Consider the following 72,089-nt stretch of genomic DNA (forward strand, 5'->3'; position numbering starts at 1 on the left):
CCAAAATTCACACTTGGAGAACTTGGCATAGAACTGATGTTCCCTGAGCTTATCAAGAACCAAATGCAAGTGCTTGGCATGATCTTCCTTGTTCTTCGAGAAAACCAGAATGTCGTCGAGATAGACCAAAACAAAGTCATTGGTGTAGGCGTTGAAGATGAAGTTCATCATGCGAAAGAACGTCAGAGGAGCATTGACGAGGCCAAAAGACATGACAGTGTATTCGTATGAACCATAGCTTGTTCTGAAAGCCGTCTTGGGAATATCTTGCTCACGGATTCGAATCTGATGATAACCCATACGGATATCAAGCTTGGAGAATACTTGGGCACCTTTGAGTTGTTCGAACAGCTCATTGATGTTGGGAAGTGGGTATTTGTTCTTGATGGTCTTCTTGTTCAATGGATGGTAATCAACACAAAGTCGGTCCGTTCCATCCTTCTTCTTCACAAAAAGAACACCACAACCCCACGGAGAAGAACTAGGCCGGATGAGACCCATTCTCTCTTGAATATTGAGTTGCTTCTTCAGCTCCTTCAACTCTTCAGGTCCAAGCTTGTAAGGACGCTTGCACACAGGTTCCGTGCTGGCCTCAAGATCAATGACGAATTCAACTGGCCGGTGCGGAGGCATTCCTAGAAGCTCTTCTGGAAAGACGTCTTGATATTCGAAAACGACTGGAATTTGCGAGATGGCATCGAGTTCACCCTTCTCATTGAGAGAAAACAGACAGATGGTATCGTCATTAGCGGCAAAGACAATTACATCCTCAGACGAATGAGTCAATTGAATCTGCCTGGCTGCACAATCAAGCTGAGCTTTGTGCTTAGAAAGCCAATCCATCCCGAGAATAAGATCAATATCCGAGTTGCCAAGAACCATTGGAGAAGCCAGAAACTTGAAGTCACCCAACATCATAGAAACATCCGGAACTATTGAAATAGCCCTCATAGACTTAGCCGGAGAAACCACTCCCATAGGTTTACATAACATTTGTGAAACGAAGTCATGCTTGGAAACAAATGATCTTGACATGAAACAATGCGATGCACCCGTGTCAAAAAGAACTTCTGCGGGAAAAGAGTTAACTGGAAAGTTACCCATGATCCCATCTGACGAGTCCTCTACCTGAGCTGCATTCAGCAAGTTGACCTTGGCGTGCTTGGGGTTATGCTTGACCACAGCTGTACTTGCCGATCTCACAGGAGGAGGAGGAGGAAGACGCCTCTGGTTGAAACACTTGTTGGCATAGTGACCCTTCTGTTGGCACTTGTTGCACGTGACCTCTGAAAGCGGACTGTGATACGGAGCACTCGATCTTGGAGGTTGAGACGAAGTCTTGTTCTGAAAGCCAGGGTTGGGTGGGTGGGAAGAACCACTGCCACCTTTGCTCTTCTGCTGATACAGCCGACGAAACAGAGGAGGAGGAGGAAGCCAATACTTCTGCTGCCTAGCCACTTGAGTAGAGGAAGAAGGAGTAGCATCTCTGACTCGCTGCTTGGAAGCATCACACCTCAATTGAGCAGCCTCTTGCTTCAGTGCCATGTTGTAGAACTCATCGTACCTCAAGGGCTCAAAGAGAACAAGAGCGAGCTGGATTTCTTCTCTGAGACCACCTCTGAACTGGTATATCATGCTCTTCTCGTCAGGGATGTCCTGCTTGGCAAAGTGGGCGAGCTTCTGAAACAACTTGTTGTAGTCATAGACAGACAAAGAGCCTTGCTTCAGGTTGCGGAATTCCTCATGCTTGCTTTCAACCACGCTCTGCGGGATATGGTGAGCTCTGAAATCTCGACGAAAATCATCCCAAGTGATAACACGTCCACCTCTGGAGTCCTTGTACTGCTGGAACCATTCTGCAGCTTGATCTTTGAGTTGGAAGGAAGCGAACTTGACAAAGTCCTCAGGCCTGACGTTACTGCACTCGAAATGCTTGCATAGATCCACAAGCCAATCGTCAGCATCGGTTGCCTCAACACAATTGATGAAAGTCTTTGGCCCGTTAGCAAGGAACTGGTTGAGTGTAGCAGAGTGATTCTGATTGTTGCCTTGGTTCCCTTGGTTGCCTTGATTGCGCTCTTGAAGAATTTGCATGATCAACTGTGTGTTTGCATTGGTTGCGGCCATCACAGCTTGCCATGCCTCCGGAGGAGGTGGAGGTGGTGGCGGATTAGGATTCGGAGTCGTGCGCATTGGAGGAGCCATCCTGAAGAGGTTGACCACCGTTAGCACATAGACAGACAAATATTGAAGCTGAATCCAACGGAATGAAAATTGCAACATATAGTCTTCACATCCAAACAAGATGAACGAATGCATTCCTCTTGAAATGGTCACATATCGATAAATTGAGAAGCCACGTAGAATTAAGGTAGAGAAATAAATCAACAAGGTACGGATCAAGAACGAATAATCGGTAAGAAATCCCAATCTCAAACCAAGATCCGTGGAAGAAGAACTAGAGCTACGAGAATTCCCACCTATGAAACTCCCGAACCTTTCCGGTTATGCAATCAGGTGTTGGGGATACAGGGGAAGCATAATATCTCACCCAATTCTAGCAAATCCTACATCCAGCTGTACCCATCCTTCAACACATAACCGAGAAAAACTTCGGAAACCATCTACCTCAACCTTCGAAAAGCATCCGTTATACAAGTTATGGCTATACTCCCGAACTCCCGCCCCAGTACTGGGTGGCGTCGAGGTTATCTCACCAACGAACTGCATAAAAGCGATTTTCGATGTCGGCGTACTAAACTCAGGTATTCCAGAACTACAACGATAAAATTATGACGACAACACCTTAGAGCTCAACTCCCCGGGGCACTTCCACAAAACCCCTGACAGGAGGCACCAAGACAACGTTCTCGTCATAAAACCATCGGAACGATTCCAAGATACCCGCGTGATCCTAAATTTTTTTTTGTGAAATTTGAGAAGAGAAGAGTCAAAACTCTACGTCAGGATGCCTTACCAGAGCGATGAGGAGTCTGGGAAGTAAAAAGAATTCCTAACTCTCCGATATATAATTCCTAAATGACTCAAAACATTTTTCTAGACACAACTCGGCCGCTAATAACGATCAAGCAATGGGGCTCCTAAGGTCGGGGAAGGCTCTGATACCAACTTGTAACACCCTTGATGCGACTATAGCTCCCACGCGTCGAGGCACGACTTAGAGACATAATCGCATTGAAGGCATATGTCGCAAGTAAGGTAATCTTAACAACATCCCATGTAATATAATAATAAAGGGGAGATAACATAGTTGGCTTACACTCGCCACGTCAATCAAGGTACATAAATAACATTACATCATCCAAACACTCATGGCCCGACTACGACGCCAAAATAAAAGATAACCCAACATGCGACACGGTCCCGATCACCCCCAACTGGGCACCACTACTGATCATCAGGAAAGGAAACATAGTAACACTGAGAGTCCTCGTCGAACTCCCACTTGAGCTCGAGCGCGTCACCTGGAGCGGAATCATCAGGCCCTGCATCTGGTGTAATAGTAATCTGTGAGCCACAGGGACTCAGCAATCTCGCACCCTCGCGATCAAGACTATTTAAGCTTATAGGTAAGGCAAGGTAAATATATATGTGGAGCTGCAGCAAGCGACTAGCATATATGGTGGCTAACCTGTTCGCAAAAGAGAGCGAGAAGAGGAGGCAAAGCGCGAGCGAGAAACTAGAGAACAACCTGCGCAAGCATTACTCCAACACCATGTCCACTTCCCGGACTCCGCCGAGAAGAGGCCATCACGGTAACACACTCAGTTGATTCATTTTAATTAAGTTAAGGTTCAAGTTATCTACAACCGAACATTAACAAATTCTCATCTGCCCATAACCACGGGCACGACTTTCGAAAGTTCAAATCCTTGCAGGGGAGTCCCAACTTAGCCCATGACAAGCTCTCACGGTCAATGAAGGAATAGACCTCCTCCCAAGACGTTCCGATCAGACTCGGTATCTCGGTTCTTCAAGACAACTCCAACAATGGTAAAACAAGTCCAGCAACACCACCCGCTGTGCCGACAAATCCCAATAGGAGCTGCACATATCTCGTTCTCAGGACACACCGGATAAGCTAAGCGTATGGGAGCCAACGTAACCCAAGTTGCCAGGGGACGGCCCTGCACGGTGCTCTAGGTTGGACCAACACTCAGAGGAGCACTGGCCGGGGGGGGGGGGGTAAATAAGATGACCCTTGAGTCCGCGAAACCCAAGGGAAAAGGCTATGTGGCAAATGGTAAAACCAAGGTTGGGCATTGCCGGAGGAGTTTTATTCAAGGATGACTATCAAGGGGTTCCCATTATAACCCAACCGCGTAAGGAACGCAAAATCCGGGAACATAACACCGATATGACGGAAACTAGGGCGGCAAGAGTGGAACAGAACACTAGGCAAGAGGCCGAGCCTTCCACCCTTTACCAAGTATATAGATTCATTAAGATAAGAAGATAATATAATGATATCCAAACAAGTAAATAAATGTTCCAACAAGGAACGGCCTCGAATCTTCACCTGCAACTAACAACGCTATAAGATGGGCTGAGCAAAGCGATAACATAGCCAATGAACGGTTTGCTAGGACATGGTGGGTTAGAGGTTTGACATGGCAATTTGGGAGGCTTGAAAGCAAATGGTAGGCATCGTAGCATTGCCATAGCAAAAGAGCGAGCAATCTAGCATAGCAAAGATAGTAGTGATTTCGAGGTTATTGTCATCTTGTCTGCAAAGTTGTCAGAGTTGACTGGATCCTCGAAAGCAAACTCAACGGGCTCCTCATTAGCGAACTCGTCTCCCGGCTCTACCCAAACAAGACAAACAAGCAACAAGAACTCGTCTCCCGGCTCTTTTTTTTAGGGTTGGACGGGGAGAGATCCAGATTTGGAAATGGGGGAGGTATAAATAGGCATAAAGGGAGCTAGGAGAGTCCAAATGAGGTGCGGTTTTCGGCCACGCGATCATGATCGAACGCTCTAGATGATGGATCAGGTTTAGGTGGGTTTTGGGCCAAATTGGAGGGGTGTTGGGCTGCAACACACACGAGGCCTTTTCGGTCCCTTGGTTAACCGTTGGAGTATCAAACGAAGTCCAAATGGTACGAAACTTGACAGTCGGTCTACCGGTAGTAAACCAAGGCCGCTTGGCAAGTCTCGATCCAATCCGGAAATGTTTAAACCCCACACACGAAAGAAAGCTAGAAATGACCACCGGAGGAGAACGAAGCACCGGAATGCAAAACGGACAACGGGGAAAATGCTCGAATGCATGAGATGAACACGTATGCAAATGCAATGCACATGATGACATGATATGAGATGCATGAAAACGACAACAACACACGGAGACAAAAACCTGAACCCGAGAAAATAAAATAAGTTAACGGCGGAAACGGCAAGAGTTGGAGTACAAATTGGGACAGTCATATTCGGGGTGTTACACTCTCGCTCTTGATCTTGCTTGTGATGCTGCTCCGATTTAGCTAAACTTCAGTCGACCAAACCGACTTTTGGGTCAGTCGATTTTTAGGGGGTGGGGGGGCTCGCCGGAGTTAAGGAAGAGCCAGCCGTAGCGGGGAGGGGGACTCGCCGAAGAGGTACCCGACTATCTATCTTTTGTTTCAGGGTGGGGGCGGTGGTCGCCGGTGGTGGTGTGGGGATCGCCGGAGAAAAAGCTCGGCACGGGGGGCCTATAGGGATGGCCGAGGCGGCGGTGGACCAGCGGTGGGGAGTGTTTTCGGGGCGGGCGGGGCGGCGCACCGCCGGCCGCGGCTGGGGGGGTGTAGGATCGAAAGTATGTCTAGAGGGGGGTGATTAGACTACTTGACCAAATAAAAATCTAGCCTTTTCCCAATTTTAGTTCTTGCCAGATTTTAGCTACCTTAGCACAAGTCAAGCAATCTCCACACAATTCAAGAAAGCATGCAAAAGAGTGTATGAGCAGCGAAAAGTAAAGCATGCAACTTGCAAGAATGTAAAGGGAAGGGTTTGGAGGATTCAAACGCAATTGGAGACACGGATGTTTTTGTCGTGGTTCCGATAGGTGGTGCTATCGTACATCCACATTGATGGAGAATTCAACCCACGGAGGGTAACGGTTGCGCGAGTCCACGGAGGGCTCCACCCACGAAGGGTCCACGAAGAAGCAACCTTGTCTATTCCATCACGGCCGTCGCCCACGAAGGACTTGCCTCACTAGCGGTAGATCTTCACGAAGTAGGCGATCTCCTTGCCCTTACAAACTCCTTGGTTCAACTCCACAATCTTGTCGGAGGCTCCCAAGTGACACCTAGCCAATCTAGGAGACACCACTCTCCAAGAAGTAACAAATGGTGTGTTGATGATGAACTCCTTGCTCTTGTGCTTCAAATGATAGTCTCCCCAACACTCAACTCTCTCTCACAGGATTTGGATTTGGTGGAAAGAAGATTTGAGTGGAAAGCAACTTGGGGAAGGCTAGAGATCAAGATTCATATGGTTGGAATGGAATATCTTGACCTCAACACAAGTGTAGGTGGTTCTCTCTCAGAAAATGTGTATTGGAAGTGTAGGTATGTTCTGATGGCTCTCTCCACGAATGAAGAGTGGGTGGAGGGGTATATATAGCCTCCACACAAAATCTAACCGTTACACACAATTTGCCAAACTCGGTGGGACCGAATGGTTAAACTCGGTCGGACCGATTCAGCAAACCTAGTGACCGTTAGGATTTTCGGTGGGACTGAGATGCAACTCGGTAGGACCGATATGGTTAGGGTTAGGGCATAACGTAATCTCGGTGTGACCGATTACACAAACTCGGTGGGACCGATTTTGGTAATAAGCTAACCAGAGAGTTGGTCAGGTAAACTCGGTGGGACCGATTCGCTCATCTCGGTGAGACCGAAATGTTACAAAAGGGAAACAGAGAGTTTACATTGCAATCTCGGTGGGACCGATCGCTCATCTCGGTAAGACCGAAACGTTACGAAGGGAAACAGAGAGATTACAATCCCATCTCGGTGAGACCGAGATCCCTATCGGTGAGACCGATTTGCCTAGGGTTTGTGGCAGTGGCTATGACATTTGAAACTCGGTGGCGCCGGATAGAAAGAATCGGTGGGGCCGAGTTTGACTTTTGGTTTAGGTCATATGTGGATGTGGGAAGGTAGTTGAGGATTTTGGAGCATATCACTAAGCATTTTGAGCAAGCAAGCCATTAAGCAACACCTCATCCCTCCTTGATAGTATTGGCTTTTCCTATAGACTCAATGTGATCTTGGATCACTAAAATATAAAATGTAGAGTCTTGAGCTTCAAGCTTGAGCCAAACTTTTTGTCCTTAGAATTTTGAGGGATCCACTTTCCTCATCCATGCCATGCCATTCATTGAGCTTTTCCTGAAATATTAATCTTGGAATAATGTTAGCTCAATGAGCTATATGTTGTTAGGAATTACCAAAACCACCCAGGGATAGTTGCACTTTCAATCTCCCCCTTTTTGGTAATTGATGACAACATATAGATCAAAGCTTCGACAAATGATAATAAGAGTGAAAGATATTGTCGCTTTGAGAAGTATGTGAAAAGCAAGAGCTCCCCCTAAATTTGTGCATATCTAAAGATTTTCTTTGGACTGCAAATGCACATTGAGTTAGGACCATGGGTTACTCTTCCATGTCACATACACCTTGGTGGAGCGCTCAAAATAATAAAGATTGAATACATGCACTCATTACCAAGCAAAGTGAATGATCATATAAGGATAAGTAAGATAATATCATCTAACAAGCATAAGTGTAGCTTATGATCATCAATGTCTCACAGATAATAGCATAGTATCTCAAGCAATCAAAAGTAAACAAAGTTCAACCACCAAAGCAAGAGAGAATAAAAAGCAATGCTCTCTCTCGAAGCCTATGATCTATACATGTTTCTCCCCCTTTGGCAACAAGTTACCAAAAAGTTCATAGAAAATGCATAACACTAAAATGTCTCTCAAGCTTGGTCTTCAGGTGGTGGTGTAGAGATGGCTCCTTGGACGAAGACTTCAGTTGATGTGGATGGAGCTGAAGGAGTGGGTGCTGGAGCTGGTTGCGCTAAAGCTGTAGCTAGTGCAGATGAAGTGGCTCTAGTGTCTGGAATAGGCACTTCAGCAGACCTCTGAGCTCTAGGCACTCTGGCAAATGCATCAGTGGTTGTCTTGCCCTTCCTCTCCTGCATATCATCTTGAAGTTGCTCCACAACAAACTGAATCTCAGTTACCTTCACATCAGAGTCATAGAATTTTTGCTCCATGATTCTTTCCAAGCTCTCCTGGTTTTGAGTCAGGGTGTCCGGTCCCTTCTCAATCCTCGGAGTGGATGCAATCAGGTAGCCAAGCTGATCTTGCTTGCTCTTCAAGAGATACTGAGAGGATTCTTCAGTAGTTGGCATCCTTGCAGCCTTTTTAGCTTTTGCCTTCTCCTTCTTGGCTTGTGCGTGCACAGAAGATGGTTCATCCTCATTCATAACCACAATGTTGTCCTCGAAGTCTGGATAGATAGGCATGTGCTCCTTGTCCAGCAGATATGTACCAGTGCCCATCTTGGAGTTGATTAGCTCCTGGATCTGTGGGGCATACCCACAACTCCTCTTCTGATCTGCAGCTGTCCTCTTGATAGTTTCAACTATTACGCTCATGACTTTGAACTTCTATGGGACATCAAAGATGTGAAGCAAGTTAATTGCATGGCCTCTGATCATCTTGTGATCACCTGACTTTGGCAAGAGAGTGTGCCTGAGGATCCAGTTGATGGTTGGCAAGCCTGACAGAAGGTAATGTACAGATCCAAGCTTATGTGTCTCAAGAGCAGCATCTGGGATCTCCTTGTACATGTGTGCCATTGTGTTGTGATCCTTCTTCCTGTTGGCATAGACATCCAAGTCATCTTCACTCTCTTTTGGTGCATCGATCAACTTCGCCCATTCAGCAACCATGGACTAGTACCTCGTACCTTCAGACATCCAGACAATCCTCCCATCTGGGTAGAAATGAGCTGTGGAGTAGAACTGCATGATGAGCTCATCATTCCATTTTGTGAGCTTCTGAGCCACAAACTCATCGACTCCACAAGCCCTGAAACTATCATGTACACCTAGATAGTGATCCTCATTCTCCTTGATGTAGTCCCAGTCGACCCATCTCATGTCACACACTATGGGCTTCTTGTCAAGCAACACTATCTCATAGAAGTCATGCTGTTCCTTTGTGTGGAACCTGTAATCAACAGCAGTCCTTCTCCTGGTGGCATATGGATCTGACTCTCTCCATAGCCTCAGACCTGAGTCCTTCCTTATCTTCATGTTCTCAGCTACTGGATGAGCATCATTGTGATCTGGGATTTTGGGTTTGAGCTTCCTCAGGACTTGTCCTTCATCATCTTCATCAGCATTCAGCTTCAGGCACTGGGGACTTGTTCTTTTCAGCAGCTGGTACACTCCTGGTATTCCTCTTAGGTGCACTTTTGAGTTTGGAGGCTGCTTTGGGTGCTTCTTTGGGCTTTGATGTTGCAGCCCCTAACTTTATAGCATCACCCATCAGCTTTTGTGCCTTGGGTGCTGGTGCAGCAACCTCTTCTTCCTCTTCCTCTTCAGAATCTCTCATGATTGAGGATCTCCCAAGCACTCTAGCAGTGGTCTTTTTGATCCTCTCCTTCCTCTTCTTCCATTCTGCAGCAGCCTCTTTGGGTTCAGATCCCAAAGGGACTTGAGTAGATGCTCTGGCCTTAGACATTGGAATTCTCTTTGCAGGAACCTTTTGCTTCATGCCTGGCTTGGTGGCAGCAGCAGTGCTATATTCCTTCTTAACCACTTTCTTCTTGGAAGTGGCCTCACCCTCAACTGCCACATAGTATTCATCCTCAGATTCAGAGGTCTTCTTCTTTCTGGCCTGGTGGCAGCTTTGGGTAAGTTGCTTTGGGTGCTCCTGCTACCATCATCTTAACTGCTAGAGGGACTAGTGCCCTCACTCAGGTGAACCTGCTCCTCTGACATGTTCTGGCTGTCACTCTGATCAGACATATTGCAAACATTGACAGCAGACCTTGTGAATAGATATAGATGAGATAGAGTGGATGAGCATCACAAAATGCAGAGGTTTTTGCAAAAGAATGAGTCAAAAACTTAGTTTTAGTTTTCCACAGAAGGCATTTCAGATCAACCTATTTGTAAACTTGGTGATACCGAAGCAGCTGTTGGAACCTAAACTAGTGAACTCGGTCAGACCGAGTCACAGTTCGGTGGCACCGAGACTGCTAGGGTTTCACAAAGTCCTAAACTTGGTCACACCGATTTGCAATTCTCGTCAGACCGAAAATTACATGTGCAATGGCCTGAGCCGAATCGGTGGTACCGAGTTCCAAAACTCGGTGGGTCTGAGATGGTTTCGGCAAAAACCTAACCCTAAATTTTCAATTCACGACTAAACTACAGAGTGTTTTGACTGGATAAGAATGATCTCAATCGTGGCAAGATACATGGCGAACACAATGTGCTAGGAATCAGATAGGGATAGCATAGTGATTGAGTTTGTACCCTAGTTCAGCGATGAACTCGCTATGGCGGCAACGGCGGGGATGATTGCCGTTGACGGCGGCAGAGACCAGCGGCAGTAGGCGGCTGGCGACGAGGAAGATGATCCGGAGACCCTGGAGGCAGAGCGGGCTAAGCGCGGGTCGAGGAGGTTCGGAAAGTTTTCCAAAATTTGACCCGTGGGTATATATAGCCCGACCCTGTCGGTGTGACCGAGTGGAACAACTCGATGGCATCGAGATTCATAACTGCAATTAGTTACTGCAACTCGGTGTGACCGAAAGGTTCAAATCGATTGCACCGAGATTGAAAACCTAGATCAACTTAGTGATCTCGGTATGACCGAAATGGATGAATCGTTCAGACCGAGACACACAAAGAAGTTTTGGAAGTTTAAGTCTATGAAGAATCAGGGACTCCGAGTGCTCCTCACACAGAGTGGTTCGAATCTGACTTGATCATTTTGTGATGTAGCATGAATAGAGTTTGAGACGAGAAAAGCATAGATAGCTATAGAGGGTTCTTAGGCATTCTTGTCCATCCACTTGGCAAAAGAAAAGAAAACCAATCAATCAAAACAACAAGTGGATGTCCTCGAATGAGTAAAATATGCAATCAACATGCTCACACAATAAAATGGCAATTGAAATATGTGGCAAAGCATGCACAACCAATTCTAGCATCTATCAAACAATTTGTGATGACTAGGTCATCTATATATGAGTATATTGACTTAGGGGTCAAATGAGAACATTTGATCATAGGTCATACTCATTGTTTAAGCACAAGTGGGGTTACCACTTTTACATAAAGCATTGTTGTGTTCACACCATTAGAGTTGCTTTAGCTCAATTCTTAGACTAAAGCTCCCCCTAGATGTGAGATCCCCCCTAAGAGGGATGAACTAACCTTGGGTTTTGTCGATGATGACTTCATGTAGATGTTTAAGATGTGGATGCACAATGTTGATGTAGATCATTTGAAGCTATCCATTGGAGTGAGTTGCACTTTCAATACCTACACGGGTTAGTCCCACAAGGAACAAACAAGGATATCCATAGATATAAAGTGAAGCACACACACGATGATGTCTATGAAAGCTTTTAGGTTACCTTGTCCCTTGTCTTACCAACAAGAGGGTTTGTGACTCCTTGAACTAGTGCAAGATGTGGAAGTTGATTGCACTTGTTCATGCCAATATGATAAGAGTGAAGTATGTTGGCGGAGTCACCCTCAAGAACTCTCTAGTTCTTCTTCTTTGGGATCCACACCATCTTGATGGGCATCCTCGGTGTTGTATGTTGGGGAACGTAGTAATTTCAAAAAAATTCCTATGCACACGCAAGATCATGGTGATGCATAGCAACGAGAGGGGAGAGTGTGATCTACGTACCCTTGTAGATCGACAATGGAAGCGTTTGGTTGATGTAGTCGTACGTCTCCACGGCCCGACCGATAATGCACCGAAACTACGACACCTCCGAGTTCTAGCACACGTTCAGCTCGATGATGATCCCCGGACTCCGATCCAGCAAAGTGTCGGGGAAGAGTTCCGTCAGCACGACGGCGTGGTGACGATCTTGATGCACTACCGTCGCAGGGCTTCGCCTAAGCACCGCTACAATATTATCGAGGACTATGGTGGAAGTGGGCACCGCACACGGCTAAGAATATGATCACGTGGATCAACTTGTGTGTCTAGGGGTGCCCCCTGCCCCCGTATATAAAGGAGCAAGGGGAGGATGCCGGCCGGCCCCTATAGGCGCGCCAGGAGGAGTCCTCCTCCTAGTAGGAGTAGGACTCCTACTAGGAGGGGGAAAGAAGTGGGGAGGAAGAAGGAAAGGGGGGCGCCGCCCCCCCCCCCTCTCCTAGTCCAATTCGTACCAAGGGGGGAGGAGGCGCGCGGCCCACCTTGGCGCCCTTCTCTCTCTCCACTAAGGCCCATATGGCCCATTACTACTCCCGGTAGGATTCCGGTAACCCTCCGTCTCTCCGGTTTTCTCCGAAATCACCCGGAACACTTCCGGTGTCCGAATATAGCCGTCCAATATATCAATCTTTATGTCTCGACCATTTCGAGACTCCTTGTCATGTCCGTGATCACATCCGGGACTCCGAACTAGCTTCGGTACATCCAAAATCATAAACTCATTATATAACTGTCATCGAAACCTTAAGCGTGCGGACCCTACGGGTTCAAGAACAATGTAGACATGACCGAGACACGTCTCCGGTCAATAACCAATAGCGGAACCTGGATGCTCATATTGGCTCCTACATATTCTATGAAGATCTTTATTGGTCAGACCACATAACAACATACATTGTTCCCTTTGTCATCCGTATGTTACTTGCCCAAGATTCGATCGTCGGTTTCTCAATACCTAGTTCAATCTCGTTACCGGCAAGTCTCTTTACTCGGTCCATAATACATCATCTCACAACTAAATCATTAGTTGCAATGCTTGCAAGGCTTATGTGATGTGCATTACCGAGAGGGCCCAGAGATACGTCTCCGACAATCGGAGTGACAAATCCTAATCTCGAAATACGCCAACCCAACATGTACCTTTGGAGACAACTATATAGCTCCTTTATAATCACCTAGTTACGTTGTGACATTTGGTAGCACAATAAGTGTTCCTCCGACAAATGGGAGTTGCATAATCTCATCGTCATAGGAACATGTATAAGTCATGAAGAAAGCAATAGCAACATACTAAACGATCGGGTGCTAAGCTAATGGAATGGGTCATGTCAATCACATCATTCTCCTAATGATGTGATCCCGTTAATCAAATAACAAATCTTTTGTTTATGGTTAGGAAACATAACCATCTTCGATTAACGAGCTAGTCAAGTAGAGGCATACTAGTGACACTCTGTTTGTCTATGTATTCACACATGTATTATGTTTCCGGTTAATACAATTCTAGCATGAATAATAAACATTTATCATGATATAAGGAAATAAATAATAACTTTATTTTTGCCTCTAGGGCATATTTCCTTCAGTCTCCCACTTGCACTAGAGTCAATAATCTAGTTCACATCGCCACGTGATTCAACACTAAGAGTTTCACATTACCATGTGATTAACACCCATAGTTCACATCATCATGTGACCTATACCCAAAGGGTTTACTAGAGTCAATAATCTAGTTCACATCATTTATGTGATTAACACCCAAAGAGTACTAAGGTCTGATCATGTTTTGCTTGTGAGATAATTTTAGTCAACAGGTCTGTCACATACAGATCCGTAAGTATTTTGCGAATTCTATGTCTACAATGCTCTACACGGAGCTACTCTAGCTAATTGCTCCCACTTTCAATATGTATCTAGATCGAGACTTAGAGTCATCCAGATTTGCGTCAAAACTTGCATCGACGTAACTTTTTACGACGAACCTTTTGTCACCTCCATAATCGAGAAATATTTCCTTATTCCACTAAGGATAATTTTGACCAATGTCTAGTGATCTACTCTTAGATCACTATTGTACTCCCTTGCATAACACAGTGTAGGGTATACAATAGATCTGGTACACATCATGGCATACTTTATAGAACCTATGGCTGAGGCATAGGGAATGACTTTCAGTCTCTTTCTATCGTCTGCCGTGGTCGGGCTTTGAGTCTTAGTCAATTTCATACCTTGTAACACAGCCAAGAACTCTTTCTATGACTGTTCCATTTTTGAACTACTTCAAAATATTGTCAAGGTATGTACTCATTGAAAAAACTTATCAAGCGTCTTGATCTATCTCTATAGATTTTGATGCTTAATATGTAAGCAGCTTCACCGAGGTCTTTCTTTGAAAAAACTTCTTTAAAAATACTCCTTTATGCTTTGCAGAATAATTCTACATTATTTCCGATCAACAATATGTCATTCACATATACTTATCAGAAATGCTGTAGTGCTCCCACTCACTTTCTTGTAAATACAGGCTTCACCGCAAGTCTGTATAAAACTATATGCTTTGATCATACTATCAAAGCGTTTATTCCAACTCCGAGAGGCTTGCAACAGTCCATAAATGGATCGCTGGAGCTTGCACACTTTGTTAGCTCCTTTTGGATCGACAAAACCTTCCGGCTGCATCATATACAACTCTTCTTCCAGAAATCCATTCAGGAATGCAGTTTTGACATCCATTTGCTGGATTTCATAAAATGCGGCAATTGCTAACATGATTCGGACATACTTAAGCATAGATACGAGTGAGAAACTCTCATCATAGTCAACACCTTGAACTTGTCGAAAACCTTTTTGCGACAATTTTAGCTTTGTAGATAGTAACACTACTATCAGTGTCCGTCTTCCACTTGAAGATCCATATATTTTCTATGGCTTGCGGATCATCGGGCAAGTCAACCAAAGTCCATACTTTGTGCTCATACATGGATACCATCTCAGATTTCATGGCCTCAAGCCATTTTGCGGAATGTGGGCTCACCATCGCTTCTTCATAGTTCGCAAGTTCGTCATGGTCTACTAACATGACTTCCAGAACAGGATTACCATACCACTCTGGTGCGGATCTCACTCTGGTTTACCTACGAGATTCGGTAGTAACTTGATCTGAAGTTACATGATCATCATCATTAGCTTCCTCACTAATTGGTGTAGTAGTCACAAGAACAGATTTCTGTGATGAACTACTTTCCAATAAGGGAGATGGTACAATTACCTTATCAAGTTTTCTACTTTCCTCCCACTCACTTCTTTCGAGAGAAACTCTTTCTCTGGAAAGTATCCATTCTTAGCAACGAATGTCTTGCCTTCGGATCTGTGATAGAAGGTGTACCCAATAGTCTCCTTTGGGTATCCTATGAAGACATATTTCTCCGATTTGGGTTTGAGCTTATCAGGATGAAACTTTTTCATATAAGCATCACAATCCCAAACTTTAAGAAACGACAACTTTGGTTTCTTGCCAAACCACAGTTCAGATTGTGTCGTCTCAATGGACTTAGCTGGTGCCCTTTTAAACGTGAATGCAGCTGTCTTTAATGCATAACCCCAAAACGATAGTGGTAGATCGGTAAGAGACATCATAGATCGCACCATATCTAATAAAGTATGGTTATGATGTTCGGACACAGCATTATGCTGTGGTGTTCCAGGTGGCGTGAGTAGTGAAACTATTTCACATTGTTTTAACTGAAGGCCAGACTCGTAACTCAAATATTTTACCTCTGCGATCATATCGTAGAAACTTTTATTTTCTTGTTACGATGATTCCCCACTTCACTCTGAAAATTTTCAAATATTTCAGACTTGTGTTTCATTAATTAGATATACCCATATCTTCTCAAATCATCTGTGAAGGTCGGAAAATAATGATACCCGCCACGAGCCTTAACACTTATCAGATCTCATACATCCGTATGTATTATTTCCAATAAGTTAGTTGCTCGCTCCATAGTTCCGGAGAACGGCGTTTTAGTCATCTTGCCCATGAGGCATGGTTCGCAAGCATCAACTGATTCATAATCAAGTGATTCCAAAACCCATTAGCATGGAGTTTCTTCATGCGCTTTACACCAATATGACCTAAACGGCAGTGCCACAAATAAGTTGCACTATCATTATTAACTTTGCATCTTTTGGTTTCAATATTATGATTATGTGTATCACTACAATTGAGATCCAACGAACTATTTTCATTGGGTGTGTAACCATATAAGGTTTTATTCATGTAAACAGAACAACAATTTATTCTCTTACTTAAATGAATAACCGTATTACAATAAACATGATCAAATCATATTCATGCTCAACGCAAACACCAAATAACACTTATTCAGGTTCAACACTAATCCCGAAAGTATAGTGAGTGTGCGATGATGATCATATCAATCTTGGAACCACTTCCAACACACATCATCACTTCACCCTTAACTAGTCTCTATTTATTCTGCAACTCCCGTTTCGAGTTACTAATCTTAGCAACTGAACTAGTATCAAATACTGAAGGGTTGCTATAAACACTAGCAAAGTACACATCAATAACATGTATATTAAATATACTTATGTTCACTTTGCCATCCTTCTTATCTGCCAATCACTTGGGGTAGTTCCGCTTCCAATGACCAGTCCCTTTGCAGTAGAAACACTTAGTCTCAGGCTTAGGACCAGACTTGGGCTTCTTCACTTGAGCAGCAACTTGCTTGCTGTTCTTCTTGAAGTTCCCCTTCTTCCCTCTGTCCTTTTCTTGAAACTAGTGGTCTTTTCTACCATCAACACTTGATGTTTTTCTCGATTTCTACCTTCGTCAATTTCTGCATTACGAAGAGCTTGGGAATCGTTTCCGTTATCCCTTGCATATCATAGTTCATCACGAAGTTCTACTAACTTGGTGATGGTGACTAGAGAATTCTGTCAATCACTATCTTATCTGGAAGATTAACTCCCACTTGATTCAAGCGATTGTAGTACTCAGACAATCTGAGCACATGCTCACTAGTTGAGCGATTCTCCTCCATATTTTAGCTATAGAACTTGTTGGAGACTTCATATCTCTCAACTCGGGTATTTGCTTGAAATATTAACTTCAACTCCAGGAACATCTCATATGTTCCATGACGTTTAAAACGTCTTTGAAGTCCCGATTCTAAGCCATTAAGCATGGTGCACTAAACTATCAAGTAGTCATCATACTGAGCTAGACAAATGTTCATAACATCTGCATCTGCTCCTGCAATAGGTCCGTCACCTAGCGGTGCATCAAGGACATAATTCTTCTGTGCAGCAATGAGGATAAACCTCAGATCACGGATCCAATCCGCATCATTGCTACTAACATCTTTCAACACAATTTTCTCTAGGAACATATCAAAATAAACACAGGGAAGCAACAACGCGAGCTATTGATCTACAACATAATTTGCAAAATACTACCAGGACTAAGTTATTGATAAATTTAAGTTCAATTAATCATATTACTTAAGAACTCCCACTTAGATAGACATCCCTCTAATCCTCTAAGTGATTACGTGATCCAAATCAACTAAACCATGTCCGATCATCACGTGAGATGGAGTAGTTTCATTGGTGAACATCGCTATGTTGATCATATCTGCTATACGATTCACGCTCGACCTTTCGGTCTCAGTGTTCCGAGGCCATATCTGCATATGCTAGGCTCATCAAGTTTAACCTGAGTATTCTGCGTGTGCAAAACTGGCTTGCACCCGTTGTAGATGGACGTAGAGCTTATCACACCCGATCATCACGTGGTGTCTGGGCACGACGAACTTTGGCAATGGTGCATACTCAGGGAGAACACTTTTATCTTGAAATTTAGTTGAGAGATCATCTTATAATGCTACCGTCAATCAAAGCAAGATAAGATGCATAAAAGATAAACATCACATGCAATCAATATAAGTGATATGATATGGCCATCATCATCTTGTGCTTGTGATCTCCATCTTCGAAGCACCGTCGTGATCACCATCGTCACCAGCGCGACACCTTGATCTCCATCGTAGCATCGTTGTCGTCTCGCCAATCTTATGCTTCCACGACTATCGCTACCGCTTAGTGATAAAGTAAAGCATTACAGGGCGATTGCATTGCATACAATAATGTGACAACCATATGGCTCCTGCCAGTTGCCGATAACTTGGTTACAAAACATGATCATCTCATACAATAAAATTAAGCATCATGTCTTGACCATATCACATCACAACATGCCCTGCAAAAACAAGTTAGACGTCCTCTACTTTGTTGTTGCAAGTTTTACGTGGCTGCTACGGGCTTAAGCAAGAACCAATCTTACCTATGCATCAAAACCACAACGATAGTTTGTCAAGTTGGTGTTGTTTTAACCTTCGCAAGGACCGGGCGTAGCCACACTCGGTACAACTAAAGTTGGAGAAACTGTCACCCGCAAGCCACCTATGTGCAAAGCACGTCGGGAGAACCGGGCTCGCGTAAGCGTACGCGTAATGTTGGTCCGGGCCGCTTCGTCTAGCAATACCGCCGAACCAAAGTATGACATGATGGTAAGCAGTATGACTTATATCGCCCACAACTCACTTGTGTTCTACTCGTGCATATAACATCGACATATAAAACCTAGGCTCGGATGCCACTGTTGGGGAACGTAGTAATTTCAAAAAAATTCCTACGCACACGCAAGATCATGGTGATGCATAGCAACGAGAGGGGAGAGTGTGATCTACGTACCCTTGTAGATCGACAACGGAAGCATTTGGTTGATGTAGTCGTACGTCTCCACGGCCCGACCGATCAAGCACCGAAACTACGGCACCTCCGAGTTCTAGCACACGTTCAGCTCGATGACGATCCCCGGACTCCGATCCAGCAAAGTGTCGGGGAAGAGTTCCGTCAGCACGGCGGCGTGGTGACGATCTTGATGCACTACCGTCGCAGGGCTTCGCCTAAGCACCGCTACAATATTATCGAGGACTATGGTGGCAGGGGGCACCGCACACGGCTAAGAATATGATCACGTGGATCAACTTGTGTGTCTAGGGGTGTCCCCTACCCCCTTATATAAAGGAGCAAGGGGAGGAGGCCGGCCGGCCCCTATAGGCGCGCCAGGAGGAGTCCTCCTCCTAGTAGGAGTAGGACTCCTACTAGGAGGGGGAAAGAAGTGGGGAGGGAGAAGGAAAGGGGGGCGCCGCCCCCCCTCTCCTAGTCCAATTCGGACCAAGGGGGGGAGGAGCCGCGCAGCCCACCCTGGCGCCCTTCTCTCTCTCCACTAAGGCCCATATGGCCCATTACTACTCCTGGTAGGGTTCCGGTAACCCTCCGGCTCTCCGATTTTCTCCGAAATCACCCGAAACACTTCCGGTGTCCGAATATAGCCGTCCAATATATCAATCTTTATGTCTCGACCATTTAGAGACTCCTCGTCATGTCCGTGATCACATCCGGGACTCCGAACTAGCTTCGGTACATCAAAACTCACAAACTCATAATATAACTGTCATCGAAACCTTAAGCGTGTGGACCCTACGGGTTCAAGAACAATGTAGACATGATCGAGACACGTCTCCGGTCAATAACCAATAGCGGAACCTGGATGCTCATATTGGCTCCTACATATTCTACGAAGATCTTTATCGGTCAGACCGCATAACAACATACATTTTTCCCTTTGTCATCGGTATGTTACTTTCCCGAGATTCGATCGTCGGCATCTCAATACCTAGTTCAATCTCGTTACCGGCAAGTCTCTTTACTCGTTCCGTAATACATCATCTCACAACTAATCATTAGTTGCAATGCTTGCAAGGCTTATGTGATGTGCATTACCGAGAGGGCCCAGAGATACGTCTCCGACAATCGGAGTGACAAATCCTAATCTCGAAATACGCCAACCCAACATGTACCTTTGGAGACACCTGTAGAGCTCCTTTATAATAACCCAGTTACGTTGTGACGTTTGGTAGCACACAAAGTGTTCCTCCGGCAAACGGGAGTTGCATAGTCTCATAGTCATAGGAACATGTATAAGTCATGAAGAAAGCAATAGCAACATACTAAACGATCGGGTTCTAAGCTAATGGAATGGGTCATGTCAATCACATCATTCTCCTAATGATGTGACCCCGTTAATCAAATAACAACTCTTTTGATTATGGTTAGGAAACATAACCATCTTCGATTAATGAGCTAGTCAAGTAGAGGCATACTAGTGACACTCTGTTTGTCTATGTATTCACACATGTATTATGTTTCCGGTTAATACAATTCTAGCATGAATAATAAACATTTATCATGATATAAGGAAATAAATAATAACTTTATTATTGCCTCTAGGGCATATTTCCTTCATTGTAGTTGTACTTGATGAAGTGGAACTTGAAGTAGTCTTGGGAACCCACTTGACCAAGGCCTTAGGAGCTTCTTCAAATGCATCAATTTCCTCTTGAAGCTTGTCCTTGCCTTTTTGCTTGTGGTCTTGTGGTGGAAGATCATCTTGAGCTTGTGTCCCTTTGAAAGAAGTAGGATCATACTTCTCTTGTTGAGGACCAAACTTCGTCTTGGGGTATTGATCTTCTTCCCACTCAACTCCATTGGCATTGAACTTTTGTTCAAAACCAACACCTTGATTCTTCCGGTGCCTTCCTTGCTTGCGTACAATTTCCTCGAATTGCTTACTTCCGGCAAGGCTCTTGTAGACATCTTTCTCTATAATTCCCTTCAATAAACTATTTCCTTGCTCAAGTGTAACTTGGCTAAGAGAATCATTAGTGGAATCAAGAGAACTACTAGAAGCAACAATATTGGATTTAGCATAATTATTGTTACTACTAGAGGAAGAATCTTTCTTGTTCTTGTTACTAGACTTGACTTGAGGCATGTAAGTGGATAAGAGTAAACGCTTGGAAATGTAAGAAGAACTTTTCTTACGAAGATCATCATTGATTGCTTTTAAGAACTCATGCTCTTGCTCAAGGTTGAGCTTTTCAAAGCATAATTTCTCATGAGTCCTTAAAAGTTCTCGATGATCTCCTAAGATAGTTTCATGAGCTAACTTAAGATTGTTTAGTTCTTTAGTTAGAGATTCAATATTCTCCTTATAATTGTCATTCGTTTTATCTTGATTAGCATGATTAATTGACGTTTCATCACAGTATTCATCACTAGAGTTGTCAACAAGTAAATCATCATCACCTAACAAGTCGTCTTCATCACTATTGAAATCAACATACTCGGTGTGTGATACCTTTGGGCCATTAGCCATGAAGCATGTTCCAACTCCTTCATTTGTGAGTCAAATATGTCGTAGGAGTTGTTTGTCACAAGTGCTAGACCGGCAACACCTTCATCTTGAGTATATTCGGAGTTGGAGTGATAGCTTCTCTCAGAGTGGTTGTCGGAGTCGGAGCCGGATACCCATTCACCAACATGAGCTTGATGTCTTTGTTTTGTGTAGCTCCTTGATGACTTGTCCTTTCTTTCCGAATCCTTGCTTCTCCATGAGGGTCTTCGTTCATAACGATCATCTCTACTCCTTCTTTCTCTAGATGGTGATTCTTCTCTTCTACTTCTTCTCTTGGGAGAATCTTCTCTTCTCTTGTCGGGGGCCGTACACTCATTGGAATAGTGTCTGGGCCTTCCACAATTGTAGCAGTTTCGCTCTCGACTAGAAGATCTTCTGTCATTGTAGGACCTTGACTTGGAGCTTCTCTCTTTGTTTCTACTCTTGTAGAACTTGTTGAAGTTCTTCACCATTAAGCTCAATTCTTCATTGAAGGTTTGTTTCTCACTCGATGATGTGGGGCCTTCACATGAGGCTTTGTAAGCACCACTTGATTTGTTGTGAAGTTCCTCTTTATCCTTGAGTGACATCTCATGAGCAACAATTCTTCCGATGACTTCCGTTGGCTTGAGATCTTTGTAATTTGGCATCATATGGATCAATGTGCACACAGTATCATATTTTCCATCCAAGGCTCTTAGGATCTTCTTGATGATGAATCTATCAGTCATCTCTTCACTCCCTAAGCCGGCAATCTCATTTGTGATAAGAGCAAGCCTAGAGTACATTTCAGCAACACCTTCACCATCCTTCATTTTGAACTTGTCAAGTTGACTTTGAAGCACATCCAATTTGGATTCCTTGACAGAGTCGATACCTTCGTGCATATCAATCAAAGTATCCCAAATTTCCTTTGCATTCTCAAGACGGCTGATTTTGTTGAATTCTACGGGGCACAATCCGTTGAAGAGGATATCACAAGCTTGAGCGTTGTATTGCAGCATTTTCAACTCTTCCGCGGTGGCTTCACGGTTCGGTTCTTTCCCGTCAAAGAATTCACCTTGCAAGCCAATACACACAATAGCCCAAACGGCGGGGTTATGTCCAAGAATATGCATTTTCATCTTATGCTTCCAACTAGCAAAATTAGTGCCATCAAAGTAAGGACCTCTACGGTGATAATTTCCCTCGCTAGACGCCATACTCTCCTAGGTTGTGAAACCATGGCTATGACCGCCAAAAGCTATGGAAATCAAAGCAAATGGAAACCAAAGCTCTGATACCACTTGTAGGATCGAAAGCATGTCTAGAGGGGGGGGTGATTAGACTACTTGACCAAATAAAAATCTAGCCTTTTCCCAATTTTAGTTCTTGGCAGATTTTAGCTATCTTAGCACAAGTCAAGCAATCTCCACACAATTCAAGCAAGCATGCAAAAGAGTGTATGAGCAGCGGAAAGTAAAGCATGCAACTTGCAAGAATGTAAAGGGAAGGGTTTGGAGGATTCAAATGCAATTGGAGACACGGATGTTTTTGTCATGGTTCCGATAGGTGGTGCTATCATACATCCACGTTGATGGAGACTTCAACCCACTGAGGGTAATAGTTGCGCGAGTCAACGGAGGGCTCCACCCACGAAGGGTCCATGAAGAAGCAACCTTGTCTATTCCAACACGGCCGTCGCCCATGAAGGACTTGCCTCACTAGCGGTAGATCTTCACGAATTAGGCGATCTCCTTGCCCTTACAAACTCCTTGGTTCAACTCCACAATCTTGTCGGAGGCTCCCAAGTGACACCTAGCCAATCTAGGAGACACCACTCTCGAAGAAGTAACAAATGGTGTGTTGATGATGAACTCCTTGCTCTTGTGCTTCAAATGATAGTCTCCCCAACACTCAACTCTCTCTCACAGGATTTGGATTTGGTGGAAAGAAGATTTGAGTGGAAAGCAACTTGGGGAAGGCTAGTGATCAAGATTCATATGGTTGGAATGGAATATCTTGACCTCAACACAAGTGTAGGTGGCTCTCTCTTAGAAAATGTGTATTGGAAGTGTAGGTATGTTCTGATGGCTCTCTCCACGAATGAAGAGTGGGTGGAGGGGTATATATAGCCTCCACACAAAATCTAACCGTTACACACAATTTGCCAAACTCGATGGGACCAAATGGTTAAACTCGGTCGGACCGATTCAGCAAACCTAGCAACCTTTAGGATTTTCGGTGGGACTAAGATGCAACTCGGTAGGAACGATATGGTTAGGGTTAGGGCATAACGTAATCTCGGTGTGACCAATTACACAAACTCGGTGGGAGCAATTTTGGTAATAAGCTAACCAGAGAGTTGGTCAGGTAAACTCGGTGGGACCGATTCGCTCATCTCGGTGAGACCGAAATGTTACAAAAGGGAAACAGAGAGTTTACATTGCAATCTCGGTGGGACCGATCGCTCATCTCGGTAAGACCGAAACATTACGAAGGGAAACAGAGAGATTACAATCCCATCTCGGTGAGACCGAGATCCCTATCGGTGAGACCAATTTGCCTAGGGTTTGTGCCAGTGGCTATGACATTTGAAACTCGGTGGTGCCGGATAGAAAGAATTGGTGGGGCCGAGTTTGACTTTTGGTTTAGGTCATATGTGGATGTGGGAAGGTAGTTGAGGATTTTGGAGCATATCACTAAGCATTTTGAGCAAGCAAGCCATTAAGAAACACCTCATCCCTCCTTGATAGTATTGGCTTTTCCTATAGACTCAATGTGATCTTGGATCACTAAAATATAAAATGTAGAGTCTTGAGCTTCAAGCTTGAGCGAAACTTTTTTTCCTTAGAATCTTGAGGGATCCACTTTCCTCATCCATGCCATGCCATTCATTGTGCTTTTCCTGGAATATTAATCTTGGAATAATGTTAGCTCAATGAGCTATATGTTGTTAGGAATTACCAAAACCACCCAAGGATAGTTGCACTTTCAGGGGGGAGGGGGCTATTTGGCCGGTGGTGGCTGGCGGCTCAGGGGGGTGGAGGTTGAAGATGAACTGCAGGCCCTTGATTTCGTATCCAACGGCTGAAAATCGACTAACCAGAGATGAAAAAGTGAGTCGACTGATGTGTAGCCTCACCTCTAGTGCGTTAAGTTTTGACACTAAAATTTAGTTTCGACAGCAAAATTCAGTTTCAACAGTTAAGTTCAGTTTTGATAGTTAAATTCAGTTTCGATAGTTAAGTTCAGAGATGAGCGACTGATGCATTTTACATCTAGCACTTTGTGGTTATGTATTTTACGTCATCTATTGGAGATGCTATTAGAATTCCACTCAGGTTAACGTTGTCTCTCTTGTCCTGCTTTAGCCTCGTCGTCGTATAACTCATCGGAGCTGCTCCAACGAAGAAACCCTCCATCACGGCGGAGCAGTACCTCGGGCTCCATCTCCAGACGCCTAATATCTTCTTCCCCTCCTCCGACAGCCAAGTCAGCCAAAGCATCCTCACCGGCTAACCCAATCACGTTGAGATCGACATGGCTTCGCCAAAGAGGTTGTACACTTGTTGCATCTCTTTTTTACTCTACATGTTATATATATTGTCCACTGAGCACATAGAGTAACGCGAAATACGATTATTTTATCCTACTATATGACAAGCAGTGAGGTACGAGGCAACTTAGCTATCCGTGATGGACTCTCTTGAACACCATCATTACTTATCTCTGCGCATTTGAGCTGTGCATTTGTCGATGGCCCTGGGAGCTGAGCTAGTAAGGCAGTGGCCTGGGTCCAAACTAATAGAAGTAGCACAAAAACATTTTTAGTGTAGGCTTTTCCTTGCTCAAGCCTGCCTACTAGAATCGCCCGTGCTTGAAAGGAAAAGTGAATGAAAAACATAGGAATTGGAAAGTTTCCTATGGTACTACTTTTCATCAATTTGGTGCAAACGAATGTAGTAAAGGAAAACTTTAGGATTTGTTCCTTTAGTGTCTCCTTGAAAGAAAAACCATAGGAATTTTAATTTCCACTTGTCCTCCTTTTCAAATTCCTATTCATGAAGCACAAGGCTAAGAGATAGTAGCATAATAGCATTATAACCATACATTTTCTTGTGGTTTGACTTAATCTCACCATGCTTCTTTGCATCCTGTGTTCTTCCAATTCTTGTGAACCAAACAACCAGATTGGCAGAAATCATGTGTTTTTAAATTTTCTGTTTTGCACGTGCATTCCTATCCTATTCCCGTCTATTTCCTATCCCTGCATTGTTAGAATCCTCAAATTCAAATAAGCCCTTACACAATTACTTATGTTATAGATATGTGTCAAAGAAAACCTTATGTGATTTGTCCTGCTCCCTTGGTGCTTGGTTCCACCCAAGCTCAGCTGCTCCAACGACGGAAGGGTTCACCACATCAGGGATCCGCTCTCCGGACTATCTTTCGCCGCCTCTGATCTTGTTCCCCGCCGCTGGAAGCCATGACAACTGCATTACCATCATCAACTGAGCAGATGACCTTGAGGACTACACGGGTCCGCAAGTGAGGTTGCACTCTTCCGTGTCGTGTTTTCACCTATTAGACTCCGAGTCAGGTCCAAACTTATGCTGAAACTTGAGTTTTTAAATGGTTGTGGGGTACATATTGGGGCAGCAATCAGTACTATCTGTCTACTATCTGGTTAATCTCGGGTGTCTACTATGAGTTTCATGTTGGGTGCAAACAAACATTAAAGGAGCCACTATCTGTATTTTTAACTAAAGCTATTATCTGCCTGCTATCATTGGTTTTGGGTCTATCCATAGTTTGCTACCATCACTCTGGATTTGTGCATGCACTCCTTACATAATCTCACTATGTTTTATTCCTATGCATGTGAGTTATTGTACACAATGGAACTGGACAAGTAGAGGAAAAGAGATGAGCCTTGCGAGGCAATAGAATTTCATGCAGACGTCGCTCCATGGTGGGCACAAATGCAGCCCCCCTCCACCCATTTACCCCATGAGGTCTTTGCTCTAACTTGTCATGCTGATGTTGGTAATATCATGCATATGGTGCCTTGCATTGCTTATTGTATACATCAAAGATGTCATCTGTTTAGTTTAGACATGCTTTGTGTCAATGCCATATGTTCAGTTTCTTTATCGTATATGTGAACCATGCAATGCCATCTTGTTTAGCTAGGCATCACATATGTGAATTTTGCAATGCCACCCTGGTTAGCCAGTCATCTTATATGTGAATTATATCATGACATCATTTTTTATTACGTGTTAAATTTGTCAACAATTTTAGTACATTCAATTACTCTTCCTGTGCATCAGCCATTCAACATGGTCATGGAAAAATCTGGAGTGGAAACAAGGTCTTTAGAGCAGACAATGCTATCTGACAAAGTGCAAGTCTTGCTAGTTACAGATAGCTCCTCAGAGGAGGATACAGAGACAGATGACCAGTCCTATTCCCCCAGAGGTGCATGCTATAACTTGGCAGGGTTATGTTGCTCATATCATGCGTATGGTATCTTGCATTGCTATGTCATTTTCTTACTTTATACATGCTTTGTGTGAATGCCACCTGTTTAGTGTCTAATTACCATATATGTGAATTATGCAATGCCATCTTGTTGCAAGACATTATATATGTGAATTATGAAATGCTATCTTGTTGCAAGGCATTATATATGTGAATTATGCAATGCCATGCTCTTTAGCTAAGTGTCATATATGTGAATTATATCATGCCGTACTTTTTTTGTATTTCTCATTGCTTTTGTCAGCAATGTTTGTATATTCAACTGCTCTTCCTGTGCATCAGCCATTTAAATTGGTGGTGGAGAAATCTGGAGTGAAAACAAGGTCTTCAGAGAAGACAATGCTACCTGCTGAAGCAGATATCTTGCTGGTTACAGATAGGTCTTTAGAGGAGGATTCAGAGGCAGATGACCAGTCCTATTATCCCCCTGAGGTGGATGCTCAAACTTGACAGGGTTATATTACTCATATCATGCATATGTTGTATTGTAATACTTAGTTTTTACATCATATACATGATATTGAATGGCATCTCCTTCATTGACACACCATATATGCGATTGTCCTCTGCTCACTTCCTTAGTATATAAATCATATATTTGAATTATATCATACCATGATGTTTACAGAGACAACATGTATCTGAATTATGGCATGCCAACCCATTTTATAAAGACATAATATAGGTATATCCTCTCATCCTCTTTACATAGTCATCATATTTTGAATTATGTCATTCTATCCGTGAATTATATCATGCCATCATGTTTCCATTGACGACATGTTTGTGATTTATGGCATGCCAACCACTTTAATAGACACATCATATAGTTATATCATGTCATCCTGTTTACATAGTCATCATATTTTGAAGTATGTCATTCTATCCTGTTTAGTTAGCCATCATACATGTGAAATTGTGTCATGCTATCCTGCTTAATTAGCCATCATATATGTGAAATTATGTCTTGCTATTCTGCTTGGTTAGACCACATAAATGTGAATTATTTCATGCCTTGTTTTCTTCCCTACTATCTATTGCACTTGTCTATCTTACAATGTATGTACATTCAATTACTTTTCTTGTTTATCAACCATTTCAATTGGAGGGGGTGATGGCAGTATCTGTGGGAGTAAAAACACGGTCCTTAGAAAAGATCGTGCTACCTGTCGATAGAGATAGAACCACAGTTGTACTTGCCCAAGAACCAGCCCCACCACACATAACCCAAACTCACGCAGATTGTACCCTACCCAGTTGGACAGAGAACTAGCTATAGCCCTTCTAACCACAACCCTAGCAGATATTAACCCAGTTCCCGTTGACACAGCACCGTCTCCACCATAGAGCACCCAAACACGAGCAGTTAGTAAGGCAACTGCAATTCCCAAAGCATGAGGACCACCACTCCGAACCCCAAGTCAATGCTTAAAGCAGAAGAAGAATTGTTCCCAGGTCAGGTTCCGTAGTTATGGTTCATACTACATTGCTCTTGCATCACTGTATTTACTCATACCAACTAATTTCAAATTTGAAGGATGCAATTGAAACTCCAATGGCGCAACAGGTATGTTTTAAACCTGTTTCTTTAACGTGTTTGATGTTTTAACTTTCTCTATGTTGATTCCAGTTTCAATTGAATAAACAGTTATGTTCTCATGCCATGCACATTACAAGTGTCGTTACTGCTATGTAGTTTCCCACGCTTATATTCTGTCTATGCTGCTTTGTCTTAAATAGATATGCTTCGAACTGTATCTATCTTGATTTGGCAACATAAACTAGAATGATATAGGCCATACAGTGACCATACTACATAGATATATGTTTGTTTCATGCTGTTATCTTGTCCACCTTACTACTGAACTGGTTTACCAAAATGAGCTTCATATACTAAATTGTAAACCTATAATGTGTTTGTTTGTTTCTCTTTTACAACGCAGATAAAATATTGGAGAAGAGTACCCCGTTATGCAATGGGAAAGGAAGTAATGCAGATAAGGTTCAAGATAGTGAGACATCCCCAAGGTCTCCAAGAAAGCCGATAAAAACTATATTGAAGACACTGAGACAACCCCAAAGTCTTGTCTTGATGTAGTGTTCGAGTTACTGGCTACTACTACTGGCACCAGCTCTTCGAACTCGCTGCCTGAATCAGTTCGGCTTCTTGAGTCTCAACTTCAAGTTGAAAGACATCGATCAGATGTTATGCGACAGGAAGCCGAAGGACTGAGGAAGTCCCTGCAGAATTCATATGCATACTTTTTCGTGCAACAACAAGTGCTGGAGGATTTAAGTGCCAAACAAGATAAAGTTAATAAGCTTGCTAAGCATCTTGCCAGCATTATAGGTACCCAGGATATTATTTCTTGAGCTCTTCTGAAGTGGTTTCAGTTCTGGACTTGTTTTGCTGCGGCGTTTATCTGCTGCTTTGTTCCTTATATTTGCACTGGTGGCGAACTTTGATGCCGAGTGGATGTAATATGTGTAATAGCCGTGATAGCCTAGCGTAAGTTGCTTGTTCCTTATTGTCTTGTTTATTTGTTTTCTTGTAGTCAGTGCAGTTCTTTTTCCACGGTTTGCTAGTGGCCGCAATAACCTATTTTTTAAAACTAGGTCACAATAACCATGGGCTACATATTTACTGTAGTTAACATGGGCCTCCTACGGGCCGTAGAAACAATGGTCCTTCTATGGGGCGTACAAAAAATGGTCCTTATACGGGCCGTAGACACAATGGGCCTTCTACGAGACGTATCATCAATGGGCCTTCTCCGGGCCATATGATTGGTTGGCCAAACATGGGCCTATAACAGACCACATTATGGACGTAAATGGGCTAGAGTTGAAATCGTCCATTCATGAGCCGACCATAACGGGTCGTCGTTAATCGGTCGTATTTGATGACGCTATGAAAATGGCCCAACATATTAACAGGCCACAAACGGGCCGACTGTAACCACAAGCTGAATTTGGCCTACAAGCAGAAAATGACAGTAACGGGCCGTAAGTAAACGAGTACTGGAAATGAGTCCAAGAATAAATGGGCCCTGAGAAGGCCGAAAGATAACATGGGCTGGAAATGGCCCAACGGAAGAATGGGCCATTAATGGGTATAAAGTGATACACTGTTCATTACGGGCCAGATTCACCACGTGTCGTTAATGGGCTGAGGGTTACTAAGGGCCTCATATGGGCCGAAAGACGTCATGGGCCATACATGGGCCGGAATTTAAAACGGGCTGGAATTATATTGGACGGCCCAAATGATGCTACTGGGCCTAATTCGGAGAGGCCGTAAACGGGCCCTGGGTTAGCGAGCTGTAAATGGGCTATATGCGAACATGCCGCTAACAGGCTTGCCGTGGGCCAGCCCACCACCTTTTGACCAAGTCAAACGGGCCAGCCTTTTCACAGGAACGGGCCTCTGTTAGGCCGTGCCACATGTCGACGTATCATAGGCGCTTTGGGTCCAATGAGTGGATGACATCTGTCCCAACTCTGAGCCGACACGTGTTTCCTCCAGCCAATGATGATTTTACATGTGGAAAATCCCCGTTGGTCGGGGCTGTTAACGGGTTATCGGATCCAAAACCGGACCCGATAGCTTAACGGCGTTCCATTATGGTGGATGCCATGTGTCAGTCACCCTTGACGAAAGCACTTCTATGACGCGCGATTTATCATCATGGAAGTGGACACTTCCGTGATGATAATTTTGCTAATGTCATGGAACACTTCTACGACAGCACAGGTATGACTATGTTGATTTTGTCATAAATTCGTCATGGATGTACATGCATGACAGAAAACGTGACCTACTGTGACAAACACATATCATCACGGAAGTGTATTTTTTTGTAGTGTAGGTAGCTGTAGAGTGTCTCCACTGTACTAGTAGTAATTGTTTCTCTGGGCCCAAGAGAAAATAGCCCATCCACCCTAGTAAATAATAAAATCAATTCAAAATCCCATATATTTACTTAATGAGAGATGCTAGCCAGCACGCCGCCCCCAAAAAACATGCACGCTCTTCTTCATCGTCACTCCCACCACCTCACGTCAGCTCACTCCACTCATACCCCCAAATTCCTCTCCTTGGTCCTACAGAAAACCCGAGCTCTCCTTCTTCCTCAATACTACAGAAAATCCCATTTCCCCTTCTTCACTTGCACTACAACTAGGCTCGTCATTCGTTACTTTGCTCAAATCCATGAGCTCGACGCAACAACCTCGAGGAAAATGTAGTCGGCTGACCCCAGCGCCAAGAAGATGAGGCTCCAACCAGCGGCGATGCCTGTTATAGATCCCGCACTCAGCAGCACAGGCAGAAGCGGCGAGCCCGCCCCCACCGGATCCCAAGAACCCGTAGAATCTCGGGTGGACCGCATCAGCGATCTCCCGGACGCCATCCTTGGGGGATTCATCTCACTTCTCCCCACCTAGGATGGCTGCCGCAGCCAAGTCCTCTCAACTCAGTGGCGCCCTATATGGCGCACCATGAAAACCCAAAAGTATAGGGGATCGCAACAGTTTTTGACGGTAGACTATTCAACCCAAATATATAGATTCGACACTAGGGGAGCCAAAGAATATTTGTAAGTATTAGGAGTTGAGTTATCAATTCTACCACAGTAATATGATAGTTTTGATAGTAATGACAATAGCAATAGCAACAGTAACAATGATAGCGGTAATTTTGTAGCAAGTGCAACAGTAACAATAGCAGTAGTAACTTACCAGAAACAATCTGATAGAAATTCGTAGGAATTTTATCGGCGATTTGTTGGATGATATTCATCATGTGACAGTCATAACCTAGGGCGATACGGCTCTAGCTTCAGTTCAAAAATATAATGTAGGCATGTATTCCGTAAATAGTCATATGTGCTTGTGGAAAAAACTTGCATGACATGTTTTGTCCTACCCTCCCGTGGCAGCGGGGTCCAATAGGAAACTAAGGGATATTAAGGCCTCCTCTTAATAGATATCCCGAACAAAGCATTAAGACATGGTGAATACATGAACTCCTCAAGCTACTATCATCACCAGGAGTGGTCCCGACTATTGCCACTCTGGGGTGGCCTGATCATAACACGTACTAGGTGACTATAACTTGCAAGATCAGATCTAGAACATGGATATAATGGTGATAACATAAATGGTTCAGATATGAAATCATGGCACCCGGGCCCAAAGTGACAAGAATTAAGCATGGCAAATTCATAGCAACAACAATCTCAGAACATAGTGGATACTAGGGATCAAGCCCTAACAAAACTAACTAGATTACATGATGTATCTCATCCAACTCCTCACCAACCAGCGTGCCTATGAAGGAATTACTCACTCCCGGTGGGGATCATCATGGAATTGGCGATGGAGAAGGGTTGGTGATGACGAAGATCCCCCTCTCCGGAGCCCCAAATGGACTCCAGATTTGGCCTCCTGATGAATAACAGGAGGTGACGACGGCTCCATCTCGTTGAACGTGATAATTATTTCTAACTGATTTTTTCTAGAAATATGGGATTTTATAGCGTCGGTTTCAGGGTCTGCGGGGCCACTAGGTGGGGACAATACAGCTGCACGCGCCTGGGGGCAAGCGCGCCCTGGTGGGTTGTGCCCACCCAGGTGCCCTGCTCCGGTGGTTCTTAGCACCAGAAATTCCCTTTTATTGTATAAAAACACCTTGCAAAGTTTCGTTCCATTCCGAGAACTTTTATTTTTGCACAAAAACAACACCATGGTAGTTCTGCTGAAAACAACATCAGTTTAGGGTTAGTTTCATTCAAATCATGCAAATTAGAGTCCAAAACAAGAGGAAAGCATTAGGAAAAGTAGATACGTTGGAGACGTATCATCTCCCCCAAGCTTAAACGTTTGCTTGTCCTCAAGCAATTCAGTTGATAAACTGAAAGTGAAAAAGAAAAACTTTTATGAACTATTTTGCTCTTGTTTGCATAAATAAGCTTAAACAACACCCAGGTTTTTAGCCAACATTATAACTAACCATGCCGACAATAACTCTTAAAAATTATATTAACTCATATCAATGACATAGTCAGCTAGCGAGCAATAATAAGATATCTCAAATAGCAACATGTTGTGAAACAACCATGATATAATATGACAATATTGGTATCTCGCTAGCCCTTCCCGAGACCACAAAACATAAATGGAGAGCACCTCCAAAGTTCAAGCAACGACTAAACATTGTAATTCATGGTATAAAAGATCCAGTCACGATGCACCCAACATTAGCTACCCATAATGCATCAGCATGACAGCATAGCTCTCAGGTTCTGGCGCTTATTTTAGAAGGTGATGACACAACATGATAGTAAATAGATTGTCCCTTCGTAGAGGGAAGCAGTGATTTGCAGAGGTGCCAGAGCTTAAGTTTTTACAACAGAGGTAAATGATATTTTGAGACATGCACCCTTCTTATTTACTTCATGACCATCAGTTATCAATATATTCCATGCTACGCGTTCTAGCGGCGGTTCCCAAGCGATAAAAGCAAAGGTTTACTCCCCCTCCCCCAACAATCACACTCTACGGCTTGTCCGAAACAATGGGTGCCGTCCATACTAACAATATTCTCGGGGGAGTTTTGTTTAATTATTTGCAATTTGAGTTTGGGACCGGCAATCCCTATTACCGCCCTTTTTCTCGTGCAGTGGCAAGTGAATAAACACTCAACCTGAGAATAACCCACTTAGCATGGAAGATACCGACCACCTCCTATCGTTCCATGAACGATCCAGGCATATAAAAAGGATATTTATTTGAAGTTTTTAGAGGTGGCACATGCAAATTTACGTAGGACGTCAGGGTAATACCGCATATAGGTAGGTATGGTTGACTCATATGGAATAACTTGGGTTCAAGTTTTTGATGTACAAGAATAATTCCCACTTAGTACAGGCAAAGACGAGCAAATAGATTGAGAAGCGGCCAGGTAGAGAGAAACAACGGTCATGAACATGCATTATGAATAAGTAACATTGCACACTAGCATGAGTAGGATATGAAAACCATGAACATAAATATCATAGAGGCTATGTTGTTTTTGATTCTACTACATGCATGAACATGTGCCTAGTCAAGCCACTCGAACATTCAGAGGAGGATACCATATCATCATACTACATCACAATCATTTTAATGCAATGTTGATATCCAAGATAAATCATTATCCACTCCTAGCTACTTATGCATGGCATGAGAAACTATAATATCTAATTTTCATTGCAAACATGTTTGATCATAATGGGCTGAAGCATGGATACTAGGTTAAACATATTTACAAAAACAGAACAAGTCGAGTTCATACCCGTTTCTCTCTGCCACGGCCAGTTCATCGAATATCATCATTATTGCCTTTCACTTGCACGACCGAACAATATGAAAATAATAATAGTGCAAGAGTGTCGTGGACTAAGCTAGAATCTGCAAACATTTTATTCAAAAGGAGAAGACAAGGTAAAATGGGCTCTTTCTTAGATCAACAATTATGCATATGAGAGCCACTCATCATTTTCATCATGGTCCTCTCCTCGGTATGACTCAAATAAAAAGCAAAGAAAATCATATAAACATACTGAAATATTTTTGGAGTTTTTGGTTTTCTTGAACAAGCAAATAAGCAAAAACAAGAAAAGCTATTTACATGGGAAAGCTCCCAACAAGCAAAAGAAGAACAAGGAAATATTTTTGGTCTTTCTTTTTAGTGCTACAGCTAACTACTCTGGAAAGAAAAATAAAAAGAAGCAGGAACTATTTTTTAATTTTCTCAAAGTTTTTCAAACACACAAGAAGAAAGCGAGAAAATAAATTTAACATGGATGATACAATGAAATATTGGGGACACCGATAACTGGAATGAAATTTGTGAACATGAATGTAATGTCGGTGGAAATACATACTCCCCCAAGCTTCGGCTTTTGGACTAACTTGGTCTAGGGCCACTTGAAGAAGCTGTGGGGTCCTATGTTCAAATGCTAAGGAGCTGGCACCTGAGGATCCCACTGATGAGGCTCCGCCTGTGCTGCAGCTAGGTTGTTCCGGTAGGCGACGATGTCCTAGGGCATAATCATGTATCTTCCCCTGGCAAAAGGATCAAACAAAGCAAGTGCAGGAACTGGAATAATATGATGAGTGTTCTCACTAAAAACAAGGTTATAAGGAATAGGGATGTTAGGAAAATTGCGTGCAATAAACTGGTGGTGTTCCATGGCCGCATGATCTAGTTAAACCTTGGGCGAACGATAATCATGCTAGCGTATCTGAATGTTAAAGTGAGTCGCCAAGCGAGTAGCATAAATAGCACCATGTATTTTTCCCTTGGATCCATTAATGTGGAGGCGACGTGCCACGATAGCTCCTAGGCTATAAGTGTTGTCGCCGTGAAGTGCGCCATGCAAAACAGCGAAGTCTGGCGCATTGAATGCACCTACTTTCTCTCTAGAAAGCAAACACTTAGCAATAAATAAATCAAAGTAATGCAAGGCAGGAAAGTGTATGCTAGCGGCGGTGACACCTGAGACCCCTCTCTCATCCCCCACTATAAGAGTGTGGTAAAAGCCATCAAACTCCATAGGTATAGGCTCAACTAAACTCCTGTTAGAAGGGATCATGCACATGTCACAAAATTTAGTAAGTGGTATCTGACAGGTTTATTCCTAGGAAGAAAACAAAAACTTTGCAGGGGATTATTCCTAGTAAGGAAACAAAAACAACGCCATAGCAGTTCTGCTGAAAACAGCGTCAGTCCGGGGTTATTTTCATTCAAATCATGCAAATTAGAGTCCAAAACAAGAGGAAAAGTGTTAGGAAACGTAGATACATTGGAGACATATCACGCCAAGCCCCTTAATCTCGACTGTCGTTAGCTAGCTCCCTTTAATGATTTTGAACTCCCCGGAGCCATCGTCTCCTCCTACCAGGCCTCCATTCGATGCCTCTGCATCCTGGCATGCTACCTGAGCATGCCCTGCACAGTGGATGCCTGGCTGACATCCCCTGAATTTATAGAACAATAGCTACTTGAGTTCTACTATTCCCCAGAAATCACGTACCACATACTGAACACCATGTACTTGTGCCCTCAGCACCGATGTCCAGACACCATGTACTTGCTCTTTTGACACTCTTTTTTTAGATCTTAGCTGTTTTCAATCTTCATGTATATTTAGGCAATATGACGGGGTAAGAAAGTTATAACTAATAGGTGGTAAGAACTGGGATTTTCTCACTTCTCATGACATGCAATTGAAGACAATAATGCTGGAATGATATGTAGCTGACCATGCAAACACTAGATTTGTCACATTCTTCCTGCTGAATGCAAAGTTACTATTGTCCATCAGGCTTAAGTATATTAGTAGCATGGTTTTGATGGATGGGTATGTTGAAGAGCAAATAAAGGAGTTTCAGGTGGACAAAAGGGCTTCTGAACGTGCCGGGCTTCTATTTACAACATCTTGTGGTCATAATCCATTAAATTTTACGACCCAGGATGTTCACTCTATGGACATGACCGATCCATTTGACGGAGACTACCGAAAATAGTGCTGGAGTTAGATGTTGTTGCCCTTTTCAATCTGGATTTTGTCTAAACCTGATGAACAATTAACCCTCGTGCTTTTGTATAGTTTGTAAGCTGGAGTTAGATGTTGTTTCCCTTTTCAACATGGCTGTGACTGCCATTTTTTCTTTGAAACAAGGCAAATGGCTTGCCATTTGTTTGATTAAGAGAGAAATATTGTAACAAATCCAACCAAGGGAAATAACATCACTCTCGCCGGCTGCTTGAGCTCACTATGCAGTACAAAACCCAAGTGCTTAGCCCCCACTAGCACCCACAAACTTATTTTGAGCTATCACACCAAATGGGCTGTAAATTTTCATAAGAAAGGTTGTCTGGCTGTGACAGATTTGGATTCTGACATTTGGTACTCATGAGGAAAAAGCCTATCCAAGGTGGTGTCGACTTACTAGTCAACAAACGATTCTGCCTACCAGCCGTTGGATTGATATCCAACATCTGTCGTGTATCTTCTATCTCTTGTCTGCTTCCTCCAGCCGCCCAAACCAAACCACCCCGTCGGTTCACCTGCTCCTGCATCCCACGACTGGTTGTGCCTCCACCGCCCTACTGTACCCTCAAACGTTGGCTAGTCCATCCCTCTATTCCCCCACACGTACTGTTATTCTGGCGACGTCTGCCCAAACACGCACCCGCACCCGCACCCGAACCAGTCAACCCTCATACTCCCCTCCGCCCGCGAATAGACCGGTGCATCTTCCATGGCTCCTGTCCGTTCCGTCCAAGGCCTCACAGTCGTCATCCGCCTTGGTTTTCTCACCGTGCGTGGTGCGCCGCTGTCACAACCCTAAAATTTTGCTTGTAAATAGTTGCATCAGAGTGCATTATGCATCATGTCTAAATTCCAATGAAATTGAATTGAGGGAATTCTCAAGCCTCAAAAATCTTTTTAAAATGATCAACATTGAAATATTTCAAATGAGCTCAATAAAAATGTTCCTGTTAATCTCTGAAGATATTGGCAAGAGCTAAAACTCAAACCAATATTTTTTGAATCTAATAAATGATTATTTTTGGAGTTTGAATCAAACCAATAATTATTTGAATTGGATATATATTCATAATAACTAGTTTATGAATCCAATAATTCTGAAAAATGGTGAGTGGCTCTGAATATAATATATCTAGCCACATGATAATTCTCAGAAGCTAAGAAAATGGTTTGGTTTTTCAACTAAACCAAAACAATTTGTAGAAATAGAAAACAAAACAGAAAAGGGAAAGGGAAAGGTTTTACCTGGCCTTACCTAAAGTCGGCCCAGTTGGCAGCCCAGCCAACAGGCCAGCCCACCAGAGCCGCCACCATCTCGCACCTCGTGCCAGAAGGACGCGAGGCATGTGGCCACTGCGCACCGGCACACGCCCATGCCACCTCCACCTTGCCTGCGTGCCCCCTCGGCGGCCTGGACGACCCTGGAGTCGCCACGCACCCCCCTCTACTCTCACCCAAGACCTCTACCCCCCTCTACTCTCTCTCTTTCACGGCTGCCCGAACAAGCCGGAGTGTGCCGCCGCAAAGCACTGTGCCCACCGCCGTCCCCTTGCACCGTGGCCATGACCTCTAGCTTCGCATCGACGCCGTGAAGCTCCAAGCCGAACAACGCGCCCGCGGATGCCCTACAGCCTCGTCACCGTCGCCATCTTCCTCATCCGCTCCGACGAACACCGTCGACCGATTCATCATCGTCCAAGCTTCCCCAGCCTCGCTGTCGCCTCTGCCAGCCCCTACGTGAGCCACTCTCCATTTCCCCCTGGAATCCCCATCGTTTTCTTTCCCTAGCCAACTTTTCCACCTTGGCCGAGCACCGCCGTCTGCCATGGCCGATGAGGTTCTTTCCCCTGAGCACCTCCGCTTGTTCCAGTGGCACCAGCGAGCTCCCTGAGCTCCTAGGAATTCGCCCAGCCGCTTCGCTTGCTCGCTAGCTAAGCATAGCACCCCGCCGTGCTAAGCCGTAGCTCCGGCCGCCGCTTCTGCCCACCGCCGTCGCCGCAACACGCCGTCCCCAGCAACCTTGCTTGCACCGATGGATGCGGTCAACTGCCAGCTTTCCAACGGGACCGACCGCGGCCCAAACCGCTGCCTGTAGCGCGAGCCCGAGCAACTCCGGCGACCCTCCGCCGTCGGCTTTGGTCGTCGGCGTTAAGCTGTCGATGTGGCACACTTAATTAGCCTAATGACAATCTAATTGACCTCCTAGGTCACTAACATCGGGCCCCACGATGAGTCAAAGCTGAGTCAATGCGGGGTTAAACCAGAGTTTAACTCTGTCTCAATGACATGCGGGTCCCACCCGTCAGGTTTGACCATGGTTGATTGCTGACATCACTATGACACACTGCTGACGTCATAAATACATTTGCTGGGATTTTCTTATTCAGAAATAAATCTGAAAATTCCATAAAATGTTTAAACTTCAAAAAATCATAGAAAATATTCTATAACTCCAATGGAAATAAGTTATATATGAAAAATTATCAGAAAAATCCAATCTATCCATCTGTATCATTTTCATGCATGTTAAAACAACTTTTGGCTACTGTTTAGGCCAAATCAAATGAATGGCATTTAAATAACCATATGTGGAGTTGAATTTGAACCTTGGGTTCAAACCAACTTCATTTACTTGTGTTGCTAGTTGCATTAGCTCAATGAAATTCGTATTGCCATGTCATGATCATGCATCATACTGTCGCATTGCATTGATTGTGTTTCTTCTTTTTTTGTCAGTGCTTGTCCCCTTTCAGCAGACGTTATATCGACGCTGTGATCATTGACACTGATGAAGACCCAATGCTATCTTTAGAAGTGCCAGGCAAGCAAACCCCCTTTTTCATTCCGATACAATCCCACTCTCTCGCTCCTGCTCTCTTTTACTACATTAGGACAACAAAGATTCACCTGTTACATGGTGCGGTAGCTGAACCCTTTTCCTCTGCATGACCTATCATTGCCAAAGTAAATAGATGAAACCCACTAGCACGAGTAGGAGTTGTTTGAGCCCTGATGTGCCTTCTCATTCATGCTTGTTTGTCATGCCTTCTACTTCTTAGAGTCGAGTCAGGTCTGATTCATTGGGGATGAATTGGAATGGTGATGAACATGTCCTACTGTGTGTGAGCTAAGTGTGTGATCACGATTTGGTAAAGGTAGCGGTGAGAGGCCATGTAGGAGTACATGGTGGGTTGTCTCATTGAAGACGTCCTTAGGAACTGAGTTATGTGTTTGTGATCCATGAACAGCTACTACCACACATTGGAATGCTTAAGTGCCCCTCTCGACTTATTAATCAACATGATCTCTGTCCAGGAGTTGCAACTAGTTTCTGGTGTTTGTAGGTAGTGTTAGTAGTCTACCAAGTGGCACCTGGTACAGGTGGGCTTGGGACAGACTAGGCACCATGGCATGATGTACCAAGTGTAGAACCATCCATCGAGGCGGGCTTGGGAACCCTACACACGTCGTTTGGGGCCGTGAGCGACACCCCAGCCGGATGTCCTTGCGGATGGAACCCGAAGAGGTGATAAACCTGGACTAGAGACTTGTGTGGTTAGTCAGGTCGTGGCCGACTCCTTCACCAGGCTTCCGTTTGAAGGTTGCCAAGATACACGGCGTGTACATGGTGTAAGTGGCGAGAGCGTGTGTGAAGAAGTACACCCCTGCAGGGTTACCATCATCTATTCGAATAGCCGTGTCCGCGGTAAAGGACTTCTGGGTTGCCTGTACAGTTCATAGACAAGTGAAAGTGGATACTCTAAAATGCGCAAGATAAGTGTGAGTGCTATGGATGGCATTCTCGTAGGGAGACGGGAGCGGATCCATAGTGGTGTATTGATATGGTGAACATGTGGACTCATGTGCGCCACCTCAAAAGAGTTACTTGCAGTCGTAGTTCAGGATAGCCACCGAGTCAAAGCTGGCTTGCTACAGTTAAACTCCACCACCCCCTTTGTTGATACCGATGCATATGTAGCTAGTTTTGATGTAAGTCTTGCCGGGTACATTTGTACTCACGTTTACTTAACTTATGTTTTTGCAGAGAGACTTCAGTCTCACTAGTAGTTCCGCGTGGACTTCAACATTTAGCTTGTTACCTCAGCTACGATCTTGTGCCCTCAGCAGGGTCTTGTAGACAGTCAGGCTTCTTAGCCTTTTTCTTTTGTAGTTGTCTGTACACAGACAAGATAAGCTTCCGCATGTGCTTGTTGCTTGTATGACATGAATGCTGGGTCCTCATACCGATGTTTTTAATATATGGCTCTTCGGAGCCTAATGAATAAATACTTTGAGTTGTAGAGTTTTGTTGTGATGCCATGTTGTATTTACACATATCGAGCATATTGTCTGTATGATTGAAATGCTTGGTATGTTGGGATCCGAGAACCTAGTTGTTTATCCTTGGTAGCCTCTCTTATTGGGAAATGTAGTCTAGTGCGTCCACTGAGCCATGGTAGTCTGCTACAGCCTATTTTATCGGAGTCCTGCTAGCCCAGTTACTACTGCCCCGGAACACTTAGACTAGCCGGCATGTGATCGACTTCGTTCCTGTGTCTGTCCCTTTGGGGAAATGTCACACGGTGATTTCCAGAGTCCTGCTAGCCTGCTACGGCCCGGGTACTCGGAGTCCTGTTAGCCCAGTTGCTACAGCCCATATTCACACGTTGGTGACCGACACGTTCAAGACTGGGTCATGTATGCCTGTCCCCGTAAGGTAGTGCCACTTTGGGTTCACGACTAGTCATGTCGGCCCGGGTTCTCTGTCATATGGATGCTAGCAACACTATCATATACGTGAGCCAAAAGGCGCAAACGGTCCCGGGCCAGGTATGGTGGCACCCATGGGAATACCGTGCGTGAGGCCACAAAGTGATATGATGTGTTACATGCTAGATCAATGTGGCTTAGGATCGGGGTCCCGACTGCCGCCGTCTGGCATTGTCAACATGGTCAACAACCGAGAGGAATAAGGAGATGACTGTGGATGGAGAGGCTGACAGTAGGGAGCCACTAGGGTCATGGCAGTATGCAAGCAAGTGCCTCATTATTAGAAGCCAGAAAATGGTTCCTATTAATGGTTGGACATCTGGGGCCCATGCCATTGTCAGCTTAGTCAATAAACAAGAGGATTACACAACGAGCGGCTGACAGCAGAGACCCAGCAGGTCGCGCAGTTGTTATTTATTTATTTTAGGAACAAGCAATTGCTATTTACTAGTTTTAGAGACAAATTAGGGTAACAACGGGGTTGTGCGGGCCCTTCCCAACCAGTCCACTTTTATGATGGCTTTAGCTTCTAGGAAGGACTTCAATAAACCTTTCTTTTATGAGGTGGTTTTTATTGCAGCCTGGAACATCTGGACACAGAGGAATGGGAAGATTTTCAGAAATGACGATCCTAGTTTCAGATCTTGGAGGAAGAATTTTGTGCATGACCTTTCTTTGTTATCACACAGAATCAAATGTAAATATAGGGATAGTCTTTTAGCTTGGATAGATTCTCTCCCCTAGCTCTCTTTGTAAGTATTGTAATTTATTTCCTCTTGTTTTCTCTCTTTTGTATAGTGATCCTCTATTATTTTTGATGAATAAAGAGGTGTGAGGCTGTTGCCTTGCAGTATGTAGTAAAAAAACGGGGCTGTGCGGGGGCTGTGGCCCGTCTAACCAGGCTTTTATTTTATGTTTACCACATGATGAGCCTAGTTGTGTTTTTTTCTTTCTGAAAATGGCTACCCAGTTCTACCTTTTTTTAAGGAAATACCCAATGGAGGCCTACTTGCTTTCTCAACCCTGCTAGGCTGCAAATCTTTCAAGGCAAAAGCGATGTATTGGCTTGCCCAGAAAATGAAGTAGTAAGAAATGGGATTTAAATCTTAAAAACACAGGCAATTAGTTTCAAATATCTTTTTTAAGATTTCGAATTTAATTGTTTTTTTGTTGGGAAAATTATGTTTGATTTTAAATTGTTATAAATTTATTATTTTTAAATTAGTTTGAACGTGATTCAAAATTTCGGGATTAAAAACAGTTCGAACCGCACCGAAATATGAAAATTTCGTTGAAGTTGTAACCATGGCCAGAATATGGGCTGTAATGAATAGAAAAAGAATATGGGCTTCAAAAAAATTCTTAAGAATTAGCCAGTGGGCTATACATTGATTAGCAATAATGGCAGATGGGTTGTATGTTGTTTTCCGCATATTTGAGGCTGACTTGTCGTCCTACTAGGTTGACGCGTACGCTTTCCTAAAAAAAGGTTGATGTGCACGCAAGGCCCTGTTAACTTAGTTACCACATGAGACCAGTGATTGTTGGATGTCCATCGGCCATGGTGCTTCTTCAATCTGTGATCTTCCTGCTCGAGCCGCTCAAACCAGCGCCGGCGTGACTGCCTGGTCCCTCCTCAAGTGGCCGGCTGTGCAGCCGCGCAGGCCTCACCGCACCACTCTACTCCTATTGTTGGCCTGGCCATCCCTCTACTAATCCACAACTGTTGTTATTCTCCGGTGACGGCAAGTGAACTAGTAAACCCTCATACTCCCCTCTGTGTGGGAAACAACTGTTGAGTCTTCCATGGCTCCATGTCGTTCCCTTCCTAGGCCTCGCCATTGTCCACCACCCTAGTGCTGTCGGTGCGGCGTGGTCAACATGGTCAACAAACGACATCCATTAGAAGAGAACTGTACATGGAGAGGCTAACAGTTTTCCATGGCCGCATGCAAATAATGATTCCTCCACCTGACAGCGGGGACCCACCGGAAGGGCCTTTGTATTTCACGTAGAAACGTTCCTCCCGCTGACAGCTTGGACCAACCAGCTATATCTTCACATGCAAGGAAGTGTCTCCTTATTACGCACAAAAAAATGAATACTCCCCTAGCTAGCTGGGACCCACCATATTTCGAGGCTAACTTGTGGGCCTACTAAGTTGACGCGGACGGAGGGCTTTGTCAACTTAGTCAATATAAAGGATTCTAGCTGTAGTGATCGTACGATGTCCATCCAACGACCATCCTGCTTCTTCAACATCTGGTCTTCTTGCTCCAGCCGCCCATACCAGCGCCGGTAGTGCTGCCTGCTCCTGCCTCCGGTGTCCGGCTGTGCTGCCGTGCAGGCCCCACCGCCCCATCCTACGCCCATCGCTGGCCTAGCCATCCCTCTACTCACCCAGACCTCCTATTATTCTCTGGGGATGGCAGCCTCACACTGCAGCCGAACTAGTAAACCCTCATACTCCCCTCCGGGTGGGAAACAACTTCTGAGTCTTCCCTAGCTAAGGGTCATTCCCTTCCTAGGCCTCGCTGTCATCAATCGCCTTGGTGCTCTCGGCGCGGCGTGGTCAACGTGGTCAAGGAATGACTTCCATCAGAAGAGGACTGTCCGTGGAGAGGCTGACAGGTGGGTCCACTGCCGCAACAAGGAAGTGCCTCCTTATTACGTGCAAAATAATGATTCCTCCACCTGATAGCGCGGACCCATCGGAAGGGCCTTTGTATTTTGCAAAAAAAAAGTTTCCCCTTGACAGCTGGGACCCACCACATATATCCTCGAACGCAAGGAAGTTGCTCCATATTAGGCGCAAAAAAATGATTCTTCCCCCTAATAGTTGGGACTCACTAGCTATATCTTCGCACGCAAGGAAGTGCGCCCTTATCCTCCCTGATAGTTTGGACCCACCCGATCAAAGCGTACATAGCCATGTCTGTCTAGTCGCGAATGTGTACGTACATACTGGTCGATCGTTCTCCCCACAATGATGAACCACGGCCGAGCAAGCAGCGGTATGTGTAGTGGCAGACGCCCCAACGTCGGAGTTCAGGTAGTCCAGTCTAAACCGTATACACGTACGTACAACCAGATGCCAAAAAATAAGGCCACGTACGTACATGGAGGCGCGGTCTCGAACGCCTACTCACGCATTCGTATGGCCAGGTCTCAAGTACATGGAGAGGCAACGGACGGCAGCAACGACATCCTGTTCATCGGAAGCTAACTGGCTGGGTCAAAACAGAGAAACGGCAGCGTGCTCATCGGGAGGCAATGAAATGCGGCTTGTTCATCAGGAGCCAACCATCTTGGATGGAACAGCCGAAACGGGGTCTGGTGTACCACAAAACGGAGGAAACAGACTTGTGTTTTAGCTCCTACGGTCGAAACGGCATGCTATTTCTCAAGAGGGGTGTGGCATACCGCAAAATGGAGGAAACAAACTTGTGTAGGAGCGCCTGTGGTGGAAACGGAGTCCTGTTCATTGGGGCGGGTGTGGCGTACCGCAAAACGGGACTCCACGGGCTACTGTTCGTCCATCATCTACTTCCTCGCTCCAACCTCCACGGGCTACTGTTCATCCACCGTTGATTTCCTCCAAAGCTTCCACCTGCTATTGTTCATATGTCGGCATCCTGGGAACGGGGTTACCCAGACTTGCCGACCTCCGGTCCATGGTGTGGCTCCATCGATGGCCCGGTATGGCCCAGCTTCAGCAAGAACAACCCAATAACCTCGCGAGGGGCCAAGCCTCGTGAGGCGGACGACACGAAGGCCTCCCTGGGGGGCGGCCTCAACAGGCTGGCTCCAAAGGAGTGGAGATATCAAGGCAAGGTGCAACTCGCGAGGTTCACATGACGTGAGCCATGACGACCAAGGCCAGGCGGGCGCCAGCGGGCGCAGTGTACCAGTTTCCGTTTGGTGACAAGGAGGCAAGAGTAGACGCAGAGTCCCGAGGAATCAAGCAGAGGTTTCCATATCGGTGCAACAAGACCAAGACCGCTAGGACGGCAGGACGGAGGTCATCGCAGAGCCCACCTTGGCGTCACCACTAGAGGCTTTGGCAGGCGAAGACTACTTTTGTCAGGATAACTTGTACTAGGTGTTCCCCTTCAAATTTGGCCACTGTGGGATACCTTCCCGCCTTGCATTTGGGAAGAGGACCAAGCCCGCTATAAATAGGACTTATCCACCGCCATAGAAGGGGAAGGATCATTCAGATCATCCTCTCACCCACCAGCTCGTCAAGCTCAAGAACGCCTCACCTCCTAAGGATGTTCAACCACGGTACTAGTTCATCCTCAAGCCCTCGAGGCAATCCACCACAAATCTGCCTACTCAACGATTCCTAGGTCTAACTCGACAAACCCAAGGGACAAGAGAAGTAGCAGTTATCCTAGTTCGGGCTACCTTGCGGTCTAATACCCTACTCCAGCTTTGTGGTGGATTACCTCGAGGGGCTGAGGATGAACTAGTACAATGGTTGAACATCCTCAGGAGGTGAGGTGTTCTTGAGCTCGACGGGCTGGTGGGTGAGAGGATGATCTAAATGATCCTTCCCCTTCTATGGTGGTGGCTAAGTCCTATTTACAGCGGCCTTGGTCCTCTACCGAAATGTAGGGCGGGACGGGATCCCACAACGGCCAAATTTGAACGGGGCCAACTAGTACAAGTTATCCTGATAAAAGTAGTTTTCTCCTATGAAACCCTGTAGTGGTGACACCAAGGTGGGATCCGCGATGATCCCCGTCCTGTCGTCCTGGCGGTTTTGGTCTTGTTGCACCGATATGGAAACCTTTGCTTGATTCCTCAGGACTCCGCACCCGCGCTTGCCTCCGTGGCACCAAAGGGGAAACTGGTACGCTGTGCCTGCTGGTGCCCGCCTGTCCTTGGTCGTCATGGCTCACGTCTTTTGAACCTCGCAAGGTGCGCCTTGCCTTGATATGTCCGCTCCTCGGGAGCCATCCTGGTGAGGCCGCCCCTAGGGAGGCTTTGGTGTCATCTGCCTCGCGAGGGTCTTGGGTTGTTATTGCTGAAGCTGGGCCGTACCCGGCCGTTGATGGAGCCATGCCGTGGGCCGCACGCAGGCAAGTCTGGGTAACCCCATTCCCAGGATGCCGACAGTAGCCCCCGGGCCCAAGGCACGCTGTTAGTTGGCTTCGAGGCGAAGCCAAAGGGCAAGTGCTAAGCACCACGGGCCCCAAGGACCTGTGGCCTCGGTTGACGCATGGCGATTAATGGGACGTGCGCGCTTCCGCTTCCCCATGCTGCCTCGACAACCATTCGACTTGACGGCACCCAGGTGCATGCAGAGAAAACCATCATTATGCGCGATCGTGGAGAACAGCGGTTGGCCTCCTTCCGGCTATGAATGAGGGGAGGGGCGGAGCCCCCTTGCTCATCTATGTCTTCGTGCAGTCTGCTTCTTCTTCTTCTTCTTTGTTGTCTCTCCATCTTGTTGTAGCTCCCATGGCGCCGATCAGGAGGATCTCCATGGCAGAAAAAGGGAAGGCCCCTCGGGAGGAGCCTGAACCACTCCCGCTTAAGAAGAGGTGACACGACCCTGGTGTGAGCGGACACAACTTGGCTTCCCAACCCCTCTATACGCCCGAGCACAAGGCCCCGGAGAGGGCGGCAGCGCCCAGCGCCGCGCGGGCCATGGCCACGGGGGCCAAGCTGAGGCTGCATGGCCGGCCGACCCGCGAAGCCATGCCGAGGGCTCCTCGCGTGAGTTCATGATATGAGCGGCAATGCCGCCGCGCACTTGATCCAATTCCCGCGGTTCTTTGCTGAGGACATGCCACCGAGGGAGCCCCTTGAATTGTGGCTGTAGCACGCCGGGTGCTGCAGCTTAGCCACAGGGGCGGAGGTCGAGGCCGTCCCTATGGGCGACATCTTCATGACCCGAGGATGGGGCGAGGTTGCCCGCGCCTACCGTGCTGATGGGGCCCTCGCCAACCACTTCGAGAATGATGGCACTTCCACGCTGTTCTTCAAGGTCCCGAGGAATCAAGCAGAGGTTTCCATATTGGTGCAACAAGACCAAGACCGCTAGGACGGCAGGACGGAGGTCATCGCAGAGCCCACCTTGGCGTCACCACCAGAGGCTTTCGCAGGCGAAGACTACTTTTGTCAGGATAACTTGTACTAGGTGTTCCCCTTCAAATTTGGCCATTGTGGGATACATTCCCGCCTTGCATTTGGGAAGAGGACCAAGCCCGCTATAAATAGGACTTATCCACCACCATAGAAGGGGAAGGATCATTCAGATCATCCTCTCACCCACCAGCTCACCAAGCTCAAGAACACCTCACCTCCTAAGGATGTTCAACCACGGTACTAGTTCATCCTCAAGCCCTCGAGGCAATCCACCACAAATCTACCTGCTCAACGATTCCTAGGTCTAACTCGACAAACCCAAGGGACAAGAGAAGTAGCAGTTATCCTGGTTCGGGCTACCTTGCGGTCTAATACCCTACTCCAGCTTTGTGGTGGATTACCTCGAGGGGCTGAGGATGAACTAGTACAATGGTTGAACATCCTCAGGAGGTGAGGTGTTCTTGAGCTCGACGGGCTGGTGGGTGAGAGGATGATCTAAATGATCCTTCCCCTTCTATGGTGGTGGCTAAGTCCTATTTACAGCGACCTTGGTCCTCTACCGAAATGTAGGGCGGGACGGGATCCCACAACAGCCAAATTTGAAGGGGGCCAACTAGTACAAGTTATCCTGATAAAAGTAGTTTTCTCCTATGAAACCCTGTAGTGGTGACACCAAGGTGGGATCCGCGATGATCTCCATCCTGTCGTCCTGGCGGTTTTGGTCTTGTTGCACCGATATGGAAACCTTTGCTTGATTCCTTGGGACTCCGCACCCGCGCTTGCCTCCGTGGCACCAAAGGGGAAACTGGTACGCTGCGCCTGCTGGTGCCCGCCTGTCCTTGGTCGTCATGGCTCACGTCTTTTGAACCTCGCAAGGTGCACCTTGCCTTGATATGTCCGCTCCTCGGGAGCCATCCTGGTGAGGCCGCCCCTAGGGAGGCCTTGGTGTCATCTGCCTCGCGAGGGTCTTGGGTTGTTGTTGCTGAAGCTGGGCCGTACCCGACCGTTGATGGAGCCATGCCGTGGGCCGCACGCAGGCAAGTCTGGGTAACCCCGTTCCCAGGATGCCGACAGTAGCCCCCGGGCCCAAGGCGCGCTCTTAGTTGGCTTCGAGGCGAAGCCAAAGGGCAAGTGCTAAGCACCACGGGCCCCAAGCACCTGTGGCCTCGGTTGACGCATGGCGATTAATGGGACATGCGCGCTTCCGCTTCCCCATGCTGCATCGACAACCATTCGACTTGACGGCACCCAGCTGCATGCAGAGAAAACCATCATTATGCGCGATCCTGGAGGCTAGCGGTTGGCCTCCTTCCGGCTATAAATGAGGGGAGGGGCGGAGCCCCCTTGCTCATCTATGTCTTCGTGCAGTCTGCTTCTTCTTCTTCTTCTTTGTTGTCTCTCCATCTTGTTGTAGCTCCCATGGCGCCGATCAGGAGGATCTCCATGGCAGAAAAAGGGAAGGCCCCTCGGGAGGAGCCTGAACCACTCCTGCTTAATAAGAGGTGACACGACCCTGGTGTGAGCGGCCACAACTTGGCTTCCCAACCCCTCTATACGCCCGAGCACAAGGCCTCGGAGTGGGCGGCAGTGCCCAGCGCTGCGCGGGCCATGGCCACGGGGGCCAAGCTGAGGCTGCGTGGCCGGCCGACCCGCGAAGCCATGCCGAGGGCTCCTCACGTGAGTTCATGATATGAGCGGCAATGCCGCCGCGCACTTGATCCAATTCCCGCGGTTCTTTGCTGAGGACATGCCGCCGAGGGAGCCCCTTGAATTGTGGCTGTAGCACGCCGGGTGCTGCAGCTTAGCCACAGGGGCGGAGGTCGAGGCCGTCCCTATGGGCGGCATCTTCATGACCCGAGGATGGGGCGAGGTTGCCCGCGCCTGCCGTGCTGATGGGGCCCTCGCCATCCACTTCGAGAACGATGGCGCTTCCACGCTGTTCTTCAAGGTCCCGAGGAATCAAGCAGAGGTTTCCATATCGGTGCAACAAGACCAAGACCGCTAGGACGGCAGGACGGAGGTCATCGCAGAGCTCACCTTGGCGTCACCACCAGAGGCTTTCGCAGGCGAAGACTACTTTTGTCAGGATAACTTGTACTAGGTGTTCCCCTTCAAATTTGGCCATTGTGGGATACCTTCCCACCTTGCATTTGGGAAGAGGACCAAGCCCGCTATAAATAGGACTTATCCACCGCCATAGAAGGGGAAGGATCATTCAGATCATCCTCTCACCCACCAGCTCACCAAGCTCAAGAACACCTCACCTCCTAAGGATGTTCAACCACAGTACTAGTTCATCCTCAAGCCCTCGAGGCAATTCACCACAAATCTGCCTGCTCAACGATTCCTAGGTCTAACTCGACAAACCCAAGGGACAAGAGAAGTAGCAGTTATCCTGGTTCAGGCTACCTTGCGGTCTAATACCCTACTCCAGCTTTGTGGTGGATTACCTCGAGGGGCTGTGGATGAACTAGTACAATGGTTGAACATCCTCAGGAGGTGAGGTGTTCTTGAGCTCGACGGGCTGGTGGGTGAGAGGATGATCTAAATGATCCTTCCCCTTCTATGGTGGTGGCTAAGTCCTATTTACAGCGGCCTTGGTCCTCTACCGAAATGTAGGGCGGGACGGGATCCCACAATGGCCAAATTTGAAGGGGGGCAACTAGTACAAGTTATTCTGATAAAAGTAGTTTTCTCCTATGAAACCCTGTAGTGGTGACACCAAGGTGGGATCCGCGATGATCTCCGTCCTATCGTCCTGGCGGTTTTGGTCTTGTTGCATCGATATGGAAACCTTTGCTTGATTCCTCGGGACTCCGCACCCGCGCTTGCCTCCGTGGCACCAAAGGGGAAACTGGTACGCTCCGCCTGCTTGTGCCCGCCTGTCCTTGGACGTCATGGCTCACGTCTTTTGAACCTCGCAAGGTTCACCTTGCCTTGATATGTCCGCTCCTCGGGTGCCATCCTGGTGAGGCCGCCCCTAGGGAGGCCTTGGTGTCATGTGCCTCACGAGGGTCTTGGGTTGTTGTTGCTGAAGCTGGGCCGTACCCGGCCGTTGATGGAGCCATGCCGTGGGACGCATGCAGGCAAGTCTGGGTAACCCCGTTCCCAGGATGCCGACAGTAGCCCCCGGGCCCAAGGCGCGCTCTTAGTTGGCTTCGAGGCGAAGCCAAAGGGCAAGTGCTAAGCACCACGGGCCCCAAGCACCTGTGGCCTCGGTTGACGCATGGCTATTAATGGGACGTGCGCGCTTTCGCTTCCCCATGTTGCATCGACAACCATTCGACTTGACGGCACCCAGCTGCATGCAGAGAAAACCATCATTATGTGCGATCGTGGAGGCCAACGGTTGGCCTCCTTCCGGCTATAAATGAGGAGAGGGGCGGAGCCCCCTTGCTCATCTATGTCTTCGTGCAGTCTGCTTCTTCTTCTTCTTCTTTGTTGTCTCTCCATCTTGTTGTAGCTCCCATGGCGCCGATCAGGAGGACCTCCATGGCAGAAAAAGGGAAGGCCCCTCGGGAGGAGCCTGAACCACTCCCGCTTAAGAAGAGGTGACACGACCCTGGTGTGAGCGGCCACAACTTGGCTTCCCAACCCCTCTATATGCCCGAGCACAAGGCCACGGAGAGGGCGGCAGCGCCCAGCGCCGCGCGGGCCATGGCCACGGGGCCCAAGCTGAGGCTGCGTGGACGGCCGACCCGTGAAGCCACGCTGAGGGCTCCTCGCGTGAGTTCATGATATGAGCGGCAATGCCGCCGCGCACTTGATCCAATTCCCGCGGTTCTTTGCTGAGGAAATGCCACCGAGGGAGCCCCTTGAATTGTGGCTGTAGCACGCCGGGTGCTGCAGCTTAGCCACAGGGGTGGAGGTCGAGGCCGTCCCTCCGGGTGGCATCTTCATGAACCGAGGATGGGGCGAGGTTGCCCGCGCCTGCCGCGCTGATGGGCCCCTCGCCATCCACTTCGATAATGATGGCGCTTCCACGCAGTTCTTCAAGGTATTCGATGAGGAAGGCCGCCGTCTGGAGTGTTGCCCCAGGGAAAGCTGCCAGCATGGCACGACAGCGGGAGCTGAGCCTGCCTCCGGTCCTGCCAACAACTCCTCCAGCAGTAGTGGTGACTCTTGGGAGTCCAGCGACTCTCCCGAGCCTAGCGAGTGTCCAGAGTCGAGCGATGACAGCTACGTGCCTCCGAGCTCTCACCGTGCCCATAGCGCGGTAGCAGCATCCACTCAACGTCAACGATGATCTAGATGGGGTTGGCATCAGCCTTTCGTGGCCCATTGTTGATGATGGCTTCGACGCAGTTACCCGTAGCTAGGGATCCTTGAAGTTTTTCTTATTTTATTCCCTACGAGGAATCGAGGCAAACCCCATGGGGGCATGTAAAAAATCGTGTAATGCTTTTTCTTTGAAGTTTATTATTCCTAGTATAAGGTTGCAACTCTTTGTCCCGCTGAGGTAGTCCTGGACTAAGGGGTCCTCGGGTGTCCAGCCTGTTGGACATTGGCTGGACTGTTGGGCCATGAAGATACAAGACTAAAGATTCTCTCACCGATGTCCTGATGGGACTCTCCTTGGCGTGGATGGCAAGCTTGGCGTTCGGATATGAAGATTCCTTTCTCTGTAACCGACTTTGTACAACCCTAGTCCCCTTCAGTGTCTATAGAAACCGGAGGGTTTAGTCCGTAGAGACAATCATAATCATATAAGCTAGACTTCTAGGGTTTTAGACATTATGATCTCATGGTATATCAACTCTTGTAACCCCCATACTCATCAATATTAATCAAGCAGGACGTAGGGTATTACCTCCATCAAGAGGGCCGAAACCTGGGTAAAACTTCGTGTCCCTTGTCTCCTGTTACCATCAACCTCAGATGCAGAGTTCGGGACCCCCTACCCGAGATCCACCGGTTTTGAAACCGACATTGGTGCTTTCATTGAGATTTCCACTATGTCGCCATCAGTAGGTTCGATGGCTTCATCCATCATCTACAACGATGCTGCCCCAGGGGATATTTTTTCCCCCGGTCAGATCTTCGTACTTGGCGGCTTCACACTACGGGCCAACTCGCTTGGCTATCTGGAGCAGATCGACAGCTATGCACTAGGTCACCAGATTAGTTTTGGAAGCCTGGATTATGTTGCTGATATCCAAGGAGACTTGATCTTCCAAGAATTCATGATCCAAACATCCTCTCCGGCCTTAGAGCCGGAGCACCTCGCTAGTACCGAAGACGGGATTTCTAAACCCGCCGGACTATCTGTGGCCACTAGGCCCAGTACGGGAGAGCCGGAGGAAGCAGTGTCATCGACGTCCATCCCCAAGCCGGACTCTTCCCCGGACGCCGGCTCCGAACTCTCGGAGCCAGCATCGTGTGAGCTCGGCTAGGGAAATCCTTTCCTGCCATAATCCACGAATTCTTTTCTCCCTCGACAAACATCGCCTTTAAGCGAGGCTCAAGACTTGATGCGATCCCTCGTGATTACGGCGGAGCAACGTCCGAACTATGCCAAGCCTGGACTAGGGGCAAAGAGCGGGGAATTTTATGTCCCACCCACCACCCACTTCATCGCCACAATAGAGGACTTAACTTACATGCTCGATTACGACTCTAAAGACATCGACGGTATGGACGACGATGCTGGAGAGGAGCAAGCCGACAACCCGCCATTTACCGGATGCTGGACGGCCACCTCTTCGTATGACATGTACATGGTGGATGCACCCAAGGAGGGTGAGGGAGTCCTGGACTAAGGGGTCCTCGGGCGTCCAGCCTGTTAGACATGGGTCGGACTGCTGGGCTATGAAGATACAAGACCGAAGACTTTCACCCGTGTTCGGATGGGACTCTCCTTGGCATGGATGGCTAGCTTGGCGTCCTGATATGAAGATTCCTTTCTCTGTAACCGACTTTGTATAATCCTAGTCTCCTCCGGTGTCTATATAAACCGGAGGGTTTAGTGCGTAGAGGCAATCATAATCATATAGGCTAGACTTCTAGTGTTTTAGCCGTTACGATCTCGAGGTAGATCAACTCTTGTAATACTCATGTGCACCAACATCAATGAATAAGGAAGTGGGGTATTACCTCCATAGAGAGGGCCTGAACCTGTGTAAACATCGGGTCCCCTCTCTCCTATTACCATCAACCCTAGACGCACAGTTAGGGACCCCCTACCCGAGATCCGCCGGTTTTGACACCGACATTGGCGCTTTCATTGAGAGTTCCACTATGATTTCGAAGTTAGGGTTGATGGCTTGACTTGTGATCAAGGATAACATCACCGGCGGAGGAGCTCTGGTCACAGGCCAAACCCTCCGACTGGGTGGCTTTATCATGACCACCCGCTCAGCCGTTGAGACGATGATGAGTTTTTGGGTCATCGAAAATCGCCTCCGAATTAACTCCGAATACTATGAACGGATGGATCCAACGGATTGTCGTCCTTGAAGGAACTCCTGGATCGCATCGTTGCCTTTGGGGGTCACTAAAGACTACGATCGGATTGGGCTTAAACCCGATCAGAGTGAAATCAAATGTCCACCGATCACCCATCAGATAGCGGTAGTAGAGGAGCAAAACAACAACTCTCCCTCTATACTAAGGACGAACTATGGTCAGATCTCCGATCTCAAAGAGCCGAATACCTGTCCGCGGAACGACAGGCCTTGTCCTCCGAACCCAGAATCATACGATAGACCTGTATAATCGGTCGATATCCCGGACCCAGAACTATCAAGCTCGAAAATTTCTCAAACTCCAGATCCCAAATTGGGTCAAGGTTCAGATTTAAATCCATCGACCCACCCAGATATACGCGATCTGACATACCTACGGTAGCAGTCTTAGGAAAGAGTCCATCACTTTTGGGCCAGATTCCTCCTTGTCAAGGACAAGATTAAAGATTGCCGCGATGAAGACGCGATCTCAATATTCTACAGTAATTGTACGGACGAAGGAATACTCAACGCCATCAACCGCCGTCACGTACTACACTCCGCTGACTTGGCAACCATTGTACAGAAGTACTGCACAATGGGAAGTGCCTGGAAAACTCAGGCAACTCGCTAGGAACCACCAGTCTCCAGTCAACACCTCGTCCGGGCAAAAAGGATCCACCCTCACGGGGCGTCCATCACAGCAGTAAAGAAATCTAAACCCATTACAGGGCGCGGAACCGTTCTGGAGGGATGGCTCGATAGGCCATGCAAAATACACACAACACCGGATACCATACCTACCCACAGCCTTAGAGCAATTGGATACTCCGACAAGTGGCCAAGAGTGGCGAGGATATCCTCACCAAAAATACCTCAAAGCAACACCCCCCGAAAGACAACGACGTCAGGGTATTGACGGTCTTTGAGACCTTCGCTTCAAACAATCGGCGCAAAAGGGCCCTCCACTGTCAGCGTTCTAGGAATGGGGGTCCCCTGACTTGCCTGCTTGCGGCCCATGGCGTGGCTCTGCGAGCGGGCCCGTACGACCCACCTTCACCAGCAAGGACTCAAGAGCCTCGCGAGGGACCAAGCCTCGTGAGGCGAACGACACAAGACCTCCTCAGGAGCGGCCTAACCAGGCTGGCTCGCGAGGGGCGGAGAGATCATGGCCAGGGAAACCTCGCGAGGTTCCGATGAAATGAGCCACGACGACCAAGGCCTGGCGAGCGCCAGGCGGGAGCCAGCGCGCTCTTTGGTGCTAAGGAAGCAGGCATAGGCGCGAAGTACCGCGGCGTCAAGCAAAGGTTTCCATATCAGTGCAACGGGACCAAGACCAGCAGGACGGCAAGACGGAGGTCACCGTGGAGCCCAAGACAGCGTCATTACCAGAGCCTTTGGCACGCGAAGATCGCTTTTGTCAGGATAAGTTGTACTAGCTATGCCCTTTCGAATTGGTCGTTGTTGGCTCCCTTCCTGCTCAATATTTGGTGAAAGCACTAGGGCCTCTACAAATAGGACTAGCCACCACCGTAGCTAGGGGGCATCGACTAGTCGAAGTGGGATCGGCTCATCGACAGTAGGATCGATCCGAACACCCGCAAGTCCACCATGCACAAGAACACCTCTCCTCAGGAGGCTGTTCTCCCCTTGTGCTGTTCATCCTCAGCCCAAGAGGCAATCCACCACCACACACTGGAATAGGGTATTACACCACAATGGTGGCCCGAACCAGTATAAATCTCGTGTCCCTTGTGTTACGAGTTCGTCGAGTTAGCCCATAAGATCTTAGCAAGCTAGGACGTGGATCGGTAGAGGGAGATCTTCGCATGCACCCCAGTGTTCGAACCTTGAGGGTTTTGCCAGAACCTGTGATCCAACATTTGGCGCGCCATGTAGGGTTGCGCCAAAGCTTCCCTTCCGTCGCTCTGCGTCCCGTTGCTCCATCATCTCCATGGTGGACGCTCGCTGCGCTCGCGCTGAGCACCGAGCTACCCTTGTCGCCCGCATCGCTCAGACGGCTCCTATCGACGGGCCACCCCGTCATTCCCCGTCGCCTGTCGCCAAAGCCGCCACCGGCCCGACGGAGAACGAGCAGCAAGCATCCTCGTTGCACCCCTCGGTGCGGCGGGACGGCCGCACCGCCACTCCATCGCTGACCACGGCGGGCTCGTCATCCGACGCTCATCGCGCTCCCGTGGACGCGCAGGCCGCTCTGTGCATGGCGCGCGAGCTCCTGCGCTACCGCCCAATTAACGACCTCTATGAGGATTGGCTCGACCGCATCGCCGAGCTTGTCAGTGCCGCTGGGGGCTCCCCTACGCTGTCCCACTCGCTGCCTCACCCTCCGCCAGCCGCGGGCGGCGTGGCCCATGGAGCGCCTCCACCACCTCTGCCCCAACACGGAGTCTTGGCGCCCAGGCGCGCGGCCCCATGGTGTGACCGGCCGCGTCCGGCGCTCGCGCAAGAAGAAAGAAGTTGCCAAGAAGTCCCTCGACCACATGCCGCATGCGGTGGCGGTGCACGGACCCCATCAAGGACAAGTTCTCCACCAGCGCAGAGTCCCGATGACCATGGCGGGCGACCGTGCCTTCACCCCAAAGCTGCATAACGTCACTTGGCCGGGAAAGTTCAAGCCGGATCTGCCTCCTCGCTATGACAACACCCCGCGGAGTTCCTGCAGCTCTACGAGCTAAGCATCGAGGCGGCCAACGGCGATGAGAAAGTAATGGCGAACTGGTTTCCCATGGCTCTCAAGGATGTTACCCGCTCCTTGCTCCTGAACCTGCCTCCAGTCTCGATCTCCTCCTAGAACGAGATGCGCGACCGTTTCATCGCCAACTTCCAGGGAACTTGCGACCGCCCACCAGCTGCGGGTGACCTACGCCGCGTCAAGCAACAACCAGGAGAGACCCTCCAAAAGTACATCCAGCACTTCGACATGTTTGTCTCAAGATCCCCAAGGTGATGGATGAGGCCATCATCTCCGCATTCTCCGATAGCGTCCGCGACGTCAAGATGAAGGAGGAGCTTGCCATCCACGAGGAGCTATGCACGTCTCTGGAGCTGTTCAACCTAGTGACCAAGTGCGCAAGAGATGAGGAGGGGCGCCTCTCCCTCCTCGAGCTCCCGGCTGCGGACCCGGAGGAGAAGAAATCCAAGGCCAAAGACAGGAAGCGCAAGGGAGCAGCAGTGCTCACGGAGGAGCCGGACACAAAGCGCGACAGGGACCTGCCCGAGTCATCCAAGAGCAGCCGACCAGTCTACGCCTTCCATAAGTTGCATAGCCACAACACCAACGGCTGTCAAGAGCTCAGAGCCATTTGAGAAGGACGCTTCGGTCGACGCCCCGAGTGCAACGACTGGGGCGACGGCCGAGGAGGACGTGGAGGCGGATGCTGGGATCACCGTGGCCCGCGCCAGGAGTGGCGCGACTGGCCTCGTGAGGACCACTAGCAGGATCAGCCTCCCGAGGGCGCCTGGAGGTATCAGCCTCATGAAGATCGTCCTCAGGGCAATGCCAGTCTCCCTCCACTCCTGCCACCACCAAGAAGGAACGGCGACCACCACCAAGACAAGGGGGCTGGGGGCTTCCAGGAACCGTGTGTTATCGCCTGCATCTTGGGTGGAGCTCAAGCCCCAGCCTCACAGTGCATCTTTAAGTAGTTTGCTCGCGAGGTGAATGCAGTCCTCCCCAAGCTCGAGGCCACTCGCCCGCTCACATGGTCCCAGTGTGCCATCATGTTCAGCTCGGCAGATCAGCTCAAGTGCGCGGCCACCACCGGCGTCCTCCCGATGCTTTGTTCACCCGTCATCAGCAACGTGCAAGTCACCAAGACCCTCATCGACGGTGGCGCAGGGCTCAATGTCCTGTTCGTCGAGACGTTCGACAACCTTCAAGTGCCATACGATCAGCTTCAGCCCACCGAGCCTTTCTCAGGAGTGACTGACGGCTCCACCACCCCGATCGGGTAGGTCCGCCTCCCAGTCACCTTCGGACAACGCAACAACTACTGCACCGAGCTCATCGACTTCGACGTCGCCCACATTCGTCTATCGTACAATGCCATCCTCGGGTATCCGACCCTGGCCAAGTTCATGGCCGTGATGCACCACGACTACAATGTCCTCAAGATGCCAGGAAGCGGCGGGATCATCACAGTCCCCTGCGAAGAAAGAGATGTGGTGTACTCCCTCGAGCGCGCCTTCCAAGCAGCGTCAATCGAAGACCCCAGCCACAATGCAGCTCGGCACCCTCCGGAGGTCTTCCCCAAGAAGAAGAAGCAACAACTCTGTGCCGGACCTCAGGAGGGCAGCACTGCAAGTGGCACCTCTTCAGGATCAGCGCCCGCACATGGGGCGTCTCCCTCTATCACATAGGAAGACGCGCCCGGCGCCCTCCTCGGGCAGGGCTCAGGGGCTCTCCTCTAGTGGGCCTCAGACCTTGCCAACGTCATGAGGGAGGCGCTCGGGCACCACTTGGAGGCGTGTTTCGTGGCACATCTCCTTCAGGAGGACACTGGGTAAGGAGCGCCCGACGCTCAGGAGCTCATCACCAAGTTATCTCAGGAGCTTCAGGAAGCAAGAGCAATACGCGGCGACCGCCGCCCACCTGGCGGTGCTCCCCACCACGGCGAGGTTGGTGAGCTGCGCGTCTGCATCGACATACCAGGTCTCAACCGAGCCGTATCTGAGGAGCGCTTCTGGCCTTCGCATGTTGGGCGCTGCGAAGGTCCACCTCACAACTACGTTCACATGCCGTTTGGCCTGCCGAGCGTGGCAGCTGCCTTCCTGCGCAACCTGTGGAGCATCATGGCGGGTCAGGAGGCCGGGCATCATGTGGTCCTGGCGGAGATGGCGACGGTCCTTAAGGAACCGCCTGGTCCCCCAGAGCCTCCTAAGGCTCAGGGCCACAGTGGCTCGTGAGGAGCAACCCCTTCGCCGCGTACCTTCAGCTGCCTCAACACCCCTTCCACAACAGAACCGGGTGACATTTTCCAAGTTCGTTTAGCTGGGAGCGCCCCTAGGGCTGCATCATTCCTAGGCCGCGGGGGTCCGTCCCTGTGGTATGTATCCCTTCCTGCTTATGTATTTAGCTTACCTCACTGGGGGCGCCCCTCGGGCTGCATTGTCCCCAAGCCGCTCGGGCCGGACCCAGCGGCGCGTATCGTTTATGCATTTACCGGAGCTAGTTTGCCTTTGATGTTTAATCTATCTATGACTATCAACTGCTTGATTGTCGCCCATCGCGGGAGTTGCGCGCCGGCCTTCTTTCTTCAGGACCCTTCGCGTGAGAGGGTTAGGCATGGCATCTGTGCTCGGGCCCGTCCCTACAGCATCGATAAATCCAGCGGCCGAGCTCTTTCTGGCGGGCCGGCCCTGGTCACGTCACCTCCTGGGGACGTTGGTGCTTGGCTTTCTCACGCGATAAACTCAGGAGATTCGTTCGACATAGGTTGCCTGACCACCTCGCAGGACCAAGACAGTGAACAAGAATCGAGACCAGGCACAACCCGCCTTGAGGTAGGGCCTCGTGAGTCCCCCGCAGGCTCATGAGTGCCCAGACACACCTCGTCTAGCCCTGCCGTGCAAGCCACGTGTCAGGGCAGGGCTGTACACGCCCCGGGGGCTCTCTGCAGCAGGGAGCCCCCTCCCACGTACCACAGGCAAATCGGCAATCACCACGGCGATCGGTGCCCTTCCTCGCGCTAACTTGCAGGAACTTCCCGAAGGGTACAGCAGGCGGTACCGCTGACTCTCCCTCTTCCCTCATGCGATTCGCTTGCACGTTAAAAGGGGGGCTCTTGAGCATCGTGACTCGGGAGGTCTTACTGGCTCTCCAACCCTCACCCCCTGGCCTTGACCATGGCACGCGACCTAGCATGCCAATGACGGCTGAGCTCGCTCAATGGATGGGACCTGAGGACATAGAGCACCAAGAAGAACATGGAGAGGAGGGGGAGGCCCGCACGGGCCTGACCTAGGTACCCAGCAGCAGTCGATGCCCAAGCCTGGCATCTCGTGAGGGATCAACCCAGATTGCCAAGATAAGTTTCGCGCTCAATCAACCACTACAGCGTAGAGTTCTCATTTGTGTAGCCCCGTTGCGGCGACGTATTCTCCCTCTCCTACCTCTCGGCCGTCGCTTGTGCGCCAAAGGGGACCTCCTGAGGATCGCGTCTTAGGGGCTCTTACCGGACCTCGGGCCACTCACCTCCTGGCCTTGACCATGGCACGCAACATGGCATACCAGCGATGGCTGAAGCCTGCCTGGGGACCGGGGCCTGTCGGGGTAGAGCACCACGCCGTCGCAAGGATGGAAAGGGAAACCGAGCCGGAACGGAGCACGCACATGCACAATTTCATAATAAGGATAATGTCAGCAAAGGATACTACAGACGTCTTACATGCCCCAGCGGGGTCCACTTCTTGATTCCTCGCAGGCAACAAATGGCAAGAACTTAGGGATCTTAACTACACGTGCCCTTGTGGATGACGCCATCATCAACACTGTGCCGCCAGAGGCCGGCGCCAACCTCATCCAGATCAGCGGCGGCGTCGGCCTGACGCCGCAGCCTTGCTCCGGGCACGACGAGAGCTCGGGGGTACGTAGATGTCGTCGCTTGTCTCTGGAGATTCCACGAGGTCGGGAGAGTCGCTAGACCACTGTCACACCCTAGCTAGTTCATGCATTAGAGTGCTTGCATCATGTTTAAATTATCAGAAACTTGGAAATGGGGATAACAGAACCCCAGGCACCCCCCTGAAACGAACTAGGGTTTACAAAAAATATTTTCAATGAACCTGAAATGCCCTTCTAAAATGTTCATCATCTTTGCCTTGGTCCTAAACCTCTGACAAAAATGGTGCACAAACTTCTAGGGTCCTAAGGTCACTGGATCAAATCATTAGTTATTTGAATTTGGGCATTCAAATGTTAATAAATAAATGCTCAAATAATCCTAAACTAAAATGTTCCATGTTGGACTTATTCCAAATAGTGGCCATGTGAAGTTTGGGGATTTTTGAAAGTGCCTAGCTATTTTTAGAAGTGCCACAAACTTGCAAAAAATAAAAAAATAGAATTAAATAAAAGAGAAGAGCTTACCTGGCCGCAGCCCACCTCCCGGCCCACCTGGCGGCCCAGCACTGTGCTGGACCGTGCCAGCCAGCTGCTTCCTCCCCCAAGGCACGCAAGGAGGAGGTGACGCCGGTGCGCGCGAGCTCGCCACCGCGCCACCTGCTTGCCGCCTCGCCCTTGGACACCTGCGCGAGCTCAACGTCGCCGCCCCGACCCCGCAGACACCTCGCTCACTCCTCTCTCTCTCTCTATCTCTCTCTATCTCTCTCTCTCTCTCTCTCTCTCGCCCTCTCCTCGCCATGGCCGACGCTGCCGCGCCCGCGCCACCATGAAAACCACGTTCACCGTCGTCACCGCACTGTGCAGCCGTGTACACAAGCTCTGCCATCGTCTGCTTCATCGAGATAGCCGAGCCCCGAGCGCTCGCACACTCTCCTCTGTCGTCTTCGACCTCGTCTTCACAGAACGCCGCTGGAGATCCCCTTCGCTGTCACGGCCGCACCAGTTCGTCCCTGACCTCGCCATCTGCCTTGTTGTGACCGCCGTGAGCCTAGCTACTTCCTCCTCTTTGTTTGCATTCTTGAGCACCGTAGCGATTAAACCAAGATCGGTCGCACCCACCCCGCCACCACATGTCGCCGTCGTGGCCACAAACCACGTTGGCTCGAAACCGAGCACGCCATCGTCTTCACCACACCCGCAGGAGCCCGTAGCACCGCTCCACACTCCTCGCCGTGCCTCCTAGCGACGAGTTCGAGCTCATCCGAGCTCCGGCCACCGCCACACTCGTCGCCGGTGACGTTTCCGGCGACCACGAGCCCAACCACTAGCACCACTCAACGGGGCTTGCTCCTAGCTACGCGTAGAGTGCAAATCCCGCACTGCCCTGCCACGTTTGACCTCACCGGCGGCTAAAAGCCGGCGAGTTTGACCCCGCTGACCGCGTTTGACTCCGGGTGGGCCCAGTTTAACCCCCTGGGTCTATGACAAGTGGGAACCCGCCTGCTAATTAAGTTAGGATTAGGACTAACTAAAAGTTAGTTAAACTCATGACACTGACACGTGGGACCCACTGGTCAGGTTTGACATGGACCGTCCCCGTTGACTGCTGACGTCACCCTGATGCAATGCTGATGCAGTAAATCAATTACTGGGTTTATTCTTATACAGGGAATTCCAGAAAATGTTCTAAACTTCAAAAATTCATATAAATTAATCTGTAACTCCAAATGCAAAGATTTATATATGAAAAATGATCAGAAAAATCCAATCTTTCCATCTGTAATGGTTTCATTCATGTCAGAACAATTTAACCATGATGTTTAAGTGAAACAAGCTAATGCACTAATATGGCTTCATATCATGAGCTTATATTTGAATCTTTGGTTCAAATGGACTCAAACCAACCTGTTTAGAATGCATTAGCCAAAACACAACCATATTGCCATGTCATAGCATGCATCATATTGTTGCATATTGCCATGTGATGATTGTGTTCCATTGTGTCTTTCATGGTAGGTTCTGCCTCCGAGGATACCTACGAATATCCGACTGAAGGGCAGTATCCTACTACCACTCCATCAGGCAAGCATCCCCATTGATCATATCGATACAATCCCATGTTCTCACTCCTGATCTCATTTACTACAATAAGACAACAATGTTTCAAACTGTTGTGTGTTGCGGTAGTTGAACCTTTTCCTATGCATGACCTGTCATTGCCACTGTAACTAGATGAAACCCACTAGCATGTGTAGGAGTTGATTGAGCCATGTCTATGTTTCCTACCTTGCTATGCCAGCTATGCTTAGAGTTGTGTTAGATCTGGTTCATCTGGGTGATGGTCTAGAGTGAAATGAATATGTCGGTATGTGACTGATGTGTTGAACATGATTTGGTAAAGGTATCGATGAGAGTCCATGTAGGAGTACATGGTGGGTAGTTTCATTGGAACCGTCTTTAAGAACCGAGATCTGTATGTGTGATTTAAGAACCAGTTACTACCATGCATTGGGATCCTTAATTGACCCTCTCGGCTTCTTAACCACCCTAGTTCTTTGTCCAGGAGTTGCAACAAGTTTCTGGTGTTTATAGGATATGTGTTGGTGGCCATGCGTAGCGCTGACCCTAGGGGTGGGCTATGATGTGGTAGATACACCATGGCCAGGTATACCGTGCGCCCGTTTGGTGTCTCAGAACCCTGTACACATCGTTCGGGGCCGTATGTGGATACCTCAACTGGACTCCCTGCGGATGGAACCTGGATAGGCGATAAACCTGGACTAGAGACTTGAGTGTTTAGGTAGGCCGTGGCCGACACCCTCGTTGGGCTTCCGCTTGAAGGTTGCCGAGTACATGTCGTGTAAACAATGATAAGTGGTGAGAGCGTGTATGAAGAAGTACACCCCTGCAGGGTTAACATCATCTATTCGAATAGCCGCGTCCGCGGTAAAGGACTACTTTGTTGCCTATACAGTTCATAGACAAGTAAATGGATACTCCTAAAAGCCTCAAGACAAGTGTGAGTGTCGTGGATGGCCCTTCCGTAGGATGATGGAGGAGGGTCCATGGTAGTGTATTGTTGTGGTGTGTAGTCGACTCGTGTGCGCAAAACATTTACAAGTTGTTGTCTCGTAGGATAGCTTAGCCAAGAGTCAAAGCTAGCTTTCTACAATAACCCCACTATCCTTCTTGAGAATGTTGAATGTATAGTAGGATCTATTGTAAGACTTGCTGAGTACCTTTGTACTCATGTTTGCTTAATTACTGTTGCAGAAGAGAACACCGCACCCTCCGATGGGTTCTATGTAGATCTCGACATTGATGAGTGACTTGCCACCTAGGTGGTGATCCTGAGCAGTGAAGGGCCTTGTAGATAGACATGCTTCCTCAAGCCTTCTTGCTTTCTAGTTGTCTGTACTCAGACAAGTTTGCTTCGCATGTGCTTGTATGTTTGTATGACTTCAGTGTCAGGTCGTGTGACCCTACCTGTATGAACATATGATGTATGCCTCTTTGGAGCCTTCTAAATAAAGTACTTTGAGTTGTCGAGTTTTTTTGTGATGCCATGTTGTATTTACACATATTGAGCATATTGTGTGTATGTTTGAAATGCTTGGTATGTGTGGGATCCGACAATCTAGTTGTTTAACCTTGGTAGCCTCTCTTATGGGGAAATGTAGTCTTGTGCTTCCATGAGCCATAGTAGTCCGCTACAGCCCAGTTCACCGGAGTCCTGCTAGCCCAGCACTACTGCTCCGGAACACTTGACTGGACGACATGTGATTCACTTCATTCCTGTGTCTGTCCCTTCGGGGAAATGTCAAACGGAGACATCCGGAGTCCTGTTAGCCTGCTACAGCCCGGGCTCCCGGAGTCCTGTTAGCCCAGTTGCTACAGCCCGGATTCATACGCTGTTGACCGACATGTTCGATGTTGATTCATGTATGCCTGTCCTCGTAAGTTAGTGCCACTTTGGGTTCACGACTAGTCATGTCAGCCCAGGTTCTCTGTCATATGGATGCTAGTGACACTATCATATACGTGAGCCAAAAGGCGCAAACGGTCCCGGGCCATGGTACGGCGACACCCATGGGAATACCATGCGTGAGGCCGCAAAGTGATATGAGGTGTTACATGCTTCATCAGTGTGACTTGGAATCGGGGTCCTGACAGCGTTGGTATCAGAGCCGGACTACCTGTAGGTTCGTTAATCCAAACTGGTCGATGTCGAGTCTAGAAATGAATAGTTATATGTAGGGGAATTGATTGTTGGAGGGAACGTAAGGCTATTTTACTCCTTTACCTTATGCCCTCTTATCCGAGTCATCCTCTTCTCTTTCTACGTGGGTTAAGGACTAGGATCTCATCTTCTATCAGGTTCACGTGTTACTAATCCATAGAATCATAGGATTGTTGGTTCCAGGCCTCAGTTCAGTTTCTACTAGTTTTAGTATGTTGTCAGTTGAACCAGAACCTTGATATGATATTGTTGAGTGGTTTTGCCAACTATTGTGAATGTCTCAAAACTTTTTCTGAGCATTTAGAACCGTTATGATGTCCGATTTCTCCTAGAAAATTCTAATGCCTTTGGATTATTTCGTGCTTTCAGATGGCCACCCGCACCTAGAATCAAGTGGTTCGTTTGACTCGATGCCTTGATATAACTGGTCACATGGCCATGCTAGTCCGTGTGATGACCGAGGCGGGATATCGATGGTATCCTGAGTATACCGTTGAGGATCAATATCGAGATTTCAACCAGAGCCAATATCGTTGCATAGTCAGGATATACCCTTCCTATCCTAGAGCTACTGAATCCCTCCATTGTTCATATGGACTTGGGATTACCATTGAGATGTCCGTGTAGGACACAACTTACTCGATGATGACCATCATGCGAGCTAGACTTCCTTTGCTTCGGAACACTGAGTTCCGCTATATGCCAGCATCACTTGCTGGTGCAGAAGGTTACTACCAGGCTTTCTACGCTGACTCCTCCCATGAGGATTCGCTACTCTGCACCACCACAGAGATGCTTGAGGACAAGAACTATGAGTATCGTGCCTTGCGAATGGAGCTTTTCAACAGTCGAGCTGATCACTGGGCCACTCTGACACGGTTTGCACCAGCTGTGCAGGCTGGGTATATGGACATGAGGGATTTGTACCCCGTGCAGTCTGGTCTGCCGGATCGTATGGACTGGCGTGATGTAGGAGGCATCACTCCTCCCCGTGGGCCCCGTTTGCCACCGTTTGTTGGACCGAGGCCACATCGGAGTCCTTATGGACCGCAAGCTCCACAGAACCGACTGTTTCCAGATGATTATGCTCCCAGGATATGGTGGTAATCTCTATAAAGATTACTACGGAGACATCTGAGCTGGTAGTTGGTAGTAGCTTCACCAGTATTGTAACAGTTGTATTTCCACAGTCCTGCACGTCTGGTGGAATATGACTTAGTGTGTACTGAATTTCGGAGGTGTAGAAAAATAATGTATAGGAGCTTGGAATGCCTCTGATGATATGTAATGTTCCTCACCGTAGATGTACTTGAGCCTGGGCTTGTACTAAACTATGTATGGTGTGTATGGCCGATGGTATATATATGGCAGTTTCTGTATTACCATGTTGTACAGATGAACATCTCTGCATTCTGTGTCATCCATTACATTCTGCATTCTTATGCCACGGTTTTGCCATCCTTGTCTAAACCGTTGTTTTGATTTCCTAGGATGGTGAACACCCAAAGCACCCATGCTGTTCAGGAGCAGGGTGAAGCCAATGGAGCTAGGGATGGGAATCTACCCCATCCACCTTCCTTGGCTGAAGTCATGTTGGAGGCAGAAAGGAATAAACGCGAGACCAACCGGTTGTTAGAACGCATCAAGCAGAATACCGCATGTTCCCAAAGGAACGACTTGGTGTCTCTCAATGATTTCATCAAGCTGACCCCACCAACTTTCCATCATTCTGTTGAGCCTCTTGATGCGGATGATTGGCTTCGTAGCATTACCCATAAGCTACGTTCTGCACGCGTAGCCGAAGCTGACAAAGTCACTTACGCTGCTTATCGCCTTGAGGGCCCTACTAGCTTTTGGTGGGAAAACTATGAGGCTATGCGCCCAGCCGGCCAGTTTACCACTTGGGAAGAATTTAGCGCAGCTTTCTGTGAACATCACATTCCGAAGGGTCTTATGGATCGCAAGAGAGAGGAATTATGCAACTTCACCCAAGGCAGACTGACCGTGGATGCCTACAGCCGTGAGTTTGGGAACTTGGCACGTTATGCACCTGAGGAAGTGTCCACTGATGCCAAGAAGCAGGTGAGGTTCTGGAAGGGACTTAGCCCCAAGCTTCGACGTGACTTCCGTTTGCACGAGTGCACCTCCTTCCAGAAGCTTGTGAACAAAGCCATCAGTGCTGAGACCGGTCAGACTGACTTTGAAGCTACACGTAAGCATTCCCATGATTTTGGTTCTTCATCCGGCTCTGGTTCTCAGAAGCGCCGGGTGTGGATTCCAAACACAGCTCTGCCACCCAGGTTCACTTCGACGCCATACTATGAGGTGCCTCGCCCAACCCAGCAGTATACATCGCCTAAGGCTTGTGGTGGACCGGCCGCCAATGCTGCTCCGCGCACCAACACTGTGACATGCTTCAAGTGCGGAGAACCGGGTCAATACAGTCGAGAGTTTCCCCAGAACAACAACCCCAACCAGTCTGGAAAGTCTGTTGGCCGTGGTGATCCTGAGCCATGAAGGGCCTTGTAGATAGATAGCCTTCATCAAGCCTTCTTGCTTTCTAGTTGTCTATACTCAGACAAGTTTGCTTCCACATGTGCTTGTATGTTTGTATGACTTGAGTGTCGGGTCGTGTGACCCTACTTGTATGAACACTAGTTGATTGCCCGTGCGTTGCCACGGGGTATCGAATTTACATATACTCAAAACATAAATACACCATTGTAATCCTCAAAACATAAAGGCATGGACCAAAACTTTGACCTCAATTAAAAAAATTGGATTCTGAATTTGTTGTAATCCGAATTTTTAGCATGCAATACAGAATCATTGGTTGTTTCCTCAACTAAAAAGAATGTGTTGCGTGCTAAGTCAGTCGGGTGTCATTCGTCTCTGACATAAAATTCAGAGTGCAGAGCCAGTAATTAATTAATCAACCGTTATGGACAGCCACACTCCAAATTAGAAAAAAGAGAGGGAAATGTAGCATCAATGTTAGTTAATGGAGTAGACCCACAAATCAAAATAGGAGAGAAGTGATGCAAATTTTCCTCAAACACAGTATTACATCACCCATGCAGTGGTGAAAAAAGACAGTATAAAATACATGAGAAAAAACACAAGCGCACATCATCTACGGGAACCATCTCTAGCCGTAACTCTTAATCAGACTAACCCAACAGGAGCATACCTGCAACCAATGGGGAGATCAGAAGAATAGCATTCCCCGGGCTTATTCATCGCCCCAGCCCGGGTGCATCCGGATCGACCTCGTCGTTAGTAGCAGGATGGAGGCTCAGGTCCACATCGCGTGGTCATCTCCTCCATACACCATACTGGATGACTCCGTCCAGCTGAAGTTGATGTCTCACCAATTAACCGCGATCTCCATGTGGCTCCTTCGTGTTGTGCTTGGCCCTGGTTCATCATGGACTAATGCACATTGTAGAATTCATAACAAAATTCTAACCGAAATTCATATCTGGTGCATAGTATCTAATTCCTTACTCGTATAAATAATTGAAAATGTCCTCCGTCATGAATCAACATCTTTTACAGACACATATTACATAAATCATAAAAAAAATCTAACCTAATTTCACATCAAGTGCATAGCATCTAATTCCTTACTCGTACAAATGATTGAAAATATCTTCATGAATCAACATGCCGCTTGAATACAGATATCATGCATCTTTATATACATTGCATCACTTATATAATCTCCGGTCTAAAATCACACTCCAATGTATAGTTCCCTGAAAGATTCTCCATAATTGCATGTTAGATGAATTCTAGCATATGAACAAAGTGCAGCCTTGTTGCCCTTCTCATGTTCTGCGGAATCGGAAGTTTGAAATCATTTCCTAAGCATAGAATGTGAAGGCAGCCCTTTTGACCCTTCTCACTGTAGTATAACCTGTAGGTAGATAGGTGGTTGTTTGGTAGTAGCAAAAGAAAACTCACAGATCATGACTTCGTTACTTAAGAAACCATTTCAAGTCTGAGCTATATATCCTCTCACACTCGATCACCTCTTGTTATATCCAAATTTTGAAACCACATTATCATTTCCACCAAAGAAATTCATAACCCTGATGGCCATTAGGATTCTTCAAATGGACTGGCCCAACAGAAAAGAAAAATAATATATAGGCATGAGAGTCTAACACATATTGCATTTCAGATCTAGTGAAATGAAGAGTTGTGAACACGGACAGTGTATAGTGTAAGGAGATGCAATGTGTGCCCAGCTCACAGTGTTGACCTTTGTATATGTATAGTATAAGTATCTTAGCACTTCTTCCCATGGATACATGCGAACGGACAAATCAGATAGTAAGGTAAAAGAAACAGTGCCTTTGCACATGATAATATTATACATGAATGAATTCTTAAGCATATAACATGATCATGCTTAATAAATAGGCAGTATTCCAACTCACAAGGATCACACTAAGCCAACATATCAATATTCATTAACAGAAACTTAGAAGTTCCCTTTTACTCTAACCTGTTTTAAGAAGACTTTCTATCAGATACCTCTTCTCTTTTATTATATTGCTTGCCTGCATATACTTCTCTTCAAGGATTTCTAGGGCGCATTCAGTTTCCTGTATCTTTTTCTGGAAAAGAATGAAAAAAGAATACAAATGATCATTCATCATTCGACAAGCGTATGGCAAGAAAACATGTGTACCTGCAATGTCTGAAGCTTTTCGCTTAAGTCTGCACTTAACACTTTCTGAGAATTGTATAGTCCTTGGAGCTCTTCCAATTGCTATTACAATTATAAATCATATTTTTTGTTCTCAAATCAGTAAGAATTCCAAATCGCCGGCGCCACCAAGACTAAAGGTAAACCTTGTATTTTGACTGCAAATCAAGCTCTAAATGGTCTAGCTTCTCTGACATAGCCCGAAATGTTTATCCAGCATACTCAAGCCTAATATTTATAGCCTAGTATATAAGTATAAATAACACAAAGAGTATAGAACCTTCTTTTCAACTTCACCGGCTAGGTACACAAAGATCATAGAACCTTCCTTTCAACTTCATCGGCCAGGTATTGTTCCTATGGAATAAAAATACCATTTTCCCTAGCAGCACACAGTTCTGCTATAGATAAACAACCTGAATAACTATGCTCAAGGTGAAGCAAATGATGGCAGAAAACATAGCTTATTTCCAAGAAAGATCCGGAATGAAGCAAAAATAAGTTCTTATGATTCCTGTTGTGATCAAGTTACTGGAATTGGAACCTTGTAAAAAAATTAGTTCCACAATGTGGACATTCAAGATAATTTAACTCGCTGGATGTTATCTCCTTAAAGATAATTTCACATGACATGACTCTGGATTCCTCTTCACTAATTAACAAGGCAATAGATATCGCATAGCAGAAATTGTTTTGACAGGATTATCAAGCTTAATCGTGAAGCACACAAGGCTACACTTAGTAGCGAGCAATGTTCAGCTCCGTCACTACAACACGATCATACATCAGGAATAAGCAAAAAATACAAGGAAATGCAAAATCACAAAATCCATGGGGCATTGTTCAGCCGCATCACTACAACACGATCAAGCCGGAACAAAATTGCAAAATCGCGAATCAATCAGCCAGTAGAGAGTTGAGGAGGACAAATTTAGCATCATGCCACAACAGAACCTTGCTGAATCTGGGATGGGGGACCCCTAGGGGGCGGGGAGCGAGGTTCGGTGATGTGGGCGATGATCGCTGGCTCCACTTCGTCCAAGGGCGGGCATGGGGTAGGCAGTGTAGCGTGTGGGGCGGTGCGGCGCCGCAGACCGTTGAAGTGGCATCGGATGAAGAGGGGAGCATCGGCGAGAGGCATGTAGTGTGTGACGCCCTCGATGCGGCTATAGCTCCTACGTGTCGAGGCATGACTTAGAGACATAACCGCATTGAAAGCAATGTCGCAAGTTGGTAATCAGAGCCTTTCCCGACCTTAGGAGCCCCCACTACTTGATCGTTTTTAGCAGCCGTTGTTGAGTCTAGAAAAATGTTTTGAGTCATTTAGGAGTTATATATCAGAGAGTTTAGGAATTCTTTTTACTCCCCAGACTCCTCATCGCTCTGGTAAGGCATCCTGATGTAGAGTTTTGACTCTTCACTTCTCAAATTTCACTAAATTTTTTTAGGATCACGCGGGTATCTTGGAATCGTTCTGATGGTTTTGTGACGAGAACATTGTTCTCTGTGCCTCCTGTGTTTAGGGGTTGTGGCAGTGTCCCGGGGAGTTGAGCTCCGAGGTGTTGTCGTCACAATTTTATCGTTGCAGTTCTGGAATACCTGAGTTTAGTACGCCGACATCGAAAATCTCTTTTATGCAGTTCATTGGTGAGATAACCCCGACGCCACCCAGTACTGGGGCGGGAGTTCGGGAGTATTGCCATAACTTGTATAACGGATGCTTTTCGAAGGTTGAGGTAGATGGTTTCCGAAGTTTTTCTCGGTTATGTGTTGAAGGATGGATACAGCTGGATGTAGGATTTGCCAGATTAGGGTGAGATATTATGCTTCCCCTGTATCCCCAACACCTGATTGCATAACCGGAAAGGTTCGGGAGTTTCATAGGTGGGAATTCTTGTAGCTCTAGTTCTTCTTCCATGGATATTTGGTTTGAGATTGGGATTTCTTACCGAGTATTCATTCTTGATCCGTACCTTGTTGATTTATTCCTCTACCTAAATTCTAAGTGGCTTCTCAATTTATGGATATGTGATCATTTCAAGTGGAATGCATTCGTTCATTTTGTTCGGATGTGAAGACTATATGTTGCAATTTTCATTCCGTTGGATTTAGCTTCAATATTTTTCTATCAATGTGCTAACGGATGTCACCCTCTTCAGGATGGCTCCCGCTAAGAGCAGCAATGAAAATCAGAATCAGAATCAGGATCCGCCACCACCTCCACCTCCTCCGGAGGCATGGAAAGTTGTGATGGCTGCAACCAATGCAAACACGCAGTTGATCATGCAAATTCTTTAAGAGCGCAATCAAGCGAACCAAGGCACCCAAGGCAACAATCAAAATCACTTCTACACTAAACCAGTTCCTTGCTAACGGGCCAAAGACTTTCAGCAATTGTGTTGAGACAACTGATGCTGACGATTGGCTCGTGGATCTGTGCAAGCATTTCGAGTGTAGTAACATCAGGCCTGAGGACTTTCTCAAGTTCGCATCCTTCCAACTCAAAGACCAAGCTACAGAATGGTTCCAGCAGTACAAGGATTCCAGAGGAGGCCGTGTGATTACCTGGGACGAATTCCGTCAAGATTTCAAAGCTCATCATATTCCTCAGAGCGTGGTTGAAAGCAAGCGTGATGAATGCCGCAACCTGAAGCAATGCTCTTTGTCTGTCTATGACTACAACAAGTTGTTTCAGAAGCTCGCCCGCTTTGCTAAGCAGGACGTCCCTGACGAGAAGAGCATGATATACCAGTTTAGGGGTGGCCTCAGAGAAGAAGTCC

This window comes from Triticum aestivum, chromosome 3A, assembly GCF_018294505.1.
Source record: "Triticum aestivum cultivar Chinese Spring chromosome 3A, IWGSC CS RefSeq v2.1, whole genome shotgun sequence".
NCBI lineage: Eukaryota > Viridiplantae > Streptophyta > Magnoliopsida > Poales > Poaceae > Triticum > Triticum aestivum.